The sequence below is a fragment of the Chiloscyllium punctatum genome, chromosome 41 (genome assembly GCF_047496795.1).
Source record: "Chiloscyllium punctatum isolate Juve2018m chromosome 41, sChiPun1.3, whole genome shotgun sequence".
Lineage (NCBI taxonomy): Eukaryota > Metazoa > Chordata > Chondrichthyes > Orectolobiformes > Hemiscylliidae > Chiloscyllium > Chiloscyllium punctatum.
The window spans coordinates 65571389-65643477 of NC_092779.1; positions in this window are offsets into that span (position 1 = coordinate 65571389).

A 72089-nucleotide genomic window follows, 5' to 3' on the forward strand; every position below is an offset into this window, starting at 1 on the left:
GGATATGAAAGAAAATTTGAGACGAAGAGCAGATCAGTCACGATCTTAAAGAAGGGCAAGGCAGGCTTGGGGAGTGAACAACATGCCCCTGTTTCTGATGTTCTCCCATTCTGTTATTGGAATGTTAGTGAGTGTTATTTTCATGAATGTTCTGTTATTGAATGTTGCAGGCAGGGACACCAGAGGATTTTGTGAGCCATCCCTGAGTGAGGTATTGGGGAGGCGGGGGGAGGCTGTATTCACACTGAATCTGAGTGTACAACATGACCAACAAATGAAGCACAAGTTACAGAGAAGGGAAGCTCTGTGAAGAGAGATGAGGGGTCTCTTTCGTACCCAGCCTGGGTTTTCCAATTACATTTCCCAACTCACTTCAAACCGCGTGGGACAGTACTGAGGGGCTGAATGGTCTCCTGTGTTTCTGTGCAACATCTTATAGGAGTAAGTAACCTCCAACTGCTCCTGTCTAGCAGGTTTGAGGGGCTGAATGGAACACAGGAACATTGGACTGAGGAGCAGGAGTGGGTCATTAGATACTTTGAGCATTCTCCACCAGGCACTAAGTTCGTGGCTGATCAGGTTGTGGTCTCAGCCCCACTTTCCTGTCTGCGTCCCATTGTGCATGACTCACTTCTCTGTCAAATATTTAACTAACGCAGCTTTCAATCAATGTGAACATAGAGAAACGATAACCTTCCACTGAAGAGAATTCTGACTGGAATGGTCCTTTCAGAATTTTTCATCATCCCTCTTATAGAATCAGAGAGTCATGCAGAATGGAAACAGACCCATTAATCCAATCTGTTCTCTCCGATCAGATATCAAATCTGATTTAGTCCCATTTGCCAGCATTTGGCCAATATTCCTCCTGTGATTGTACCGGCCTTGACCACTTCCTCTGACTGCACTTTCTGTACACACACCACTCTCTGTGTGAATTATTTACCTTCAGGTCCCTTCTAAATCATTCGCCCTCTCCCCTCCAACCTATGCCCTCTTGTTCTGGACTCCCCTATCCTTGGGAGCAGAACGTGGCTGTTCAGAATATCCTTGCCCCTGATGATTTTATAAACCTCTATAATGTTGCCTCTCAACCTCTCACACTCCAGGGGGAAACACCTCAACGTAATCAGCCTCTCCCTATAGCTCAAGCCTCCAGTCCTGGAACATGCGGGTAAGTCATTTCTGCAGAAAACCGAGTTGTACGCAGTATTCTGAAAGTGGCCTCACCAACATCCTGTACAGATGTAACATACCACCACAACTCCTATACTCAATACTCTGACTGATTTAGGCAAATGTGCCAAATGTGTTCAGCACCACTCTGTCTACCTGCGACTCACTGCTACAGGTAATCATGTACGTAAACATCAGAAAGTTAACATGATGGTAGTGCCAGCAGATCGGAGGAGTGATACATTGATCATTATTGAGATTAGATTGTGTTAGAAACATGAGCTTAACATGTCAGGAAGTGAAATCAAATCAATTCGTTCAGGGTGGGTTATATGCAAAATAACAGATAGCCCGGAGTGAGTTCCAGACTGGAATCTAATCGAGGGTTTCGGGTGGTTCATATACAGAATACCAGATACCCCGGAGTGAGTTACAATCTGGAATCTAATCAAGGGGTTCATGATGGTTTATATTCAGAATAACAGATAGCCTGGAGTGAGTTACAGCCTGGAATCCATGGACATGGGTTAGGATCTATCCTGTCTATACCTGACATATGCTTCCTTCTTTTTCTGAACCAAACCCTCAATTTCTTTAGTCAGCCAGCATTCCCTATAACTACCAGCCTTCCCTTTCAACCCTGACAGGACGTTACTGCCTGGAATCGAATCAAGGGGTTCAGAGTGGTTTATATACAGAATAACAGATAGCCCACAGTGAGTTACAGCCTGGAATCGAATCGAGGTATTCAGGGTGGTTTATATACAGAACAACAGGTAGCCCAGAGTGAGTTACAGCCTGGAATCGAATTGAGGGGTTCAGGGTGGTTTATATGCAGAATAACAGATACCCCGGACTGAGTTACAGCCTGGAATCTAATTGAGGGGTTCAGGGTGGTTTATATGCAGAATAACAGATACTCCGGACTGAGGTACAGCCTGGAATCTAATTGAGGGGTTCAGAGTGGTTTATAAACAGAATAACGGATACCCCGGAGTGATTTACAGCCTGGAATCAAATTGAGGTGTTCAGGGTGGGTTATATACAGAATAACATTAGCTCAGAGTGAGTTACGGCCTGGAATCTAATCGAGGGGTTCAAGGAGGTTAGTATACAGAATTATAGATAGCCCAGGGTGTGTTACTGCCTGGAATCTAATCAATGTCTGTTCAGATAGGACGGATTTTGCTGAATCGAAAGTACAGCCACAGATGCCAGCTAATGGTCAGACTGTTCCAAATGTAACAATTAACTGGGAAATGGAAGCCTGAGTTTTGGTTGCTGTTTTGACAGCAATTCAACTGCAATCAAAGACTTTAAATAATGCTCATAATATCAGAAGCCAATGGAATTTGAATATTATTGTTCGTACACCTGGAAATCAATCAAATTATGAGAATTATTGTATCATGGGAAGTAAATAAACCGAGCATTTTGAAAATAGAGGGAGAGCTGCTGCCATCCAACATAGAGCAACTGCTGTAGAGCAGGAATGCTAACTGACCATCTCAAACACTCTCTAACAAAGACACATGTTCATGTAAAACATACTTGCATTAAAAATAAAACATGACCTAGGGACACCAGCAGCTGAAAGAGTGAACACAGCGGGGAAGATAGAGACTGTGTGGTCTTGAGATTGTAACGTTTAATATGTAGGTTGTTAGAACAGTATATTTTTAACAGAGTTGGAGTCAGATAGTAAGTAGTTAAGAAAAGAGGGGCTTGTATTTGTGAATAGTTGTTGTTTAGTGTTCACTATTAAAATTAAGAAACTAACTTGCTAATTTTTGTTTAAATAGTGGAATGTAGGAGATCTGTGTCACTCATATTTTAACAGATTACGACGTGAGGCCAGCTTTTCTGGGTGTTTGGTTTTAATTAACAAAGGGATTTGACTCCACCTTGTAAATGTCCATTCACACTAACCCCATTTCCCTGCAGTTGGCCCATATCCTTCAAGTCCTTTCCTATCGACATATTTATCCAAAGGACACTGTTGCTGATGTGAATATTGAGTCACAAGTGATTAGAAGGGATGGCCTTGAGGTACGTAGGGAAGAGGTCTGGGGAATACTGGAAAGGATGAAAATAGATAAGTCCCCTGGGCCTGATGGCATTTATCCTAGGATCCTCTGGGAAGCTAGGGAGGAGATAGCGGAGCCATTGGCCTTGATTTTTATGTCGTCGTTGTCTCCGTGAATAGTGCCAGAAGACTGGAGGATAGTGAATGTGGTTCCCCTTGTTCAAGAAGGGGAGCAGGGACAGCCCGAGTAACTATAGGCCAGTGAGTCTCACTTCTGTTGTGGGCAAAGTCTTACAGAGAATTGTAAGGGATAGGATTTATGAACATCTGGATAGGAATAATGTGATCAAGGATAGTCAGCATGGTTTTGTGAAGGGCAGGTCGTGCCTCACAAACTTTATTGAATTCTTCGAGAAGGTGACTAAGGAGGTGGACGAGGGGAAAGCAGTAGATGTGGTGTATATGGATTTTAGCAAGGCGTTCGATAAGGTACCCCATGGTAGGCTACTGCAAAAAATACGGAGGTATGGCATTGAGGGTGTGTTGGAGGTTTGGATTAGGAATTGGCTGGCTGGAAGGAGACAGAGGGTAGTAGTTGATGGTAAAAGTTCATCTTGGAGTGCAGTTACTAGCGGTGTTCCACAAGGATCTGTTTTGGGACCATTGCTGTTTGTCATTTTTATAAATGACCTGGAAGAGGGGCTTGAAGGCTCAGTGAGCAAGTTTGCGGATGACACGAAAGTCGGTGGAGTGGTGGACAGTGAAGAAGGATGTGGCAGGTTACAGTGGGATATAGATAAGTTGCAGAGCTGGGCGGAAAGGTGGCAAATGGAATTCAATGTAGCTAAGTGTGAAGTCATTCACTTTGGTAGGAGTAATAAGAAGATGGATTACTGGGCTAATGGTTGGATACTTTGTAGTGTGGATGAGCAGAGGGATCTTGGTCTCCATGTACGCAGATCTCTGAAAGTTGCCACCCAGGTAAATAGTGCTGTGAAGAAGGCATATGGTGTACTGGGCTTTATTGGTAGAGGAATTGAGTTCCGGAGTCCTGAGGTCATGTTGCAGTTTTATAAGACTCTGGTGCGGCCTCATCTGGAGTATTGTGTGCAGTTTTGTTCGCCATACTATAGGAAGGATGTGGAGGCACTGGAACGGGTGCAGAGGAGGTTTACCAGGATGTTGCCTGGTATGGTAGGAAGATCGTATGAGGAAAGGCTGAGGCACTTGGGGCTGTTCTCATTGGAGAAAAGAAGGTTTAGGGGTGATTTGATAGAGGTGTACAAGATGATTAGGGGTTTAGATAGTGAGAACCTTTTTACACGAATGAAGTCAGCTGTTACTAGAGGACACAGTTTTAAATTAAGGGGTGGTAGGTATGGGACAGATGTTCGGGGTAGATTTTTTACTCAGCGGGTTGTGAGTTCATGGAATGCCCTGCCAGTAGCAGTGGTGGACTCTCCCTCTTTATGGGCATTTAAGCGGGCATTGGACAAGCATATGGAGGTTATTGGGCAAGTGTAGGTTAGGTAGGCTTCGGTCGGCACAACATCGAGGGCCGAAGGGCCTGTACTGCGCTGTACTTTTCTATGTTCTATGTTCTATGCTTTTGAAATGTTGTTAATACACCCCCCCCCCCCTCAGCCACATCTGCTGGCAGCTCATCCATGTACCAGCCCTCTGTGTAAAGAAGTGGCCCCTCAGGTTCCCTTTTATTCCTTCCCCTTTAACCTTAAACTGATCTCCCCTCGATTCTCTAAACTTTGGAGAAAGACTGAGAGCATTCACCCTATCCATGTCCCTCATGATCTTATACAGCTCTATAAGGTCCCCCCTCAGTCTCCTCCACTCTAAAGAAAAGTTCCGAGCTTGTCCAACCTCTCCCTATAACTCAGACCTTTGGGTCCCGGCAACGTCTTTGTAAATTTCTTCCACACTCTTTCTAATTTCATTATATCCTCCCTATAACAAGTTGACAAAACTGAACACAATACTCCAAGTGCGGCCTTACCAAAGTCCTGTGTAACTGTAACATAAATTCCCAACTTCTATACTCAATGTCCTGCCTGATGAAGACCAGTGTGTCAAAAGCCTTCTTCACTGGCCTGTCTACCTGTGACTCCACTCTCAGGGAACCTTGCACCTGAATTCCAAGGTCTCTCTGCCCACTACACCCCATAAGGCCCGCCCATTCACCATGAGACTCCTACCTTGAGTTGAGATTCCACGCTGCAAGACCTCACACATCTATATTAAATTCCATTTGCCATTTCTCAGCCCACTTGCCCACCTGATTAAGGTCCTGCTGCAATTTCTGAGAAACTTCCTCACTGATCATGCTCCCACTTATTTTAGTGTCATCTGCAAACTTACTAATCATACCTTGTACATTCTCAACCAAATCATAGATAACAAAAAGCTATGGACCCAACCTCCAGTCTAACAAGCATCCTTCCACTAAACCCTCTGCTTCCCATCAACAAGCCAACTGTGTATCCAATTGGCCAGTTCCCCCAATATTCTACGTGATGGAACCTTCCAGAGCAGCCTGCCATGTGAAACATTATCAAAGGCCTTACTGAAATCCATAGAGACTACATTTACCACACTGCCCTCCTCAACATTCTTGGTCACTTCACCAGAGGACTCTAAGAAATTTGGGAATTGATCTCCCAATCACAAGTCTATGCTGACTGCTCTGAATCAAACCCTGTGAAAGTAATGGGTGCAGTCAATGGTACGCTGTCCTTCATTGTAAGATGATTCGAGTACATAAGTGAAGCCATCTTCCTGCTGTTGTAGAGCTGTGCTGAGAGAGCATTAGGGGCACTCTGTACAGATTTGATCTCCTTTGTAAGGAATGATCTCCTTACCACAGACACTGGTGATGGTAACATGAGGATAGAGTGAATAAGCTGAGTGTTTAATCTGTAGTGCTGTGAGAGATGAAGAAATGGTGACGCTGAAACACGAGGAGTGGCAGCGATCTCTTATTTCCAAAAGAGACATTGACAGGGAGAGAAATTCCATACTTTACCCAGGATTGATTGGTGTGATTTATTGTCACGTGTACCTCAGTACAGGGAAACACTTTATTTATGAGCAGTGGAGGCAGATCATAGTAAGCATGGTCAGACAGATCATAGGGTGGAAATATACTTGGACAGAGTAAGGCATACAGGTTACACTGAACAGGACATGCACTAGACAAGATCAACATGAAGAAGATCACCATTATTTGAACTGAGAGCATCCATTCATCAGTCGAACGTGACCTTCCTAATAGTTTATATGCCTTTACTAACTCTCCCCACGTTATTGTGCAGTCGGCGTGTGAACCCTGTACTGAACGTCAGGTTGCTCACAATCCCCAACAGCAGCCACAATATCTTCCATCTGAAACAGGTAGCCATTCCCACCAGCTTCCGCCCTACATAGAGAACACCAGGCTGTCTTCTTGGAGATGGAAGATGCCTTCTTGAGACTTTGCACTAGACATATGTCTTCCCTCCTCACCACTAGAAAACCATGTTAAAGTCCCACATGTGTATCATGAGCAACGGAGCCAGGAGGAACAACGTGGAGCAGTCTGTCTGTGCAGCCTCTGCATCATGTTAGAGCATCAATTAAGAGACAGTGAGGACTGCTGATGCTGGAGATCAGAGTAGAGAGTCGATTGCTGGAAAAGCACAGCAGGTCAGGCAGCATCCTTGAAGCAGGTGAGTTGACGTATTGGGCATAAGACATTCATCAGGAATCAGCATCAATTCCCTCATTCTGCCCCTGTGTAAGTGCATTGAGGTGCGAATGGCCTCCTACTGTTCCTGTGTAAGTGACTCAAGGGAATGACTGGCTTCTTCCTCGTCCAATTGGACAGGGCCAAGGGCCTGACTGGGTTACCCCTGGTTCCTGTTTGACAGCTCATTGTACTGACTAGTATGACAATACTGCAGCTTTAAGAGGTTATTTGGTCGGGGTTTCTTTGATGAGAGAGATTGAACGATCTTTACCAAGCTGGGTAGTTAAGACCACTTGAGTAAACAGCGAGGGAGGCCTTAGGTTAATTTTAATGCAGCCTGAATGAGTGTGGCCAGCTCTCACAGATTAGGATCTTTGGGTTTTAATTTCTCAGTGACTTCAGAAACTATTGGGGTCGCCACAGAGTTGGAAACTTCAGTGAATGTTTCCTGGTTGCTACCCTCTCTGAAAGTTCTCTTGATGCTGTTTTTAATTCCTGGATTGGAGAAATATTTGTGACATTCTGTGTCTGAATATTCCTTTTTGCCAAGGGCTGTGTTTATGGGATTTCCCTATATTGGAACAGTTCATTAGTAATAGTTCCTAGATCTATTATTCTGTTAAACTATCCAATAGAATTACGTTATTCTAAATTCCTCTTTCTGTGGTTTTATTTCTTCTTTCGTATTTAAGTAGATGGTGTTTTGCTTCACACCGAGTAGTCTGACCAGTCACATTGCATCTGGAACAGACACTTTACATTTCCTTTAAAATAAGAAAACATTCGAGTCTAGGCTATTGCCGTCAAATATTTTCGAGGGGCTCTGGTGAGCTCCATCACACTAGACTCCTTCTCTTCCTGAGTAATAGGCTGGAAGCACTGAATGGGCTGTCCCTGTTCTTCTCCAATAGTGTCAATGGGCTGAATGGCTTCCTCATATTTCTGTGAAACCAGTGTTAGGTGATGAATGAATTCTTATTTTGCTGTGGCAATGTGCAGTGTCAGGCAGTGCTGTTACATGAATGTTACTGATACTTTAACAGCACAAGCCTGAATGGAGCCTGGGTCTTGCTGCACATGGATACAGACCAATTCAGGAGCTGACGGGGGACAAAACGTTCTGAACATTGTTGAATCTTCAGTGACCATCCCCACTTCGGATCTTATGGTGGGGAGGGTGGGGGTGGGGAGACATTGATGAAGCAGCTGAAGATATTTGTGAAGATGAAGCTACCCTGAGAATCTCCCACAGAGGTGACCCAGGACAGAGATGATGAACATCTTGCTTTGTGTCATGTTTGACACCAAACACTGGAGAGTTTGATCTGATTCCCAATAAGTCCAGTTCCTTGATGTCAACAGATGTCAACCACTGCCTTGATATCAGGGCCAGTCATTTTTACTTGAATCCTTGTCTCAATCTCTTTTGTTCACATCAATAGGCCATGATATAGGAGCAGCAAGAGTTTTCTTCAAACAGGTGGGATTGAATGTCAGGATTTCTCTCCTCAAGGGTGTTCGGGGAGCTAGATGACTGAACGTATTTGAAGATGAGGTAGATGGAAATTGACCTGTCAGAGAGTTGAGGTCTATGAAGAATTGGATATGAAAGAGGATTTGAGACCAATAGCAGATCAGTCATGATCTTAAAGAAGGGCAAGGCAGGCTTGGGGGTGAACAACATGCCCCTGTCTCTGATGTTCTCCCATTCTGTTATTGGAAAGTTGGTGGGTGTTATTTTCATGGATGTTCTGTTGTTGAATGTTGCAGACAGGGAGACCAGAGGATTTTGTGAGCAATCTCTGGTTGAGGTATGGGGGCTGTATTCACACTGAATCTGGGTCTACAACATGACCAACAAATGAAGCACAAGTTGCAGAGAGGGGAAGCTCTGTGAAGAGAGATGAGGGGCCTCTTTCATACCCAGCCTGGGTTTTCCAATTACATTTCCCAATTCACTTCAAACCGTGTGGGACAGTACTGAGGGGCTGAATGGTCTCCTGTGTTTCTGTGCAACAGGTTATAGGAGTAAGTAACCTCCAACTGCTCCTGTCTAGCAGGTTTGAGGGGCTGAATGGAACACAGGAACATGGGACTGAGGAGCAGGAGTGGGTCATTAGATACTTTGAGGCATCTCCACCAGGCACTAAGATTGTGGCTGATCAGGTTGTGGTCTCAGCCCCACTTTCCTGTCTGTGTCCCATTGTGCATGACTCACTTCTCTGTCAAATATTTAACTAACGCAGCTTTCAATCAATGTGAACATAGAGACACGATAACCTTCCACTGAAAAGAATTCCGACTTGAAAAGTCCTTTCAGAATTATTCGTCATCCATCTTATCGAATCAGAGAGTCATGCAGAATGGAAACAGACCCATTAATCCAATCTGTTCTCTCCGATCAGATATCAAATCTGATTTAGTCCCATTTGCCAGCATTTGGCCAATATTCCTCCTTTGATTGTATCGGCCTTGACAACTTCCTCTGACTGCACTTTCTGTACACACACCACTCTCTGTGTGAAATATTTACCTTCAGGTCCCTTCTAAATCATTCGCCCTCTCCCCTCCAACCTATGCTGTCTTGTTCTGGACTCCCCTATCCTTGGGAGCAGAACATGGCTGTTCAGAATATCCATGCCCCTGATGATTTTATAAACCTCTATAATGTTGCCTCTCAACCTCTCACACTCCAGGGGGAAACACCTCAACCTAATCAACCTCTCCCTATAGCTCAAGCCTCCAGTCCTGGAACATTCGTGTAAGTCATTTCTGCAGAAAACCGAGTTGTACGCAGTATTCTTAAAGTGACCTCACCAACATCCTGTACAGATGTAACATACCACCACAACTCCTATACTCAATACTCTGACTGATTAAGGCAAATGTGCCAAATGTGTTCAGCACCACTCTGTCTACGTGCGACTCACTGCTACAGGTAATCATGTACGTAAACATCAGAAAGTTAACATGATGGTAGTGCCAGCAGATAGGAGGACCAGTGATACATTAATCATTATTGAGATTAGATTGTGTTGGAAACATGAGCTTAACATGTCAGGAAGTGAAATCAAATCAATGGGTTCAGGGTAGTTAATACACAAAATAACAGATAGCCCGGAGTGATTTACAGACTGGAATCTAATGGAGGGGTTCGGGTGATTAATATACAGAATACCAGATACCCCGGAGTGAGTTACAATCTGGAATCTAATCTAGGGGTTGAGGGTGGTTTATGTACGAATAACAGATATTTCAGAGTGAGTTACAGCATAGAATCTAATCTCGGGTTTCAGAGTGGTTTATATGCGGAATAACAGGTAGCCCGCAGTGAGTTACAGCCTGGAATCTAATTGCAGGGTTCAGGGTGGTTTATATACAGAATAACAGATAGTCCAGAGTGAGTTACAGCCTGGAATCTAATCGAGGGATTCAGGGTGGTTTATTTGCAGAATAACAGATAGCCTGGAATGTGTTACAGGTTGGAACCTAGTCGAGGGGTTTAGCATGGTTTATGTACAGAATAACAGATGCCTTGGAGTTAGTTACAGCCTGGAATCTAATCGAGGGGTTCAGGGAGTTTTAGATACAGAATAACAGATAGTCCGGAGTGAGTTACAGGCTGGAATCTAATCGAGGAGTTCAGGGTCGTTTATATACAGAATAACAGAGAGCCCGGAGTGAGTTACAGCCTGGAATCTAATCGAGGGATATGTTCACCTTTTTATATGAAATAACTTGTAACTGGGAGTGAGTCACAAAGTGCACTATTGGCCAAGTGGTTTCAAATCTTGACTCACATAAACAGAATGCAGTCACAAACTACACAACTTTACTGACTCCCAACTTTCCTTGTTTGAGGACTATCCTCCTCTGTTTTCCCCTTTCACTGAAAGTATTAATATACCTTTTATACTGCACTGCCATTCTGGTTACAGTGCTACCTATCTCTCACTGTCTCATTTATCTTCAATCCTGTTGAAAGATACGTAAACCAAATAAAAACACAAAGTTCCAGAAAGAGCTTTGTTCAATTGCAGGTGCATTACTTTCTTTGATTTGTCGACAACACACAATTTGAACCCATAGAAGGTCAGTGTGGGATTTGAGAAACTCTTCACTTTGGGATGAGGCCTAGCCAGGCAGGCTTCTGATCCAAATCTGCAAATCTACAATTCAGTGACTAAGCTCTATCAGGTTTTGTATATTATGTTTCTTCATACATTAGGAGCTTGGAAAGTAAGGCAGACCTTACTGGAATGTCACATTGTCTCTCCGCATTCACTGTAAAAAGGTTCTGGGATTTACATTTTAACCACCTTCAAAGAGCTGTCTCCATTTCCTATCTCTGCTGGCATCAATGAATGGAAATGACTTTTGACACATTGCCCCCTCTCCCTTGCTGAAAGTATTCCGGACACAAATCAGTCAGGCAGTCATTTTAGATTTGTCCACAGCCACCATTTTATATCAGCAAAACGATGACATTGAGTTTATAAATAAGGAAAAGCAAGAGAGACTGGCAACATCAATACAGTTCGAAAATACATAAAACGATTCACTAGAGAGGAAGAAAAGGACAACCAACTCCGATTCCTAGACGTGAAGGTACAGAGAACACCGAACGGAGAATTCACCAAGTCCTAAACTATGAAAGCAACCACCCAAACACACACAAACGAAGTTGCATCAGGACACTATTCAAAAGGACCACAACACACTGCAGCACACCAGAACGACAAAAAGAGGAAGAGGAACACCTATACAAAGTATTCACCAAAAACGGACACCCTCGCAATTTCATCAACAGTTGCCTAAGGGAAAGTCAACGGAACGAGGACATGCCGCAACCCAAAGGACTAGCCATACTACCATACATCAGGAGCATTTCTGAACTGACAGCCAGACTACTGCGATCACTAGGACTCATAACAGCACACAAACCAACAGCCATTCTCAGACAACAACTCACCAGAATGAAGGGCCCGATACCCAACATGAGCAAAACCAATGTAGTGTACAAAATCCTATGCAAGGACTGCACAAAACACTACATCGGACAAACAGGAAGACAGTTAACGATCCGTATACATAAACACCAACTAGCCACAAAACGACACGACCAGCTATCCTTAGTAGCCACACACACAGACGACAAGCAACATGAATTCGACTGGGACAACACTACCATTATAGGGCAAGCCAAACAGAGAACAGCCAGGGAATTCCTGGAGGCATGGCACTCATCCACAGACTCTATCAACAAACACATCGACCTGGACCCAATATACCGGCCACTGCAGCGGACAGCTGGAACTGACAACCGGAAGCGGCAGAGACAGGCCCCTTTAAATGCCGGAGGAAACAGCACAGAAGCGCTTCACAAGAGGCTCCCAAGCACTGAGGATGTCACCTAGACAGGGGACAAAACGTTTGTAAGACAAATTCCCAGCTCAGCGACCAGAACCACAACAACATAAAACATTGAACACGCACACAAAATCACACATAAACGTGCATACACAGACACACAGAATCACACACAGAGAGATACAGACTCCTTCCAGAAGCTGTCTCCATTTCCTACCTTACAATGGAATTCATGTTATGATGATGCATTCATGCAGGACAAGAAACAGCTTTTGAGACTTTCCCCATTGTGACAGGAATTCAGCCCCAATCTGACACTTGGAGATATGTAACAGGACAGAAATGTACAGCAGCTTTCTGTGTTCCTGCTCCCAATGTAACATTTGACCATTTAGTTTATCTTGTCTTCGGTCAAACATCCAACAAGGATCACTACACAGATCCAATAACAGATCCCCAGGAGTGAGTTCCAGACTGGAATCTAATTGAGGGGTTTAGGGTTTACATACAGCATATGAGATACCCAGGAGTGAGGGACCGACTGGAATCTAATCGAGGGGTTCAGGGTGGTTTACATACAGAATAACAGATAACAAGTCGTGAGTCACAAAATCGCAGAGTTATACAGTCATAGAGATGTACAGCATGGAAACAGACCCTTTGGTCCAACCCGTCTATGCAGACCAGATATCGTAACCTACTCTAGTCTCTTTTTCAAGCACTTGGCCCATCTCCCTCCAAACCTTCCCATTCATATACCCATCGAGCTGAATTTTAAATGTTGCAATTGTACTACCCTCCACCACTTCCTCTGACAGTTCATTCCATTCATGGACCACCCTCTGAGTGAACAAGTTGCCCCTTAGGTCTCTTCCATATCTTTCCCCTCTCACACTAAACCTATGCCCTCTAGTTCTGGACTCCCCCACCCCAAGGAAAACACTTTGTCTATTTATCCTATCCATGCCCGTCATGATTTTATAAACCTTGATAAAGTCACCCCTCAGCCTCTGATGCTCCAGGGAAAACAGCCCCAGCCTATTCAGCCTCTCCCTGTGGCTCAAATCCTCCAACCCTGGCAACCTCCTTGTAAATCTTTTCTGAACCCTTCCAAATTTCACAACATCCTTCCGATAGGAAGGAGACCAGAATTGCATGCCATATTCCAACAGTGGCCTAACCCATGTCCAGTCCAGCCACAACATGACCTCTCGATGCCTATACTCAAAACACTGACCAATAAAGGAAAGTAAACCAAACGCTGCCTTCATTATCTTATCCACCTGCCACTCTACTCTCACGGAGCTACGAACCTGCACTTCAAAGTCCCTTTGTTCAGCAACTCTCCCTCGGACCTGACCATTAAGTGTATAAATCCTGCTCAAATTTGATTTCCCAAAATGCAGCGCCTCGTGTTTATCGAAGTGGAATAGAATTGAAGGTTTTGGGGTGTTTTTGAAACATGCCAGTCACACATAGATGGAAGTGAGTTACACGTTGGAATCTAATCGAGAGGGTTCTGGGTGATTCATATAATCCCGACAGTGGGGAAACAAGCCCTTCAGCCCAACAAGACCACACTGACCCACAGAAGAAAAACCCATCCAGACCCATTTCCCCACATTTACCCCTGACTAATGCACCTAACATACACATCCCTGAATACCATGGGCAATTTTAACAGATGAATGGTAAACCGTTTGTGTATTGCCATAATATAATCAATATTACACACACACACACACACACACACACACACACACACTCCAATTTTAACTTGAAAGAACGTCGTCCAGATATTCTTGGAACTCACGACAAAGGAAAAATTGCAAGATTGTTCAAAACAGTATTCTGCTTCTGAAGATATTGTAGTCACACAGCTGCTAGCAATGGGATTTCATCCTGGGAGAATTGAATTTGGCTGAATTCCCTTTGCTTTAGGCAGTGAGTAGATTCCAATGAATTCTGGTCAGGGAGCACCCAAAGGGTTGCACGATGGTTAGCACTGCTGCCTCACAACACCAGGGACTTTGGTTCGACTCTAGCCTGGGTGTGTGGAGTTTGTACGTTCTCCCCGTGTCTGTGTGAGCTTCTAGTAGGTGCTCCAGTTTCCTACCACAGCTCAAAGTGTGTAGGTTAGGTTGATTGGTCATGCTAAATTGTCTGTAGTGATCAAGGATTTCTAGGTTCGGTGCATTAGTCAGGGGTAAATGTAGGGGAATTTTTTGGGAAGGTTAGTATGGACTTGTTGGGCCGAAGGACCTGTTTCAACACTGCAGGGATTCCATAAAAATAAGAAAGGTAACGATGAGTTTAGAGTATTTTTTTAGCTCGCAGACATTGCTGTGATGAGGAACATTGAAGGAGAGAGAGTGCAATAGGCCATTCCTTCTCAGGCAGATTACATTTTCTCCCTCTCTGAGCTGAATCACACAGTAATGTCATCTTCTCCCCAAAACTGGACCATGAGAGATCTCCTTGTACATTGTCCAAACTTCCTTGTACATTGTCCAAACGATGTCTCCATCACATTCCCTGTTCCATGTAGGTGCATCATTGCTGCTGTCATGTACAGAGACAGACCCGTAGCAGAAAATGATCTTGGTCGATTTGAAGATATGTTTATATATCCCTGCGTCATTAAAAATTAAAATTGTTTAAGTTATTCAGAATACTTGTGTTAAACTGAATGCATTTTTAAAAGAAATACAGAAATTGCTGGAAAAGCTCGGCAGGTCTGTCAGCATCCAGATGTCTTTTACATGCTGTAGTTGTACCATCCTCCACCACTTCCTCTGGCAGCTCATTCCATAAGCACACCACCCTCTGTGTGAAATGGTGCCTTTTCGGCCGCATCAAAACCTTTTCCCTCTCAATTTCCACCAATGTCCTCTAGTTTTGGACGCCCCAAACCTGGGGAAAAACCCCTGACTACTCACCTTATCTATGGCCATTTTGATTTTATAAACCTTTACTGCTGCGAAATGTGACCCCAATCAACACGAATGGCTGTACTTTCAGTCATCCTGGGCCTAAATTCTGAAATGCAATATTGACACCTCTTCCTTCTCCATCAAGTCACAATTCTAAATCCATTTTAAACAGTTTGTTCAGATGTATCCTGAAACACTTCTGTGGGCTTTACACCGAGACCTTTGTGCCCAGAGAAAGGGACACTAGCATCACTCGACAATACCCATAAAGCTGGAACAGTATTCTCCTGTGTGTTTGTTCATCAGACTGTTCTGTCATGCTGGGACATACCTCTGCAACAGGTAGGATTTGAATCCGGGCCTTCTAGTCCAGAGCTAGGAACACTCCCACACAAGTTCAGGAATTGAAATCAAATCCAGAGCTCTGGCTCAGAGACAGGGAAACTACCCACCACACTATCATACCCAGATTTTGGGCCATATTTTAGTGCCCACTTTCAGTTCAGTGTGGATTTATTATAATCAGGTTATCATTGCTATAAACATCTTTAATCACTATTATCTGTAGTCTGCAATATTAAGGAAAGAAATCCTGCAGACACACTCTGCCCAATGAAGAGTCTCAAACAGATATTTATTACTGAACACCAGAGACGAAGGTAGAGCTTAATTTCTGGTCCCAAAACACCGATCACTCTTACCCACCTCTAACGTGCGACTGCCCTCTTCCTAAAACCATGAAGTGACACCAGGCCGCTGATTACTGTCCAGCCTCTCCTCCCCACTGACTGTGTCTGTAATCTGTCCCTCCTCCCCCTAACCACACAAGGCAACCCAAGCTCAGGGTCTTTGTGACAATCAAGGCTGGAGTGTGCAGGCCTCCTGGAGAGGGATGGGCGTTTTAAAATTGAAGGGGGAGGGGGATATGGCAGTAATATCACTCACTGGGCTGAGGGGTGGCAGATGGAGTTTAGTTTGGATTAATGCGAGGCATTGGATTTGGTAAATCAAACAAGAACAGGACCTATACAATTAAAAGTAGAGCCTTTGGCAGTGCTGTAGAACAGAGACCACAGGCCGTCAGGTTTAATTCTTTAAAATTTGCATCTCATATAGATAGTGCGGTTAAGAAGGTGTTTAACACACTTGTCTTCATTGGTCAGACCTTTGAGTATCGGAATTGGGACGTCAAATCTTGTGGTTGTTCAGGACATTAGTGAGACCTCTTCTGGAATACTGTGTCCAGTCTGGTCATCCTGCCCGCCCATTCCATAGGCACACCATCCTCTGGGTGAAAAAGCTGCCCCTTAGATCACTTTTAAATGTTTCCCCTCTCACCTTAAGTCTATGTCCTCTAGTTTTGGACTCCCTGTGCCCTAAGAAAATACCTTGACTCTTCACTTTAATATTACTGACCTTGATATTATTAAACTGGAGAGGGTTCAGAAGAGTTTAACCTGGATGTTGCTGGGAAAGGAGGGATTGAGCTATAAGGAGAGGCTGTATAGGCTGGGATTTTTTCACTGAAGAATATGAAATTAAGCGGTAACTTTACAGAGGTTTATAAATTATTGAGGGGTACAGATAAGCCGAAGGGCTGATGTCTTTTCCCTAGAGTTGGGGATTCAAAACTGAGGGATATTTTAAGGTGCGAGGAAAAAGATTTACAAAAGTCAGGAGAGGTAATTTTGTAAGACAGAATCTGGCTTGTGCGTGGAATGAACTTCCAGATGAAGTGGTGAAAGCAGGAACAGTTACAACGTTTAAAGGACATTTAGATCAGTCCATGGATAATACATCAGTTTGGATGGTGCTGTGAGCAGCTGCCCTCTCCCTCCACCTCTCTGAGTGTATCCCTGTTGGTTTTCACCCTCTGCAAATGCCTGTGCAGTGGCGTGGAGAGGCCAGCAGAGGGTGGCATTGCATCACTTTAGGCACCACAGAGACTGGCAGACCTGCCCCACACAGAGACACACAGATACACACAGCAATTGTTAGGACACAACAGTGAGCTCATCTGGTAATATAAACTAAACATAAAGAAATGCTCAATTTGTCTTGTAAACTGTTAAAATATGAGTGACAGAAAACTCCCAAATTCCACTGTTTAAACAAAAATATCAATTTATTTTTTAACTCTGAAAGTGAACATTTTTCATCAACTATTCACAACTCTGAGACCCCATTTCTCTAAACTGCTTATTTCCCCATTCCAACTCTACAGTAATTACATAAACGTAATTTCAAAACCACACAGCAGCTGTTGTTTCATCTGACCTCACACCAAGATCCTTTTTTCCCATCTTTCCTGGGAAGACTGGCTCATGTTACAGGATGCTATCGAAGTGTCTACATTTCAGCATTCTGCAACCTGGGAACACATCCTTCCATGACACTGTGTCTCAGTCTGCCCATCTTTGTCTATACACCAAACCCGTCCCATGTGGTGATATTTAATATGATTCCCCCGCCGTGTCTCTGTGGCAGTGATGTTCACACCCACAGCACCCCCTTGTCAGGGCACAATGGAGAGTTCGAGCTGTAAATGGGAGGGAGCTGCACATCCTGTCACTTCCAGCCCGGGCTGCAAGTTTCCCCACACTGGGCAGGAACCTCACACAGTGTTACTGAGGAATGCACTGGGGTGGTATACACAGTCCTACATGCTGGGAGGGTAACTGCTCCTGGGTTACAGATCAATGCACTGGGGTGGTATACACAGTCCTACATGCTGGGAGGGTAACTGCTCCTGGGTTACAGATTAATGCACTGGGGTGGGGTACACACCTCTACACGCTGGGAGGGTAACTGCTCCTGGGTTACAGATTTATGCAATGCGGAGGTGTGCATAATCCTACATTCTGGGAGGGGAGCTGCTCCTGGTTTACAGATGAATCCATGGGTGATCACTGCACAGGTCGCTGTGCTGGTCAGACTATCTAGTTGAGGTTTATAGATAATACAATGATGTGGTTTGTGCAGCTCCCAATGCTGGATGGATATTTGTTTCAGGTTTAGACATTAGTGTCCTGTTCTGTTCTGCACAGCTCTCAGTGCTGGACAGATATCTTGTCCGGGGTTATAGATCAATGCACTGCTGTGGTCTGCACAGCTCCCCATGCTGGTCAGATAGCCGGTTGCTGAAGAAGGGCTTATGCCTGAAACGTCGATTCTCCTGTTCCTTGGCTGCTGCCTGACCTGCTGCGCTTTTCCAGCAACACATTTTCAGCTCTGGACAGATATCTAGTCTGGGCTTATAGATCAATGCACTGCTGTGGTCTGCATTGCTTACCATGCTGAATACTTGCTGGAGGAACACCGCCATCCAGGCAACATCAGGAGGTATAGAATTTGATGTTTCAGGTGTAGCCCTCCTTCAGGACTCTTACAGAATGGTTCCACCTCCTGATGCTGTCAGCATTGCTGTGTTCTCCCACCTTCCTGCCTGTCTACTTTGAACTCCAGCGTCTGCAGCTTTTCTCTCTCTATCACAGCTTCCCAAACTGGACAGATGTCTAGCCTGCGTTTGAAGATAAGTGCCCTGACATGATCTGTGTGCAGTGTTCCACTCTGGACAGATTGCTGGATTGTATTGACCAGTGTAATGGATGAATCTGGACAGATTGTTGAGTTGGACTGAGCAGGACACTGGCCTGGTCTGTGCAGTGTTCCCCGGTGAACAGATATCTCCTCTGGGTTGATGGTGTCTGGGCTGGTTCTGTGAGGTGGATTGAGAATGTGGTATATCTAACCATTTCAGCTGGTCTGGGAAAGCCTTTAGTTCCCATTCCTGTGATTGGACGCTCCGTCTCTCATCCCATTTATGTTACAGTGTGTCCAGGCACAGGACATCATGTGGGTGGGGTGGGTAGGGGGAAAGGTCATGGACAGGTCAAGGGGTTACCCGGAACGTTCTGTCCCCAACATTCTATAACTGACATTCCCCGGAACGTTCTGTCCCCGACATTCTATAACTGACATTCCCCGGAACGTTCTGTCCCCGACATTCTATAACTGACATTCCCCGGAACGTTCTGTCCCCGACATTCTATAACTGACATTCCCCGGAACGTTCTGTCCCCGACATTCTATAACTGACATTCCCCGGAACGTTCTGTCCCCGACATTCTATAACTGACATTCCCCGGAACGTTCTGTCCCCGACATTCTATAACTGACATTCCCCGGAACGTTCTGTCCCCGACATTCTATAACTGACATTACCCGGAACGTTCTGTCCCCGACATTCTATAACTGACATTCCCCGGAACGTTCTGTCCCTGACATTGTTTGTGAACGGCCGGACGTCAGTGAATTGAACAAACGATAAGATCCCGAGGGAAGAGATCCCGTTCCAGGGAGAAGGAGACACTGTTCCGAAGGCCCCTCGGGCAGTTAAAGGGGTGAATACGTTTTCCCTGCGTTTACATTTCTCCACGACACACGATCGACCACAATTTAGACCAAAATACAGAAATTCCCAAACTCCGTTTGTCTTCAGGAAACTGGGAGAGAATCCTTCAGGACAGCAACGTTTCCACCCTCCGTATTAGGAACTGGGAAGGAGTGACCTGTGTCTGCTCTCGAGTGATCGAGTGTGTGGGAATGTTCTAGAAACCATCTGTCCTTATGGATGTGTCTCTGTGTGTTTGGGGAGGGAGGGTTTCTTGTGGTTTATGTCACATTTTTGTCAGTAATTCCGACCTTCCCATTTGTTATTCCAGCTCCAATTATTTTAATAAATCCCTGAATACAGGGACACATTTGAAAATCTCACTGGGTCCCCGATCAAACGGATCCCTTTGCCTCCAGCCTGATGGATAATGGGTTTGTTTTCCTTCCTCACAGTTAACGTAGTGACCATCTACGTCCTGCTTTATAAAGATTGTGGATTGTCTCCATGTGTCAGACGTTACCTGGGGGCCATGGCAGCGGCGGATCTCCTGGTCATTATCCTCGACCTGATCCTGAGACACATTCCCATTGTTTATCAGGAACAGTTTTATTTCCTGAGGGACTCCGTCCCCGTGTGTAATATCCACGGGGTCCTGCTTTATGCAGCCACTGACTGCTCCGTCTGGTTCACCGTCACTTTCACCTTTGATCGGTTTGTGGCCATTTGTTGCCAGAAGCTGAAAAGTAAATATTGCAGTGAGAAAACGGCGGCTGTGGTTCTGGGAGCAGTGACTGTGCTGAGCTGTTTAAAGAACATTTCCTGGTATTTTATGCTCGAGGCTCGGTATTGGCTGATGAACCTCCCCTGGTTTTGTGATGTAACAGACGCTGCTCGATCCTCCATTGTCTGGGTCACAATCGAGTTCCTCCACCACATTCTAACCCCGTGTGTCCCATTTCTCCTGATTCTGCTGCTCAATGTTCTCACCGTCAGACACATTTTAGTGACCAGCAGAGCCCGCAGGAGACTCCGCGCTCACACCAATGGGGACGCTCAGTCTGACACTGAAATGAGAAACCGAAAAAAATCCATCATTTTACTGTTTGTGATCTCGGCCAATTTCATCCTGTTATGGTCAACGTTAATGTTGTATTCTATATGGGCCCGGATGTCGTGGATTGTGGATACCCCTGTGAATCTCCATCGCTTTGTGCAGGAATTGGGCTTCATGCTGCAGCTCCTCAGTTGCTGCACAAACACCGCGATTTATGCCGTGACCCAGACTAAGTTCAGGCAGCAGCTGAAGAATGTGCTGAAATATCCCTTCACCCAAATCCATCCATCCATCAAATTCCCTCATTAATCAATCCATCCGGGATTTTCTCATTTCAGTTCAGTGTTTCAGTGATGGAGCAGCCTGTCGCTATGGTAACAGACTGAGGGTAGCGCTGGTTTGTCCATCCTTATCCCACAGGGGGGTTACAGGGAAACATTTCAATGTTTCTCACAACTCAGGGGCCAGTGAGAAAAGGCACCATCCCACTGACTGTATCCATAACTTCCATTTGTAACCAATAACAATGTTGATTAAATCGTGCCGAGCAGCAGAGTGACCGATGTTGTTGTGTGTCTTTGTGTTGGAGAAGCTGAACTGGAGAGAGACAGACTCAGCCCCAAGTCCTGGTCCTCAGGGAAGGGAAGGGCACCGCGCCCTGAGCTCAGGAGCTGGGTTTAACTCCCTCTGACCCCCCCACTCCAACCTGGCCTCCCCAATTGCTCACCCCCACTTTTCCTCCTCAATTCTCTCCATCTCTCCCTTCCTGCACAATCTCTCTTTCTCACCACCTCTCCCTTTCACTCTCTCTGGTCCCCTCTCAGAGCCCCCAACCCCAGTTTCTCCACCTGCCTCCACTATTCTTTCTGCCTCACTCTCCCCCTCTCTCTCTCTCACACCCCCAACATGAGTTTATCCACCTGCCTCCATTCTTCTCTCCCCCCCTCACCCTCTCTCTCTCTCTCTCTCTCTCTCTCTCTCTCTCTCTCCTGCCGTCTCTATCTCCTTCTCACAATTCTGGCTCTACCCCATTTTCCCCACCTCCCACTTCCCACATCTCTCGATCATCTCACACCCACAAGCCCCCCCCCCCACCCCCCCAACCCCCACAAGCAGACTCACCACCAACCTGCAGTCTCTGGGTCAGAGGGAGAGGGAAGGACCAGGGAGACAGAGTGTGTCAGAGAGAGAGAATAAGGGCGGGACAGAAGGGAGAGAGATTCAGTTAGAGAGAAACGGAGGGTGGTGGGAAAAGAGAGACCAAGATAGGGAGATCGAGAGTGAGAGAAGATGGAGAGAGAGCGAAGGAGCAGGGAAAGACAGAGAGAGAGGGAAGGGAGAAATAAGGTGAGGGAGGGAGGGAGAGAGAGAGAAATAGGGGAGGACATAATGAGAGAGGGGTCAGAGAGAGGGGGGGCAGAGAGAGAGGGTGACAGAGAGAGAGGGAGACAGAGAGAGAGGGGGGCAGAGAGAGAGGGAGACCGAGAGAGGGGGGGCAGAGAGAGTGGGGAACAGAGAGAGAGGGGGACAGAGAGAGTGGGGGACAGAGAGAGAGGGGGGCAGAGAGAGAGTGGAACAGAGAGAGAGGGGACAGAGAGAGAGGGGGACAGAGAGGGGGACAGAGAGAGAGGACAGAGAGAGGGGGACAGAGAGAGGGGGCAGAGAGAGGGGGGGCAGAGAGAGAGGGGGACAGAGAGAGAGGACAGAGAGAGGGGGACAGAGAGAGAGGGGGACAGAGAGAGAAGGGGACAGAGAGAGGGGGGGCAGAGAGAGAGGGGGCAGAGAGAGGGGCACACAGAGAGAGGGGGGCAGAGAGAGAAGGGGACAGAGAGAGAGGGGAACAGAGAGAGAGGGGGACAGAGAGAGGGGGACAGAGAGAGAGGGGGACAGAGAGAGAGTGGACAGAGAGAGAGGGGGTCAGAGAGAGAGGGGGCAGAGAGAGAGAGAGAGAAGGGGACAGAGAGAGGGGACAGAGAGAGAGGGGGGCAGAGAGAGAGGGGGCAGAGAGAGGGGGCAGAGAGAGTGGGAGACAGAGAGAGGAGGGACAGAGAGAGAGGGGGACAGAGAGAGAGGGGGGCAGAGAGAGAAGGGGACAAAGAGAGAGGGGAACAGAGAGAGGGAGACCGAGAGAGGGGGGGCAGAGAGAGTGGGGAACAGAGAGAGAGGGGGACAGAGAGAGTGGGGGACAGAGAGAGAGGGTGGCAGAGAGAGAGTGGAACAGAGAGAGAGGGGACAGAGAGAGAGGGGGACAGAGAGGGGGACAGAGAGAGAGGACAGAGAGAGGGGGACAGAGAGAGGGGGCAGAGAGAGGGGGGGCAGAGAGAGAGGGGGACAGAGAGAGAGGACAGAGAGAGGGGGACAGAGAGAGAGGGGGACAGAGAGAGAAGGGGACAGAGAGAGGGGACAGAGAGAGGGGGACAGAGAGAGGGGGCAGAGAGAGGGGGGGCAGAGAGAGAGGGGGCAGAGAGAGGGGCACAGAGAGAGAGGGGGGCAGAGAGAGAAGGGGACAGAGAGAGAGGGGAACAGAGAGAGAGGGGGACAGAGAGAGGGGGACAGAGAGAGAGGGGGACAGAGAGAGAGTGGACAGAGAGAGAGGGGGGCAGAGAGAGAGGGGGCAGAGAGAGAGAGAGAGAAGGGGACAGAGAGAGGGGACAGAGAGAGAGGGGGGCAGAGAGAGAGGGGGCAGAGAGAGGGGGCAGAGAGAGTGGGAGACAGAGAGAGGAGGGACAGAGAGAGAGGGGGACAGAGAGAGAGGGGGGCAGAGAGAGAAGGGGACAAAGAGAGAGGGGAACAGAGAGAGGGGACAGAGAGAGAGGGGACAGAGAGAGAGGGGGACAGAGAGAGGGGACAGAGAGAGGGGGACAGAGAGATGGGGCAGAGAGAGAGCGGGGGCAGAGAGAGAGAGAGAGAGAGAGAGAAGGGGACAGAGAGAGGGGACAGAGAGAGAGGGGGACAGAGAGAGGGGGGGAGAGAGAGAGGGGGGCAGAGAGAGAGGGGGGCAGAGAGAGAGAGAGAGAGAGAAGGGAACAGAGAGAGGGGACAGAGAGAGAGGGGGACAGAGAGAGAGGGGACAGAGAGAGAGGGGGGGCAGAGAGAGAGGGGGACAGAGAGGGGGAGGGGCAGAGAGAGAGGGGGACAGAGAGAGAGGGGGGCAGAGAGAGAAGGGGACAGAGAGAGAGGGGGGCAGAGAGAGAAGGGGCAGAGAGAGAGGGACAGAGAGAGAGGGGGGCAGAGAGAGAGGGGACAGAGAGAGAGGGACAGAGAGAGAGGGACAGAGAGAGAGGGGGACAGAGAGAGAGGGGGACAGAGAGAGGCGGACAGAGAGAGAGGGGGCAGAGAGAGAGGGACAGAGAGAGAAGGGGACAGAGAGAGGCGGACAGAGAGAGAGGGGGGCAGAGAGAGAGGGGGCAGAGAGAGGGGGTGGCAGAGAGAGTGGGGGGCAGGGAGAGAGGGGTCAGAGAGCAAGGGGGGCAGAGAGAGTGCGAGAGAGAGGGGGGAGAGAGAGAGGGAGATAGAGAGAGGGAGATAGAGAGAGAGGGGAACACAGAGAGAGGGGAACACAGACAGCGGGGGGCAGAGAGAGGGGGAACAGAGAGAGGGGGCAGAGAGTGGGGAGACAGAGAGAGGGGGACAGAGAGAGGGGGAGACAGAGAGCGGGGGAAAGGAGAGAGGGGGGACAGAGAATGGGGGACAGAGAGAGAGAGGGACACATAGAGGGGGGTCAGAGAGAGGGGGCGACAGAGAGAGGGAAGGATAGAGAGAGAGGGGGACAGATAGAGGGGGCAGAGAGAGAGGGGGACGGGGGGGACAGAGAGAGGCGGGGGGCAGAAAGAGGGAGGACAGAGAGAGAGGGGGACAGAGAGAGAGGGGGACAGAGAGAGAGGGGGACGGGGGGACAGAGAGAGAGGGGGACAGAGGGAGTGGGGGACAGAGAGAGATTAGGGCAGAGAGAGAGGGGGCAGAGAGAGAGGGGGCAGAGAGAGCGAGAGAAAAAGAGGGGGGCAGAGAGAGAGGGGGGGACAGAGAGAGAGAGGGAGACAGAGAGAGAGGTGAACAGAGAGAGAGGGGGGCAGAGAGAGGGGCCAGAGAGAGGGGGGGAGAGAGAGAGAGGGAGACAGAGAGAGAGAGTGGAACAGAGAGAGAGGGGGACAGAGAGAGGGGGGACAGAGAGAGGGGTGGACAGAGAGGGGGAGGCAGAGAGAGGGGGGACAGAGAGAGAGGGGGACGGGGGGACAGAGAGAGAGTGTGTCAGAGAGAGGGGGACAGAGAGAGAGGGGCAGAGAGAGTGTGGAGCAGAGAGAGGGGGGCAGAGAGAGAGGAACAGAGGGAGTGGGGGACAGAGAGAGAGAGAGGGGCAGAGAGAGGGGGCAGAGAGAGAGGGGGAAAGAGAGCGGGGGACAGAGAGGGGGGCAGAGTGGGCGGACAGAGGGGTACAGAGAGGGGGGACAGAGAGGGGGGGACAGAGAGAGGGGGACAGAGAGAGAAGTGGACCGAGAGAGAGGGGACAGAGAGAGTGGGGTCAGAGAGAAGGCGACGGGGGGGGGGGGGGGGGGGGGACAGTGAGAGAGAGGGACAGAGAGAGAAAGGGGACAGAGAGAGTGAGGGACGGGGGGGACAAAGAGAGGCGGGAGACAGAGAGACGGGGACAGAGAGAGAGGGGGGCAGAGAGAGAGAGAAACAGAGAGAGAGGGAGACAGAGAGAGAGGGGGACAGAGAGGGGGAGGCAGAGAGACGGGGGACAGAGAGGGGGGACAGAGAGGGAAGGACAGAGAGAGAAGTGGACAGAGAGAGGGGTCAGAGAGAAGGCGACAGAGGGGAGGGACAGTGACAGAGAGGGTGGACAGAGAGAGGGGGGACAGAGAGAGAGGGGGACAGAGAGAGAGGGGGACAGAGAGAGGGGAACACAGAGACAGGGGACAGAGAGAGGGGACAGAGAGAGGGGACAGAGAGAGGGGGGACAGAGAGAGAGGGGGATAGAGAGAGGGGAACACAGAGACAGGGGACAGAGAGAGAGGTGACAGAGAGAGAGGGGGGCAGAGAGAGAGGGGGCAGAGAGAGAGGGGGGCGAGAGAGAGGGAGACAGAGAGACGGGAACTGAGAGAGAGGGTCAGAGAGAGAGTGGAGCAGAGAGAGGGGGCAGACAATAGGGGACAGAGAGAGGGGTTGTCAGAGAGAGGGGGGACAGAGAGAAGGGGTGGAGAGAGAGAGAAGGGGATAGAGAGAGAAGGAGGCAGAGAGAGGAGGGCAGAGAGATGGCGACAAGAGAGGATGACAGAGAGAGGGGGACAGAGAGAGAAGGGGGCAGAGAGAGGGGGGCAGAGACAGAGTGGGGCAGAGAGATGGGGCAGACAGAGGGGGGCAGAGAGAGGGGGACAGAGAGTGGGGGAAATAGAGGGTGTCAGAGAGGGGGGACAGAAAGACGGGCACAGAGAGTGGGGGAGATAGAGGGGGACAGAGAGAGAGGGGACAGAGAGAGTGGGGCAGAGAGAGAAGGGGGCAGAGAGAGTGGGACAGAGTGAGGGGGTCAGAGAAAGAGGAGGACAGAGAGGGGGCAGAGAGAGAGGGGAACAGAGAGAGGGGAAAAGATAGAGGCGGGTGGGAGGGAGGGGGGGACAGGGAGAGGTGAAAGAGACAGGGGCACAGAGAGTGGGGGAGATAGAAGGGGACAGAGAGGGGACAGAGAGAGAGGGAACAGAGAGAGTGGGACAGATAGAGGGGGTCAGAGAGAAAGGGGGTCAGAGAGAGAAGGGGACAGAAAGAGGGGAGCAGAGAGAGAGGGGGGCAGAGAGAGGGGGCAGAGAGATGGAGGAACAGAGAGAGGGAGAAAGAGAGAGGCGGGTGTGAGGGAGAGGGGGACAGAAAGAGGGGCAGGTAGCGGGGGTCAGTGAGTGGGGGACAGGAAGAGAGGGGTACAGAGTGGGGTGAGAGAGGGGGTCAGAGAGTGGGGGAGAGAGAGGGGTACAGAGTGGGGTGGCAGAGGGGTTCAGAGAGAGAGGGGGGATGGAGATAGTAGGGGACAGAGAGAGTGGGGAACAGAGAGAGTGGGGGACAGAGAGAGAGGGGGACAGAAAGTGAGGGCGACAGAGGGGGGGCAGAGAGGGGGGAGAGAGAGAGGGGGAGAGAGTGAGGGGGCAGAGAGAGAGGGGGACAGAAAGAGGGGGACAGAGAGAGAGGCAGGTGGGAGAGAGAGAGGGGTCAGAGAGAGGCTGGTGGGAGAGAGCGTGGGACAGAGAGAGGGGGGCAGAGAGAGAGGGGGCCAAAGAGGGGGGATAGAGGGAAGCGGATGGGAGATGGGGGGGGCAGAGAGAGGGCGACAGACAGAGGGGGGCAGAGAGCGGGGGTGAGAGAGGCAGGTGGGAGAGAGAGGGGGCCAGAGAGAAGGGGACAGACAGATGGAGACAGACAGAGGGGGACAGAGAGCGGGGAACAGAGAGAGGCGGGTGGGAAAGAGAGGGGGACAGAGAGAGGGGGATCAGAGACAGGGGGACAGAGAGAGGGGGACAGAGAGAGAGGGGGAAAGAGAGAGAGGGGGACAGAGGGAGGGGGGGCAGAGAGACGGTGACAGAGAGGGCGTACAGAGAGGGCGACAGAGTTAGAGGGACAGAGAAAGGGGGGTCAGAGAGAGGGGGAGAGAGAGAGGGGGAGATAGAGAGGGGGAGAGAGGGGGGGGAGAGAGAGGGGGACAGAGAGAGGGGGACAGAGGGAGGGGGGACAGAGAAGGGGCGGAGAGAGGGTGACAGAAAGAGGGAGACAGAGAGAGGAAGGCAGAGAGAGGGGGTGAGGAGAGAGGCAGACAGAGAGAGGGGACAGCGTGTGGGGGAGATGGAGGGGGTCAGAGAGAGTGGGACAGAGAGAGAGGGGACATATAGAGGCGGGACAGAGAGGGGGGACAGAGAGAGGAGGGCAGAGAGAGAGGGGACAGAGAGAAAGGGGGGCAGGGAGAGTGGGACAGGGTGAGAGGGGGACAGAGAGAGGGGGACAGATAGAGGGGGACAGAGAGAGAGGGGGGACAGAGAGAGGGGGGGACAGAGAGAGAGGGGGACAGAGAGAGAGGTGGGACAGAGAGAGAGTGGGACAGAGAGAGGGGGGACAGAGAGAGGGGGACAGAGAGGGGGAGGCAGAGAGAGGGGGGACAGAGAGAGGGGAACAGAGAGAGAGGGGGACAGAGAGAGGGGAACAGAGAGAGGGGAAAGAGAGAGAGGGGGGACAGAGAGAGCGGGACAGAGGGGGGGACAGAGAGAGGGGGGACAGAGAGAGGGGGGACAGAGAGAGGAGGGATAGAGAGAGGGGGGACAGAGAGGGGGGGACAGAGAGAGGGGGACAGAGAGAGGGGGGACAGAGAGGGGGGACAGAGAGAGAGGGGGAAGAGAGAGAGGGGGACAGAGAGAGAGGGGGACAGAGAGAGGGTGGACAGAGAGGGGGGGACAGAGAGAGAGGGGGAAGAGAGAGGGGGGACAGAGAGAGAGGGGTCAGAGAGAGGGGGGACAGAGAGAGAGGTGGGACAGAGAGAGGGAGACAGAGAGAGAGGGGGGACAGAGAGAGAGGGGGACAGAGAGAGGGGAGCAGAGAGAGAGGGGGGCCGAGAGAGAGGGGGACAGAGAGAGAGGGGGGACAGAGAGAGGGGGGACAGAGAGAGAGGGGGGGACAGAGAGAGGGGGGACAGAGAGAGGGGGGACAGAGAGAGGGGGGACAGAGAGAGAGGGGGGAAGAGAGAGAGGGGGACAGAGAGAGAGGTGGGACAGAGAGAGGGAGACAGAGAGAGAGGGGGGACAGAGAGAGAGGGGGACAGAGAGAGGGGAGCAGAGAGAGAGGGGGGCCGAGAGAGAGGGGGACAGAGAGAGAGGGGGGACAGAGAGAGAGGGGGGGCAGAGAAAGGGGGGACAGAGAGAGAGGGGGGACAGAGAGAGGGGGGACAGAGAGAGAGGGGGGGACAGAGAGAGGGGGGACAGAGAGAGAGGGGGGACAGAGAGGGTGGGGACAGAGAGAGAGGGGGGGACAGAGAGAGGGGGGACAGAGAGAGAGGGGGGACAGAGAGAGGGGGGACAGAGAGAGGGGGGACAGAGAGAGCGGGTCAGAGAGAGGGGGACAGAGAGAGGGGAACAGAGAGAGAGGGGGACAGAGAGAGAGGGGGGACAGAGAGAGGGGGGACAGAGAGAGGGGGGACAGAGAGAGAGAGAGGGACAGAGAGAGAGGGGGACAGAGAGAGGGGGGACAGAGAGGGGGGGACAGAGAGAGAGGGGGAAGAGAGAGAGGGGGACAGAGAGAGAGGGGGACAGAGAGAGGGGGGATTGAGAGAGGGGGACAGAGAGAGAGGGGGGACAGAGAGAGGGGGACAGAGAGAGGGGGGAAGAGAGAGAGGGGGACAGAGAGAGAGGGGGGACAGAGAGAGGGAGACAGAGAGAGAGGGGGGACAGAGAGAGAGGGGGACAGAGAGAGGGGAGCAGAGAGAGAGGGGGGCAGAGAGAGAGGGGGACAGAGAGAGAGGGGGGACAGAGAGAGGGGGGACAGAGAGAGAGGGGGGGACAGAGAGAGGGGGGACAGAGAGAGAGGGGGGACAGAGAGAGGGGGGACAGAGAGAGAGGGGGGGACAGAGAGAGGGGGGACAGAGAGAGAGGGGGGACAGAGAGGGTGGGGACAGAGAGAGAGGGGGGGACAGAGAGAGGGGGACAGAGAGAGAGGGACAGAGAGGGGGGGGACAGAGAGAGGGGAACAGAGAGAGAGGGGGGACAGAGAGAGGGGGGACAGAGAGAGGGGAACAGAGAGAGAGGGGGGACAGAGAGAGGGGGGGACAGAGAGAGGGGGGACAGAGAGAGGGGAACAGAGAGAGAGGGGGGACAGAGAGAGAGGGGGGACAGAGAGAGGGGGGACAGAGAGAGGGGGGACAGAGAGAGCGGGACAGAGAGAGAGGGGGACAGAGAGAGGGGAACAGAGAGAGAGGGGGGACAGAGAGAGAGGGGGGACAGAGAGAGGGGGGGACAGAGAGAGAGGGGGACAGAGAGAGAGGGGGACAGAGAGAGGGGAACAGAGAGAGAGGGGGGACAGAGAGAGGGGGGACAGAGAGAGGGGAACAGAGAGAGAGGTGGGACAGAGAGAGCGGGGGGACAGAGAGAGGGGGGACAGAGAGCGAGGGGGAAGAGAGAGAGGGGGGACAGAGAGAGAGGGGGACAGAGAGAGAGGGGGACAGAGAGAGAGGGGGACAGAGAGAGAGGGGGACAGAGAGAGAGGGGGACAGAGAGAGAGGGGGACAGAGAGAGGGGGGACTGAGAGAGAGAGGGGGACAGAGAGAGAGGGGGGACAGAGAGCGAGGGGGAAGAGAGAGAGGGGGGACAGAGAGAGAGGGGGGGACAGAGAGAGAGGGGGACAGAGAGAGGGGGGGACAGAGAGAGAGAGGGGCACAGAGAGAGAGGGGGACAGAGAGAGGGGGACAGAGAGAGAGGGGGACAGAGAGAGAGGGGGACAGAGAGAGGGGGGATGGAGAGAGAGGGGGACAGAGAGAGAGGGGGACAGAGAGAGAGGGGACAGTGAGAGAGGGGGACAGAGAGGGGGGGACAGAGAGAGGGGGGACAGAGAGGGGGGGACAGAGAGAGAGGGGGAAGAGAGAGAGGGGGACAGAGAGAGAGGGGGACAGAGAGAGGGGGGACAGAGAGAGGGGGGACAGAGAGGGGGGGACAGAGAGAGGGGGGACAGAGAGAGGGGGGACAGAGTGGGGGGGGACATAGTGAGAGGGGGAAGAGAGAGAGGGGGACAGAGAGAGAGGGGGACAGAGAGAGGGGGGACAGAGAGAGGGGGGATAGAGAGAGGGGGAAGTAGAGGGGGTGAGAGAGAGGGGGAAGAGAGAGTGGGGACAGAGAGAGGGGGGACAGAGAGAGGGGGGACAGAGTGGGGGGGACATAGAGAGAGGGGGAAGAGAGAGAGGGGGACAGAGAGAGAGGGGGACAGAGAGAGGGGGGACAGAGAGAGGGGGGACAGAGTGGGGGGGGCATAGAGAGAGGGGGAAGAGAGAGGGGGGACAGAGAGAGGGGGTCAGAGAGATGGGCACAGAGAGAGGGGCACAGAGAGTGGGGGAGATAGAGGGGGACAGAGAGACATAGGCAGAGAGAGATCGGGGCAGAGAGAGTGGGACAGAGTGAGGGGGTCAGAGAGAGAGAGGGGGACAGAGAGAGGGGGGGACAGAGAGGGGGGGGGACAGAGAGGGGGGGGGACAGAGAGAGGGGGGACAGAGAGAGGGGGACAGAGAGAGGGGCACAGAGAAAGGGGGGCAGAGAGAAGGGGAGATAGAGGGGGTCAGAGAGAGGGGGACAGAAAAGGCGGAGGTAGAGGGGGTCAGAGAGAGGGGGGATAGAGGGGGACAGAGAGTGGGGGGACAGAGAATGGGCGTCAGAGAAAGGGATACAGAGTGGAGGTGAGAGAGGGGGTCATATAGTGGGGGGATGGGGGGGACAGAGAGAGAGGGGACAGAGAAAGTGGGGGACAGAGAGAGGGGGACAGAGAGGGTGGGGGACAGAGAGAGAGGGGGACAGAAAGAGAGGGACAGAGAGAGGGGGCAGAGAGAGGTGGGCAGAGAGAGGCGGACAGAGAGAGAGGGACAGAGAGAGGGGAGGAAAGAGAGGGGGGACAGAGAGAGGGGGACAGAGAGTTGGAGGACAGAGAGAGAGGGGGCAGAGAGAGGGGGACAGAGAGAGGGGGACAGAGAGTGGGAGGACAGAGGGGGGGCAGTGAGAGGGGGGAGACATAGAAAGGGGGTGACAGAGAGAGAGGGGGGACAGAGAGAGGGGGATAAAGAGAGGGGGAGAGAGAGAGAGGGGACAGGGAAAGGGGGCAGAGAGAGGGGGACAGAGAGTGGGGGAGAGAGAGAGGGGTGATAGAGAGAGGAGGACAGAGAGAGGAAGGGGTGTCAGAGAGAGGGGGCAGAGAGGGTGGATAGATAGAGGCAGGACAGAGGGGGGGACAGAGAGAGGAGGGCAGAGAGAGGGTGACAGAGAGAGAGGACAGCGAGTGGGGGAGATAGAGGTGGCGAGAGAGAGGGGGACAGTGAGAGAGGGACAGAGAGAGGGGGACAGAGAGAGGGGGGCAGAGAGAGAGGGGGCAGAGAGGAGGGGACAGAGAGAGAGGGGGTAGGGAGAGGGGGACAGAGAGAGCGGGTCAGAGAGAGGGCAACAGAGAGAGGGGGACAGGGAGTGGGGAGATACGGGGGACAGAGAGAGAGGGGTAGAGAGAGGGGGACAGAGAGTGAGAGGGGAATAGAGAGAGAGAGGGGACAGAGACAGGGTGACAGAGAGGGGGGACAGAGAGAGGGGGAGGTAGAGGGGATCACAGAGAGGGGTACAGAAAACGTCGCAGGTAGAGGGGGTGAGAGAGAGGGGTGATAGAGTGGGGGACAGAGAGGGGGGGCAGAGAGTGGGGGACAGAGAGAGGGGTACAGAGTGGGGGTGAGAGAGGAGGTCAGAGAGTGGGGGGATGGAGAGAGTGGGGGACAGAGAGAGAGGTGACAGAGAGAGAGGGGGACAGAGAGAGAGAGGGGGACAGAGTGAGGGGGGACAGAGAGAGAGGGGGACAGAGAGAGAGGGGGACAGAGAGAGAGGGGGACAGAGAGAGGGGGGACAGAGAGAGAGGGGGACAGAGAGAGAGGGGGACAGACAGGGGGGATAGAGGGAGGGGGACAGAGAGAGAGGGGACAGAGAGAGGGGGTAGAGGGAGGGCGACAGAGAGAGAAGGACAGAGAGAGGGGGACAGAGAGAGGGGGACAGAGAGAGGGTCAGACAGAGGGGGTCAGAGAGAGGGGGTCAGAGAGAGGGTGCAGAGGGAGGGCGACAGAGAGAGCGGGACAGAGAGAGGGGGACAGAGAGAGGCGGGTGGGGGACAGAGAGTGGGTCAGACAGAGGGGGTCAGAGAGAGGGGGTCAGAGAGAGGGTAGAGAGGGAGGGCGACACAGAGAGGGGGACAGAGAGAGGGGGACAGAGAGAGGCGGGTGGGATAGAGCGCGGGACAGAGGGGGGGGGACAGAGAGAGGGGGACAGAGAGAGAGGCGTGTGCGAGAGAGAGGGGGTCAGAGAGAGGCGGGTGGGAGGGAGTGCAGGACAGAGATAGAGGGGGAGAGAGAGAGGGGGACAAAGAGGGGTGATAGAGGGAGGCGGGTGAGAGAGAGAGGAGCAGAGAGAGGGGGTCAGAGAGAGGGGGACAGAGAGAGGTGGACAGAGAGAGTGGGGACAGAGAGAGGGTGACAGAGAGAGAGGGGGACAGAGAGGGGGACAGAGAGAGAGAGGGGGACAGAGAGAGCGGGGCAGAGAGAGAGGGGGACAGAGAGAGGGGGGGACAGAGAGAGAGGGGGACAGAGGGGGGGACAGAGAGAGAGGGGGGACAGACAGAGGGGGGACAGAGAGAGGGGGACAGGGAGAGTGGGGGACAGAGAGAGGGGGACAGAGAGAGGGGGGGACAGAGTGAGGGGGACAGAGAGAGAGGGGGACAGAGAGAGAGGGGGACAGAGAGAGGGGGGACAGAGAGAGGGGGGGACAGAGAGAGAGAGGGGCACAGAGAGAGAGGGGGACAGAGAGAGAGGGACAGAGAGAGAGGGGGACAGAGAGAGAGGGGGACAGAGAGAGAGGGGGACAGAGAGAGGGGGGACGGAGAGAGGGGGGACAGAGAGAGAGGGGGACAGAGAGAGGGGGGACAGAGAGAGAGGGGGACAGAGAGAGAGGGGGACAGAGAGAGGGGGGACAGAGAGAGGGGGACAGTGAGAGAGGGGAACAGAGAGAGGAGAACAAGGGGGGGATAGATGGAGGTGGGAGAGAGAGGGGGACAGAGAGAGGGCGACAGACAGGGAGTCAGAGACCGGGGAGAGAGAGAGGCGGGTGGTAGAGAGAGGGGGTCATAGAGAGGGTGACAGAGAGAGTGGGTCAGATAGAAGGGAACAGAGAGAGGGGGACAGAGAGAGGGGGACAGAGAGAATGTGGACAGAGAGAGAGGGGGACAGAGAGAGGGGGACAGAGAGAGAGGGGGTCAGAGGGCATGGGACAGCGAGAGAGGCGGGTGGGAGAGAGAGGGGATCAGAGAGAGGTGGGTGGGTGGGAGAGTGGGACAGAGAGAGGGGGACAGATAGAGGGCGACAGAGAGAGTGGGTCAGAGAGAGGGGGACAGAGAGAGAGGGGGACAGAGAGGGGGGAAGATAGAGGGCGACAGAGAGGGGGACAGAGAGCGGGGGTAAAGAGGGAGGGGGACAGAGAGAGAGGGGGACAAAGAGGGGGGATAGAGGGAGATGGGTGGGAGAGAGGGGGGGACAGAGAGTGGGTGAGATAGATGGGTTCAGAGAGAGGGGGATAGAGAGAGGGGGTCAGAGAGAGGTGGGTGGGAGGGAGAGCGGGACAGAGAGAGGGCGACAGAGAGAGTGGGTCAGAGAGAGAGGGACAGAGAGAGAGGGGGGACAGAGAGAGAGGGGGACAGAGAGGGGGGACAGAGAGAGAGGGAAAAGAGAAATGGGGGACAGAGTGGGGAGGACAGAGAGAGAGGGGGGAACAGAGAAAGGGGGGACAGAGAGAGAGGGGGACAGATAAAGGGCGACAGAGAGAGGGGGGACAGAGAGAGGGGGGGACAGAGAGAGGGGGGACAGAGAGTGGGGGGACAGAGAGTGGGGGAGGTACAGGGGTTCAGAGACAGGGGAACAGAAAGCGAGGGGGACAGTGAGAGGAGGAGGGGGTTCAGAGAGCGTTGGGACAAAGAGGATGGACAGATAGAGGCGGGATAGAGAGGGGGACAGAGAGAGGGGGGACAGCTAGAGGGAGGGACAGAGAGAGAGAGGGGGGACAGAGAAAGGGGGGAGAGAGGGAGTGGAGAGAGGAAGGGGGGGACAGAAAGACGATGACAGAGATGGGGGAGAGAGAGGGGGACAGAGAGAGGAGGGACACAGAGAGGGGGGACGGGGGGGCAGAGAGACAGTGACAGAGAGGGGGTGGAGAGAGGGCGACATAGAGAGGGGTCAGAGAGAGGGGGGCAGAGAGAGAGGGGACAGGGAGTGGGGGACAGAGAGAGGGGGGGACAGAGAGAGGGGTCAGAGAGCGGGGGACAGAGAGAGGGCATCAGAGAGAGGCGGGTGGGAGAGAGCGCGGGACAGAGAGAGAGGGGACAGAGAGAGAGGGGGTCAAAGAGGGGGGATAGAGGGAGATGGGTGGGAGAGAGGGGGGTGAAAGAGTGGGTCAGACAGTGGGGGTCAGAGAGAGGGCGACAGAGAGGGGGACCGAGAGTGGGGGAGAGAGAGGGGGAGAGAGGGAGGCGGGTGGGAGAGAGAGCGGGGCAGAGAGAGGGGACCGAGGGGGGCAGAGAGCGGGGGTGAGAGAGAAGCGGGTGGGAAAGAGGGGGTCAGAGAGAGAGGGGGACAGAGTGAGAGGCGTACATAGAGAGGGGTACAGAGAGAGAGGGGGACCAGAGAGAGGGGGGACAGAGAGAGGGGGGACAGAGGGAGGGGGGACAGAGGGAGACGGACAGAGGGAGGGGGTCAGAGAGAGAGCGGGAGGTCAGAGAGAGAGGGGGTCAGAGAGTGGGGGAGAGAGAGGGGGAGAGAGGGAGGCGGGTGGGAGAGAGAGCGGGGCAGAGAGAGGGGACAGAGGGGGGGGGACAGAGGGAGACGGACAGAGGGAGAGGGTCAGAGAGAGCGTGAGGTCAGAGAGAGAGGGGTACAGAGAGAGGGGTACAGAGAGAGAGGGGGACCAGAGAGAGGGGGGACAGAGAGAGGGGGGACAGAGGGAGGGAGGACAGAGGGAGACGGACAGAGGGAGGGGGTCAGAGAGAGAGCGGGAGGTGAGAGAGAGAGGGGGTCAGAGAGAGGGGGACAGAGAGAGATGGCACAGGGACGGGGGGACAGAGTGAGAGGACAGAGAGTGGGGGAGGTAGAGGTGGTCAGAGAGAGGGGGACAAAGAGAGGGGGACAGAGAGTAAGGGACAGAGTGAGGGGGATAGAGAGAGAGGGGGACAGAGAGAGAGGGGGAAAAGAGAGGGGGACAGAGAGAGGGCGACACAGAGAGGGCGACAGAGAGAGAGGGGGAACAGAGAGAGGGGGACAGAAAGAGGGGGAGGTAGAGGGGTTCAGAGAGAGGGGGACAGAGAGAGGGGGAGATAGAGGGGGTCAGAGAGAGGGGACAGAGGGAGGGGCACAGAGAGTGCGGGAGGTAGAGGGGGTCAGAGAGAGGGGTACAGAGAGAGGGGCACAGAGAGTGGGGGAGATAGTGGGGGACAGAGAAAGAGGGGACAGAGAGAGGGGGGCAGAGAGAGTGGGACAGAGTGAGGGGGCAGAGAGAGAGGGGAAAGAGAGAGAGGGGAAAAAGAGAGAGGGGGAGATAGAGGGGGTCAGAGAGAGGGGGGGCCGGAGAGAGGGGGGACAGTGAGGGGGGACAGAGAGGGGGTGGGACAGAGGGGGGGAAAGAGAGGGGGGGAACAGAGAGAGAGCGGGGCAGAGATAGAGGGGAAAAGAGAGATGGGGCAGACAGAGGGAGACAGAGTGAGGGGGGCAGAGAGAGAGGGGGCAGAGAGAGAGTGAAAAGAGAGTGGGGGACAGAGAGAGTGGGGCAGAGAGAGGGTGACAGAGAGAGGGGGACAGAGAGAAAAGGGGGCAGAAAGAGAGGGGGACAGAGAGAGAGGGGGACAGAGAGAGAGGCGGTCATAGAGGGGGGTACAGAGAGAGAGGCGGGTGGAAGGGAGATGGGGCAGAGAGGGGGGACAGAGAGAGGAGCACAGTGTGTGGGGGAGATAGCGGGGCTCAGAGAGAGGAGGACATAGAGGGGGGCAGAGAGAGGGGGACAGAGAGTGGGGGACAGAGAGTGGGGGACAGAGAGAGGGGACAGAGAGAGGGGTAAAGAGTGGGAGAGAGAGGGGGTCAGAGAGAGGGGGACAGAGAGTGGGGGGATGGAGAGAGTGGGGGACAGAGAGAGAGAGGGTGTCAAAGAGAGAGGGGCAGAGAGAGACGGAGCAGAGAGAGGGGGCAGAGAGCGGGGGAGAGATAGAGGGAAAGAGAGAGAGGGCGACAGAGAGAGGGGGACAGAGAGAGGGGGGTTCAGAGAGAGGGGGACAGAGAGAGGGGGCAGAGAGAGGGGGACAGAGAGAGGGGGCAGAGAGAGAGCTGGACTGAGAGCGAGGCGGGGACAGAGAGAGGGGAAGACAGAGATGGTCAAAGGGAGGGGGACAGAGAGAGGGGCACAGAGAGTCGGGGAGATAGAGGGGACAGAGAGATGTGGTGGACAGAGAGTTGGGGGGACTGAGAGTGGGGGGGCATGGGGGTAGAGAGAGGGGCAGAGAGGGGGTGACAGAGAGAGGGGGGACAGAGAGAGGGCGACAGAGAGAGTGTCACAGAGAGTGGGGGAGATAGAGGGGGTCAGAGAGAGGGGGACAGAGGGAGGGTGATATAGAGGGGGACTACGAGAGAAGGAGTCAGAGACAGAGGGGGACTGTGAGAGGGGGGGCAGAGAAATGGGGACAGAGAGACGGTGACAGAGAGAGTGGGGGACAGAGAGAGAGGGGCAGAGAGAGAGGGGCAGAGAGAGGGCAACAGAGAGAGGGGGACAGAGAGAAAAGGGGGCAGAGAGAGAGGGGGACAGAGAGAGAGGGGCAGAGAGAGATGGGGCAGACAGAAGGGGACAGAGTGAGGGGGCAGAGAGAGAGGGTCAGAGAGGGGGACAGAGAGACCGAGATATAGAGGGGGACAGAGAGAGGGGACAGAGAGTGAGGGACAGAGAGAGGAGTACAGAGTGGGGGAGAGAGAGGGAATCAGAGAGATAGGGGCAGAGAGAGGGCGACAGAGAGAGGGGGACAGAGAGTGGGGGGGACGGAGAGTTGGGGGGACGGAGAGAGGTGGGGACAGAGAGAGAGGGGAACAGAGAGAGAGAGGGACAGAGAGAGATGTGGACAGAGAGAGAAGGACAGAGAGAGGAGGTCTGAGAGAGAGGAGGACAGAGAGAGAGGAGGACAGAGAGAGGCAGGTAGAAGGGAGAGAGGGGCAGAGAGAGGGCGACAGAGAGAGGCACCGAGAGTGGGGGAGATAGATGGGGTCAGAGAGAGGGGGAGACAGACAGTGGGGAGATGGAGAGAGTGTGGGACAGAGAGAGAGAGAGAGAGAGAGAGGGGGTCAGAGAGGGGGACAGGGAGAGACGGAGCAGAGAGAGGGCGAAAGAGAGGGGCGCAGAGAGCGGGGTAGAGATAGAGGGGACAGAGAGAGGAGGACAGATAGAGGGGGACAGAGAGAGGGGGACAGAGAGAGGAGGTAGAGAGCGAGGGGGACAGAGAGAGGTGGACAGAGTGAGGGGGACAGAGAGAGGGGGAACAGAAAGGGGGACACAGAGAGGGGGGCACAGAGAGGGGGGCACAGAGAGGGGGACAGAGAGGGGGACAGAGAGAGAGAGGGGGACAGAGAGAGAGCGGGGCAGAGAGAGAGGGGGACAGAGAGAGGGGGGGACAGAGAGAGAGGGGGACAGAGGGGGGGACAGAGAGAGAGGGGGGACAGACAGAGGGGGGACAGAGAGAGGGGGACAGAGAGAGTGGGGGACAGAGAGAGGAGGACAGAGAGAGGGGGGGGACAGAGTGAGGGGGACAGAGAGAGAGGGGGACAGAGAGAGAGGGGGACAGAAAGAGTGGGGACAGAGAGAGGGGGGGACAGAGAGAGAGAGGGGCACAGAGAGAGAGGGGGACAGAGAGAGGGGGACAGAGAGAGAGGGGGACAGAGAGAGAGGGGGACAGAGAGAGGGGGGACAGAGAGAGGGGGGACAGAGAGAGAGGGGAACAGAGAGAGGAGAACAAGGGGGGGATAGATGGAGGTGGGAGAGAGAGGGGGACAGAGAGAGGGCGACAGACAGGGGGTCAGAGACCGGGGAGAGAGAGAGGCGGGTGGTAGAGAGAGGGGGTCATAGAGAGGGTGACAGAGAGAGTGGGTCAGATAGAAGGGGACAGAGAGAGGGGGACAGAGAGAATGTGGACAGAGAGAGAGGGACAGAGAGAGAGGGGGTCAGAGGGCATGGGACAGAGAGAGTGGAAGGGAGAGGAGGGCAGAGAGAGGGCGACAGAGAGACGAGCACAGAGAGTGGGGGAGCTAGAGAGGGTCAGAGAGAGCGGGTCAGAGAGAGGGGGACAGAGAGAGGGAGGAACAGAAACAGGGGTGGACCGAAAGAGGGGGGAACAGAGAGAGGGGGGACAGAGAGGGGGGGACGGGGGGGGGGGGACAGAGAGAGGGACAGAGACGGAGAGGCGGGTGGGAGAGAGAGGGGGTCAGAGAGGGGGACAGGGAGAGACGGAGCAGAGAGAGGGCGAAAGAGTGGGGCGCAGAGAGCGGGGTAGAGATAGAGGGGACAGAGAGAGGAGGACAGATAGAGGGGGACAGAGAGAGGGGGACAGAGAGAGGAGGCAGAGAGCGAGGGGGACAGAGAGAGGGGGACAGAGTGAGGGGGACAGAGAGAGGGGGAACAGAAAGGGGGACACAGAGAGGGGGGCACAGAGAGGGGGGCACAGAGAGGGGGACAGGGAGGGGGACAGAGAGAGAGAGGGGGACAGAGAGAGAGCGGGGCAGAGAGAGAGGGGGGCAGAGAGAGGGGGGGACAGAGAGAGAGGGGGACAGAGTGGAGGACAGAGAGAGAGGGGGGACAGACAGAGGGGGGACAGAGAGAGGTGGGACAGAGAGGGGGGGACAGAGAGAAGGGGACAGAGAGAGAGGGGGACAGAGTGAGGGGGACAGAGAGAGGGGGAACAGAGAGGGGGGCACAGAGAGGGGGGCACAGAGAGAGGGACAGAGAGGGGGACAGAGAGAGAGGGGGACAGAGAGAGAGCGGGGCAGAGAGAGAGGGGGTCAGAGCGAGGGGGGGAAGAGAGAGGCAGGTGGAAGGGAGAGGAGGGCAGAGAGAGGGCGACAGAGAGACGAGCACAGAGAGTGGGGGAGCTAGAGTGGGTCAGAGAGAGCGGGTCAGAGAGAGGGGGACAGAGAGAGGGAGGGACAGAAAGAGGGGTGGACCGAAAGAGTGGAGGACAGAGAGAGAGGGGGGACAGACAGAGGGGGGACAGAGAGAGGTGGGACAGAGAGGGGGGGACAGAGAGAAGGGGACAGAGAGAGAGGGGGACAGAGTGAGGGGGACAGAGAGAGGGGGAACAGAGAGGGGGGCACAGAGAGGGGGGCACAGAGAGAGGGACAGAGAGGGGGACAGAGAGAGAGGGGGACAGAGAGAGAGCGGGGCAGAGAGAGAGGGGGTCAGAGCGAGGGGGGGAAGAGAGAGGCAGGTGGAAGGGAGAGGAGGGCAGAGAGAGGGCGACAGAGAGACGAGCACAGAGAGTGGGGGAGCTAGAGTGGGTCAGAGAGAGCGGGTCAGAGAGAGGCGGACAGAGAGAGGGAGGGACAGAAAGAGGGGTGGACCGAAAGAGGGGGGACAGAGAGAGGGGGGACAGAGAGGGGGGGACAGAGGGGGGGGGACAGAGAGAGGGACAGAGAGGGAGAGGCGGGTGGGAGAGAGAGGGTGTCAGAGAGAGGCTGGTGGGAGAGAGAGGGGGACAGAGAGAGGGGGACAGAGAAAGGGGAGATAGAGGTTGACAAAGGGAGGGGGACAGAGAGAGAGGCACAGAGAGAGGGGTAGATAGAGGGGTTCAGAGCGAAGAGTACAGAGATAGTGGTACAGCGAGTGGGGGAGATAGAGGTGGACAGAGAGTAGGACAAAAAGAGGGGGTGATAGAGGGGGTCAGAGAGAGGGGGAGATAGAGGGGGACAGAGAGAGTGGGGGAGACAGAGGGGGGACAGAGAGAGAGGGGGTACAGAGAGAGGGTGACAGAGAGAGGGCGACAGAGAGAGGGGCACAGAATGTGGAGGAGATCGAGGGGGTCAGAGAGAGGGGGACAGAGAGAGGGTGATATAGAGGGGGACAGCAAGAGAGGGGGTCAGAGACAGAGGGCGACAGTGAGAGAGGGGGGCTGAGAAATGTCGACAGAGAGAGGGTGACAGAGAGAGAGGGGACAGAGAGAGAGGGGACAGAGAGACAGAGGGGGCAGAGAGAGAGGGGGACAGAGAGAGAGGGGATAGAGAGAGGGGGGACAGAGAGAGGTGGGAGATAGCGGGGCTCAGAGACAGGGTGACAGAGAGAGAGGGCAATATAGAGTGGGGGACAGAGAGATGGGTACAGAGTGGAGGAGAGAGGGGGGGTCAGAGAGAGGGGGTCAGAGAGGGGGACAGAGAGTGGGGAGGATGGAGAGAGTGAGGGAGAGAGAGAGGGGGGGGTTAGAGAGAGGGGCAGAGAGTGACGGAGCAGAGACAGGGCGACAGAGGGGGTGGCAGAGAGCAGGGTAGAGAAAGAGGGGACAGAGAGAGGGGGACAGAGAGGGGGGACAGAGAGAGGGGGGACAGGGAGAGGGGGGACAGAGAGAGGGGGACAGAGAGAGGGGGACAGAGAGAGGAGACAGAGAGAGGGTGGACAGAGAGAGGGGGACAGAGAGAGGGGGACAGAGAGAGGGGGACAGAGAGAGGGGGACAGAGAGAGTTGCGGTGGGTGAGAGAAGGGGTATGAGAGAGCCGAACTGAGAGAGAGGGGGACGGGGGGGGTCAAAGAGGGGGGATAGCGAGGCGGGTGGAAGAGAGAGGGGGACAGAGAGAGGGGGACAGAGAGGGGGGCACGGAGAGGGGTGCACAGAGAGGGGGGCACAGAGAGGGGGGCACGGAGAGGGGGACAGAGAGTGGGACAGAGAGAGGGGGGTACTGAGAGTCGGGGAGATAGAGGGGGACAAAAAGAGGGGGAAAAAGAGGGGGAGGTAGAGATGGTCAGAGGGAGGGGGACAGATAGTGGGGTACTGAGAGTGGGGGAGATAGAGGGGGACAAAAAGAGGGGGAAAAGAGGGGGAGGTAGAGATGGTCAGAGGGAGGGGGACAGATAGTGGGGTACTGAGAGTGGGGGAGATAGAGGGGGACAAAAAGAGGGCGAGGTAGAGGGGATCAGAGGGAGGGGTAGAGAGAGGGGGGTACTGAGAGTGGGGAAGATAGAGGAGGACAAAAAGAGGGGGAGGTAGAGGGGGTTAGAGGGAGGGGGAGATTGAGGGGGCAGAGAGGGGGGACAGAGGGGGGGACAGAGGGGGGACACAGAGGGGGGAGAGAGAAAGGGGGGGACAGAGAGAGGCGGGTGGAAGGGGAGGGGGCAGAGAGAGGGCGATAGAGAGAGGGGCACAGAGAGTGGGGGAGATAGAGGGGGTCAGAGAGAGGGGGACAGAGAGTGGGGGACAAAGAGTGGGGAGATGGAGAGAGTGAGGGACAGAGAGAGAGAGGGGGTCAGACTGGGGGCAGAGAGAGACGGTGCAGAGAGAGGGCGACTGAGAGGGGGGCAGAGAGCGGGGTAGAGGTGGAGGGGACAGAGAGAGCGGGACAGAGAGAGTGGACAGAGAGAGGTGGGACAGAGACAGGGTGGACAGAGAGAGGGGGAGACAGAGAGAGGGGGACAGAGAGAGATGTGGTGGGAGGGAGAGGGGGTCTGAGAGAGGCGGTGGGAGAGAGAGGGCGACAGAGATAGGGGGAACAGAGAGAGCCGGACTGAGAGAGAGGGGAACAGAGAGAGAGGAGGACAAAGAGGGGGGATAGTGAGGCGGGTGGGAGACAGAGGGGCACAGAGAGAGGGGGACAGAGAGAGGGGGACAGAGAGAGAGGGACAGAGAGAGGGGAACAGAGAGAGGGGGACAGAGCGAGAGGGGGACAGAGAGAGAGGGGGGACAGAGAGAGGACTACAGAGCAGGGGCACAGAGAGTGGGGGAGATAGAGGGGGACAGAGAGTCGGGGGCAGAGAGAGGGGTACAGAGTGGGGAAGAGAGAAGTGGTCAGAGAGAGGGGGACAGAGAATGGGGGATGCAGAGAGTGGGGGACAGAGGGGGACGGGGGGACGGTAGGGAGAGGACAGAGAGATGAGGCACAGAGAGTGGGCAGAGAGAGAGAGTGGGGGGAGAGAAAGTTCGGGGAGAGAAAGAGGGGAAGGAGAGAGAGGGGAGAGAGTGCAGAGAGAGAGGGGAGAGAGAGTGAGAGAGAGAGAGAGCAAGAGAGAGAGAGAGTGGGAGAGAGAGGAGGCGAGAGGAGGGAAGAGAGAGGTGCGAAGAGAGAGGAGGGGAGAGAGGATAAGGGAGAGATAGAGAAGGAGAGCAATGAGGAGAAAGAGTGGGGGAGAGAGGAGGGGGAGAGAGGAGGAAAGAGAGGAGGGGAGAGAGGAGGGTCAGAGAGGAAGGAAGAGAGAGGAGGGAGGAGAGAGAGGAGGGGGAGTGGAGGGCGTGAGATAGGTGAGAGGGGGAGGGGGTAGAGAGAAGAGGGGAGAGAGCATGGGAGAGAGCGGGTGGGAGAGAGAGTGGAGGCTGGGTGGGTGGAGGGGGAGGGAGAGTAAGAGGGGAGGGAGATTGAGAGGGGAGGGAGAGTGAGAGGGAGGGGAGGGCAAGAGAGGGGAAGGAGAGTGAGGGGGACGGAGAGAGATGGGAGGGCCAGTGAGGGGAGGGAGAGAGAGAGGGGGCAGGGAGAGAGAGGGGAGAGCCAGTGAGGGGTGGGCGAGTGAGAGGGGAGGGCGAAAGAGGGGAGGGCGAGAGAGGGGAGGGAGAGAGAGTGGGGAGGGCGAGAGAGGGGGGAGCGAGAGAGTGGAGAGAGCGGGAGGGGGGAGAGAGATGGGTGAGACAGAGGGGGTGAGGGAGTGGGGGTGAGAGAGAGGGGGTGGTGAGAGAGAGGGGGAGTGAGAGAGAGGGGGGTGAGAGTGGGGGGGTTTAGAGAGCAAGGGGTTGAGAGAGAGGGGGTGAGAGACTGGGGGAATGAGAGAGTGTGGGGGGTTGAGAGAGGGGGTGTGAGAGAGAGAGGGGTGAGAGAGAAGGGTGAGAGAGGGAGTCTTTAGAGAGGGTCACAGCATTTGGGTTTTAATTCCACCCTGAGAGAGTCCTACCTCTCAGATCCTGGGGATTGACAAACTTTAACCCCAGGCTTCAAACCTGTTTTAAAAATGACAGGGCCACAATCTGACAGGAGCCAGTTACCCAGAGGCCCCTAAAACCCAGGGTCCCCCAGAGCAGATTAAACCTCGGGGTAAATAAACACACAACTCACTGTGGGCCCCCACGGGGTGCAGCCTGTCGACCAGGCCTCAGGCCTCAGGCCAGTGCTCCCCCTCTGGAGGTTGTTCTTTCCTGGACTCGAACATTTTGGATCTTCACGTTGCAGCTTTCCAAACAAAGGTTCCTCGGGATAAAAGAGGGAAAAGATTAGTTGAAAGGGGGAGCAAGAGCATTTTGGAGGCAAGTTACACAGCAAGATCCCAGGCTTAAAAGCACCTCTGCCCAGCTCCAATGTATTAATGTATGTAACACAGTCAGCAGTTGGGATGGAACATGGTGTGGGAGCAGATCTTCCCAGGGATTGGAGGGGGATAGTGAGGGAAAGGCATCAGATTCTTACACTCTGCAGTGACCTGGGATCAATTGCCTTTTACTGAAAACAGTTCCCAACTTGTATGTGCCTGTTGCTCCCTCCAGTCTGAAACCCTCATGACCCTCTCTCCTGTCTACTCTCTCTGAGCCAATGGTGTCTTCATTCTGCTACTGACCCTTCAGTCCCACTGGTATCATTTTTTCCCACCTTCTCTCATCCACGTGAAGGAATTGGATCCTGACAATTCCATTTACACTGTCTCCCATCAATCTTCATAGGATCCATATCACAGAGGATAGACAGTGATCCCAGCAAACACTCCCAGGGCAGAGGGAGCACAGGGTTCCAGACAAAATAAAGCTCCCATTAAACTGTCCCCATTTAAATCCCCAGGGCAGGTAGAGAATGGGGTCAGATACAGAGTAAATCTCCCTCTACACTGCAGCATTTCAAATTCCCAGGCCATTTTGAGCTCGGCGTTAGGTACTGATTAAATCCCCCACTTCCCCCATCCTGTTCACATCAAACTCAATCAGGATAGCTCCATCACTGGGTTAGATACAGAGGATGTGTCTGTTTGGATTTCAGCCCCAATCCAGTTGGTGATGATCACGGCCTTGTTAAGTGTGTTTGGGAATGGGGAGGGAGCTGTTAGGAGGGTGATGGTGGGATAGTGGGGAGCAGAGCTGTCTTCCAAGCAGTTGACCTGGGTCCGATTCCCAGCCATTGCAGTGTTGTGGTTTGTAAACAGCCTTTTAAAGGTAAGGCACTGGGATAAATCGAGGAAATAAATCTATCATTCTGTGGTAAACCGGATCTGTCAGATTGCTCCTTGCTTTTCCTGGTGATGGTTCCTGTGAATTGCAGTATGGAACCGGGCAGCATTGCTCGGCATCTCAGAAGCTTTCCCCTCTGCTGCTTCCCATTTCTTATTGAAATATTGGGTACAGCACAAGGATGGGTTTGTTTTGTTCGCAAAGTGAGAGACTGCTCCAGTCAGGAACCTGAAATAATTACAGAAGCCACTGGAAACACTGAACAGTTCCAACAGCTTCTGTAGTGGTGGGGAGGGAGGGTTGATGTGTCAAATCTACACAAGGATAAAATAAACTCCAGCCTCAAAACAGTCAGAAATCCTGACTCTGCAAACATCCTTGTAAATCTTTTCTGAATCTTTACAAGTTTCACCCCATTCTCCCGATAGCAGAAAGACCAGAATTGTGTGGTTTATGGAATGTTATGATATCCGAACAGTTGCTGTTTATAGTTAAATAATGTTCATTTGGTTCAGGTTTCCAATCGAGTTCGGTTTGTCCAATCTTTCTTCCTTATGTTTGTGTTCCAACGATAGTGTGGAGTAAAGTGTGTTTTGATCCAAGCCTGGCAGTTTGACCAATCACATTGTAACGCCTTACACTTCCCTTCAGGAAATCAGGAAAAGGGATCGAGACCATTTCCTTAAGGCAGAGGAGTTTGGTCTGGTTCATAACATCCTCAATGTCATCAATCCATGTCCCTCCAGCCCTGAGCAATGATGTTTACAGATTACTGGAGGATACACAGACACATTAATCGGTATTATCTTGGACAGGAGTCATTTGGGAATGATATTCCTCAGACCATCAACTCTCAGCTCGGCCAAGGATGAAGGCCAGGAATCCGGCACAATTGGGAAAAAGCCCATTTCCCGGGAGACTGAGAGGTCACTAACAGAGTGGGAGCTGGAGAGTCAGGAACAGAATAACAGGGACAGTCTACTCTGTTCACGTAGCCTTCACCCCTCAGTGAATCCAGTGGCAGGAATGACTGCTATTAGTCAGACTGACAGAATGTGATCAGATACACACACTGTCCTTCCACATCATCAATATCGCCCAGCTCCCACCCTGTCTCAGCTCATCTGCCCCTCTGCCATCTTCAATATTTTAATCGGGGCAGCATTAACTACCGTGCTTTCAGCGGAGCTGTCTTACCTTCTGTACTCTCTCTCTAAACGGCTCCAATTCCCCCCGATCCCTCTCCAGTTTAAGATGCTCCTTCACAACCGCCCCAATGAAAGAGGTAAACCGTCACCTGACCCATGCACTGAAGAGCAGACTGACCCAACTCTGTCAATGTAACCCACCTAGGGAAGTGCACACTGACCCCAATCTGTCAATGTAACACACCCAGGGAAGAGAAGACTGACCCCACTCTGTCAAAGTAACAAACCCAGGGAAGAGCAGACTGACCCCCACTCTGTCAATGTAACACACCCAGGGAAGGGCAGACTGACCCCACTCTGTCAATGTAACACACCCAGGGAAGTGCAGACTGACCCGACTCTGTCAATATAACACACCCAGGGAAGAGCAGACTGACCCCACTCTGTCAATGTAACACACACAGGGAAGAGCAGACTGACCCCACTCTGTCAATGTAACACACCCAGGGAAGTGCAGACTGACCCGACTCTGTCAATGTAACACACACAGGGAAGAGCAGACTGACCCCACTCTGTCAACGTAACACACCCAGGGAAGAGCAGACTGACCACACTCTGTCAATGTAACACACCCAGGGAAGTGCACACTGACCCGACTCTGTCAATGTAACACACACAGGGAAGAGCAGACTGACCCCACTCTGTCAATGTAACACACCCAGGGAAGTGCAGACTGACCCCAATCTGTCAATGTAACACACACAGGGAAGAGCAGACTGACCCCACTCGGTCAATGTAACACACCCAGGGAAGAGCAGACTGACCCCACTCTGTCAATGTAACACACCCAGGGAAGTGCACACTGACCCCACCGTATCAAAGTAACAAACCCAGGGAAGAGCAGACTGACCCCCACTCTGTCAATGTAACACACCCAGGGAAGGGCAGACTGACCCCACTCTGTCAATGTAACAAACCCGGGGAAGAGCAGACTGACCCCACACTGTCAATGTAACACACCCAGGGAAGAGCAGACTGACCCCACTCTGTCAATGTAACACAGCCAGGGAAGAGCACACTGACCCCACTGTGTCAATGTAACAAACTTGGGGAAGAGCAGACGGACCCCAATCTGCCAATGTAACACACCCAGGGAAGAGAAGACTGACCCCACTCTGTCAATGTAACCCTCCCAGGGAAGAGCAGACTGACCCCACTCTGTCAATGTAACACACCCAGGGAAGAGCAGACTGAACTCACTCTGTCAATGTAACACAACCAGGGAAGATCAGACTGACCCCACTCTGTCAATGTAACACACCCATAAAAGAGCAGACTGACCCCACTCTGTCAATGTAACCCACCCATAAAAGAGCAGACTGTCCCCACTCTGTCAATGTGACACGCCCTGGGAAGAGCACACTGACCCAGCTCTGTCAATGTAACAAACCCAGGGAAGAGCAGACTGACCTCACTCTGTCAATGTAACCCACCCAGAGAAGAGCAGAATGACCTCTTCTGCAAAGTTACTCACACAGTGAACTGCAGACTTCCCCACTCTGTCAATGTAACCCACCCAGTGAAGTGCACATTGACCCCACTCTGTCATTGTAACACACCCAGGGAAGAGCAGACTGACCCCACTCTGTCAATGTAACACACAATGGGAGAACAGACTGACCCCACTCTGTCAATTTAACACACCCAGGGAAGAGCAGACAGATACCACTCTGTCAATGTAACACACCAAGGGAAGAACAGACTGACCCCACTATGTCAATGTAACACACCCAGGGAAGGGCAGACTGACCCCACTCTGTCAATGTAACACACCCAGGGGAGAGCAGACTGACCCCACTCTGTCAATTTAACACACCCAGCGAAGAGCAGACAGATACCACTCTGTCAATGTAACACACCAAGGGAAGAACAGACTGACCCCACTCTGTCAATTTAAGACACCCAGGGAAGAGCAGACTGACCCCACTCTGTCAATGTAACACACCCAGGGAAGGGCAGACTGACCCCACTCTGTCAATGTAACACACCCAGGGGAGAGCAGACTGACCCAACACTGTCAATTAAACACACCCAAGGAAGAACAGACTGACCCCACTCTGTCAATGTAACACACTCAGGAAAGAGAAGACTCACCCCAATCTGTCAATGTAACAAACCCAGGGAAGAGCAGACTGACCTCACTCTGTCAATGTAACACACCCAGGGAAGAGCAGACTGACCCCACTCTGTCAATGTAACACACCCAGGGAAGAGCAGACTGACCTCACTCTGTGAATGTAACACACCCAGGGAAGAGCAGACTGACCCCAATCTGTCAATGTAACACACCCAGGGAAGAGCAGACTGAACTCACTCTGTCAATGTAACCCACCCAGAGAAGAGCAGAATGACCGCTTCTGCAAAATTACTCACACAGTCAACTGCAGTCTTACCCCACTCTGTCAATGTACCACACCCAGGGAAGAGTTGACAGACCACACTCTGTAAATGTAACAAACCCAGCGAAGAGCAGACTGACCTCACTCTGTCAATGTAACACACCCAGGGAAGTGCAGACTGACCCCACTCTGTCAATGTAACAAACTTGGGGAAGAGCAGACTAACCCCAATCTCTCAATGTAACACACCCAGGGAAGAGCAGACTGACCCCTCTGTGTCAATGAAACAAACCCAGGGAAGAGCAGACTGACCTCACTCTGCCAATGTTACACACCCAGGGAAGAGCAGACTGACCCCCCTCTGTCAATGTAACCCACCCATAAAAGAGCAGACTGACCCCACTCTGTCAATGTGACACGCCCTGGGAAGAGCAGACTGACCAAACTCTGTCAATGTAACAAACCCAGGGGAGAGCAGACTGACACCACCCTGTCACTGTAAAACTCCCAGGGAAGAACAGACTGACGCCACTCTGTCAATGTAACACACCCAGGGAAGAGCAGACTGACCCAACACTGTCAATTTAACACACCCAAGGAAGAACAGACTGACATCACTCTGTCAATGTAACACACTCAGGGAAGAGCAGACTGACCCCACTCTGTCAATGTAACACACCCAGGGAAGAACAGACTGACTCCACTCTGTCAACGTAACCCCCCCAGGGAAGAGCAGACTGACCCCACTCTGTCAATATAACACACCCAGGGAATAGCAGACTTACCCCACTCTGTCAATGTAACCCACCCATGAAAGAGCAGACTGGCCCCACTCTGTCAATGTGACACGCCCTGGGAAGAGCAGACTGACCATACTCTGTCAATGTTACCCACCCAGGGAAGAGCAGATTGACCCCACTCAGTCAATGTGACACGGCCTGGGAAGAGCAGACTGACCTCACTCTGTCAATGTAACCCACCCAGGGAAGAACAGACTGCCCCCACTCTGTCAATGTAACAAACCCTGGGAGAACAGACTGACCCCACTCTGTCAATGGAACACACCCAGGGAAGAGCAGACTGACCCCACTCTGTCAATGTAACACACCCAGGGAAGAGCAGACTGACACCACTCTGTCAATGTAACACACCCAGGGAAGAGCAAACTGACGCCACTCTGTCAATGAAACACACCCAGGGAAGAGCAGACTGACCCCACTCTGTCAATGTGACCCACCCAGGGAAGAGCAGATTGACCCCACTGTGTCAATGTAACACACCCAGGGAAGAGCAGACTGACCCCACTCTGTCAATGTAACACACCCAGGGAAGAGCAGACTGACCCCACTGTGTCAATGTAACACACCCAGGGAAGAGCAGACTGACCCCACTCTGTCAATGTAACACACCCAGGGAAGAGCAGACTGACCCCACCCTGTCAATGTAACACAGCCAGGGAAGAGCAGACTGACCCCACTCTGTCAATGTGACACACCCAGGGAAGTGAAGACTGACCCCACTCTGTCAATGTAACCCTCCCAGGGAACAGCAGACTGACCCCACTCTGTCAATGTAACACACCCAGGGAAGAGCAGACTGAAATCAGTCTGTCAATGTAACACAACCAGGGAAGATCAGACTGACCCCACTCTGTCAATGTAACACAACCAGGGAAGAGCAGACTGAACCCACTCTGTCAATGTAACCCACCCATAAAATAGCAGACTGTCCCCACTCTGTCAATGTGACACGCCCTCGGAAGAGCACACTGACCCAACTGTGTCAATGTAACACACCCAGGGAAGAGCAGACTGACCCCACTCTGTCAATGTAACACACCCAGAGAAGAGCAGAATGACCTCTTCTGCAAAGTTACTCACACAGTGAACTGCAGACTTACCCCACTCTGTCAATGTAACCCACCCAGTGAAGTACACATTGACCCCACTCTGTCTTTGTAACACACCCAGGGAAGAGCAGACTGACCCCACTCTGTCAATGTAACACACAATGGGAGAACAGACTGACCCTTCTGTCAATGTAACACACCCAGGGAAGAGCAGACAGGTACCACGCTGTCAATGAAACACACCAAGGGAAGAACAGACTGACCCCACTCTGTCAATTTAACACACCCAGGGAAGAGCAGACTGACCCCACTCTGTCAATGTAACACACCCAGGGGAGAGCAGACTGACACCACCCTGTCACTGTAACACTCCCAGAGAAGAACAGACTGACGCTACTCTGTCAATGTAACACACCCAGGGAAGAGCAGACTGACCCAACACTGTCAATTTAACACACGCAAGGAAGTACAGAATTTCCCCACCCTGTCAATGTAACACATCCAGGGAAGAGAAGACTGCCCCACTCTGTCAATGTAACAAACCCAGGGAAGAGCAGACTGACCTCACTCTGTCAATGTAACACACCCAGGGAAGAGCAGACTGACCCCTCTCTGTCAATGTAACACACCCAGGGAAGAGCAGACTGAACTCACTCTGTCAATGTAACACAACCAGGGAAGATCAGACTGACCCCACTCTGTCAATGCAACACACGCAGGGAAGGGCAGACTGAATTCATTCTGTCAATGTAACCCACCCATAAAAGAGCAGACTGACCCCACTCTGTCAATGTGACACGTCCTGGGAAGAGCAGACTGACCACACTCTGTCAATGTAACACACACTGGGAAAAGCAGACTGACCCCCACTCTGTCAATGTAACACACCCAGGGGAGAGCAGACTGACACCACCCTGTCACTGTAACACTCGCAGGGCAGAACAGACTGACGCCACTCTGTCAATGTAACACACCCAGGGAAGAGCAGACTGACCCAAAACTGTAAATTTAACACACCCAATGAAGAACTGACTGACCCCACTCTGTCAATGTAACACACTCAGGGAAGAGAAGACTGACCCCAATCTGTCAATGTAACACACCCAGGAAAGAGAAGACTGACCCCAATCTGTCAATGTAACAAACCCAGGGAAGAGCAGACTGACCAAACTCTGTCAATGTAACAAACCCAGGGAAGAGCAGACTGACCTCACTCTGTCAATGTAACCCACCCAGAGAAGAGCAGAATGACCTCTTCTGCAAAGTTACTCACACAGTGAACTACAGACTTCCCCACTCTGTCAATGTAACCCACCCAGTGAAGTGCACATTGACCCCACTCTGTCATTGTAACACACCCAGGGAAGAGCAGACTGACCCCACTCTGTCAATGTAACACACAATGGGAGAACAGACTGACCCCACTCTGTCAAAGTAACACACCCAGGGAAGAGCAGACAGATACCACTCTGTCAATGTAACACACCAAGGGAAGAACAGACTGACCCCACTCTGTCAATTTAAGACACCCAGGGAAGAGCAGACTGACACCACTCTGTCAATGTAACACACCCAGGGGAGAGCAGACTGACCCAACACTGTTAATTTAACACACCCAAGGAAGAACAGACTGACCCCACTCTGTCAATGTAACACACTCAGGGAAGAGCAGACTGACCCCAATCTGTCAATGTAACACACCCAGGGAAGAGCAGACTGACCTCACTCTGTCAATGTAACACACCCAGGGAAGAGCAGACTGACCCCACTCTGTCAATGTAACACACCCAGGGAAGAGCAGACTGACTCACTCTGTCAATGTAACACACCCAGGGAAGAGCAGACTGAACCCACCCTGTCACTGTAACACACCCAGGGAAGAGCAGACTGACCTCACTCTGTCAATGTAACCCACCCAGAGAAGAGCAGAATGACCGCTTCTGCAAAATTACTCACACAGTCAACTGCAGTCTTACCCCACTCTGTCAATGTAACACACCCAGGGAATAGCAGACTGACCCAACACTGTAAATGTAACAAACCCAGGGAAGAGCAGACGGACCTCACTCTGTCAATGTAACACACCCAGGGGAGAGCAGACTGACCCCACTCAGTCAATGTAACAAACTTGGGGAAGAGCAGACTGACCCAAATCTCTCAATGTAACAAACCCAGGGAAGAGCAGACGGACCTCACTCTGCCAATGTTACACACCCATAAAAGAGCAGACTGACCCCACTCTGTCAATGTAACCCACCCATAAAAGAGCAGACTGACCCCACTCTGTCAATGTGACACGCCCTGGGAAGAGCAGACTAACCTCACTCTGTCAATGTAACACACCCATAAAAGAGCAGACTGACCCCACTCTGTCAATGTGACACGCCCTGGGAAGAGCACACTTACCAAACTCTGTCAATGTAACACACCCAGGGAAGAGCAGACTGACCAAACTCTGTCAATGTAACAAACCCAGGGAAGAGCAGACTGACCTCACTCTGTCAATGTAACCCACCCAGAGAAGAGCAGAATGTCCTCTTCTGCAAAATTACTCACACAGTGAACTGCAGACTTACCCCACTCTGTCAATGTAACCCAGCCAGTGATGTGCACACTGACCCCACTCTGTCATTGTAACACACCCAGGGAAGAGCAGACTGACCCCACTCTATCAATTTAACACACAATGGGAGAACAGACTGAACCCACTCTGTCAATGTAACCCACCCATAAAAGAACTACTGACCCCACTCTGTCAATGTGACACGCCCTGGGAAGAGCAGACTGACCACACTCTGTCAATGCAACACACCCTGGGAAGAGCAGACTGACCCCCACTCTGTCAATGTAACACACCCAGGGAAGTGCGCACTGACCCCACTCTGTCATTTTAACACACCAAGGGAAGAGCAGAATGACCCCACAGTGTCAATGTAACACAATTGGGGAAGAGCAGACTGACCCCACTCTGTCAATGTAACCCTCCCAGGGAAGAGCAGACTGACCCCACTCTGACAATGTAACACACCCAGGGAAGAGCAGATTGACCCCACTCTGTCAATGTAACCCACCCATAAAAGAGCAGACTGACCCCACTCTGTCAATGTCACACAGCCAGGGAAGAGCAGACTGACCCCAATCTGTCAATGTAACACACCCAGGGAAAAACAGACTGACCCCACTGTGTCAATGTAACCAACTTGGGGAAGAGCAGACTGACCCCAATCTGTCAATGTAACACAACCAGGGAAGAACAGACTGACCCCACTCTGTCAATGTAACAAACCCTGGGAGAACAGACTGACGCCACTCTGTCAATGGAACACAGCTAGGGAAGGGCAGACGAACCTCACTCTGTCAATGTAACACACCCAGGGAAGAGCAGACTGACACCACTCTGTCAATGTAACACACCCAGGGAAGAGCAAACTGACCCCACACTGTCAATGAAACACACCCAGGGAAGAGCAGATTGACCCCACTCTGTCAATGTAACACACCCAGGGAAGAGCAGACTGACCCCACTGTATCAATGTAAGAAACTTGGGGAAGAGCAGACTGACCCCAATCTGTCAATGTAACACACCCAGGGAAGAGAAGACTGACCCCACTCTGTCAATGTAACAAACCCAGGGAAGAGCAGACTGACCCCACTCTGTCAATGTGACACGCCCTGGGAAGAGAAGACTGACCCCACTCTGTCAATGTAACAAACCCAGGGAAGAGCAGACTGACCCCACTCTGTCAATGTGACACGCCCTGGGAAGAGCACACTGACCCAACTCTGTCAATGTAACACACCCAGAGAAGAGCAGACTGACCAAACTCTGTCAATGTAACAAACCCAGGGTAGAGCAGACTGACCTCACTCTTTCAATGTAACCCACCCAGAGAAGAGCAGAATGTCCTCTTCTGCAAAATTACTCACACAGTGAACTGCAGACTTACCCCACTCTGTCAATGTAACCCACCCAGTGATGTGCACACTGACACCACTCTGTCATTGTAACACACTCAGGGAAGAGCAGACTGACCGCACTCTGTCAATGTAACACACAATGGGAGAACAGACTGACCCCACTCTGTCAATGTAACACACCCAGGGAAGAGCAGACAGATACCACTCTGTCAATGTAACACACCAAGGGAAGAACAGACTGACCCCACTCTGTCAATTTAAAACACCCAGGGAAGAGCAGACTGACCCCACTCTGTCAATGTAACACACCCAGGGGAGAGCAGACTGACCCCACTCTGTCAATGTAACCCACCCATAAAAGAGTAGACTGACCCCACTCTGTCAAAGTGACACACCAAGGGATGAACAGACTGACCCCACTCTGTCAATTTAAAACACCCAGGGAAGAGCAGACTGACCCCACTCTGTCACTGTAACACAACCAGGGAAGACCAGACTGACCCCCACTCTGTCAATGTAACACACACAGGGAAGTGCACACTGACCCCACTCTGTCATTGTAACATAGCAAGGGTAGAGCAGACTGACCCCACTCTGTCAATGTAACAAACCCTGGGAGAACAGACTGACTCCACTCTGTCAATGTAACACACCCAGGGAAGAGCAGACTGAACCCACTCTGTCAATGTAACACACCCAGGGAAGAGCAGACTGACCCCACTCTGTCAATGTAACACACCCAGGGAAGAACAGACTGACTCCACTCTGTCAATGTAACCCCCCCAGGGAAGAGCAGACTGACCCCACTCTGTCAATGTAACACACCCAGGGAAGAACAGACTGACCCCACTCTGTCAATGTAACACACCCATAAAAGAGCAGACTGCCCCCACTCTGTCAATGTGACACGCCCTGGGAAGAGCAGACTGACCACACTCTGTCAATGTTACCCACCCAGGGAAGAGCAGATTGACCCCACTCTGTCAATGTGACACGCCCTGGGAAGAGCAGACTGACCTCACTCTGTCAATGTAACACAGCTAGGGAAGAACAGACTGACCCCACTGTGTCAATGTAACAAACTTGGGGAAGAGCAGACTGACCCCAATCTGTCAATGTAACACACCCAGGGAAGAGAAGACTGACCCCACTCTGTCAATGTCACCCTCCCAGGGAAGAGCAGACTGACCACACTCTGTCAATGTTACCCACCCAGGGAAGAGCAGATTGACCCCACTCTGTCAATGTGACACGCCCTGGGAAGAGCAGACTGACCTCACTCTGTCAATGTAACACAGCCAGGGAAGAACAGACTGACCCCACTGTGTCAATGTAACAAACTTGGGGAAGAGCAGACTGACCCCAATCTGTCAATGTAACACACCCAGGGAAGAGAAGACTGACCCCACTCTGTCAATGTCACCCTCCCAGGGAAGAGCAGACTGACCCCACTCTGTCAATGTAACACACACAGGGAAGATCAGACTGACCCCACTCTGTCAATGCAACACACCCAGGGAAGAGCAGACTGACCCCACTCTGTCAATGTAACCCACCCATAAAAGAGCAGACTGTCCCCACTCTGTCAATGTAAAACACCCAGGGAAGAACAGACTGACCCCACTCTGTCAATGTAACAAACCCTGGGAGAACAGACTGACGCCACTCTGTCAATGGAACACACCTAGGGAAGGGCAGACTAACCTCACTCTGTCAATGTAACACACCCAGGGAAGAGCAGACTGACACCATTCTGTCAATGTATCACATCCAGGGTAGAGCAGACTGACCCCAAACTGTCAATGTAACACATCCAGGGAAGAACAGACTCACCCCACTGTGTCAATGTAACAAACTTGGGGAAGGGCAGACTGACCACAATCTGTCAATGTAACATACCCCGGGAAGAGAAGACTGACCCCACTCTGTCAATGTAACCCTCCAGGGAAGAGCAGTCTGACCCCACTCTGTCAATGTTACACACACAGAGAAGAGCAGACTGATCCCACTCTGTCAATGTAAAACACCCAGGGAAGAACAGACTGACCCCTCTCTGTCAATGTAACACACCCAGGGAGGAGCAATCTGACCCCACTCTGTCAATGTAACCCTCCCAGGGAAGAGCAGACTGAACTCACTCTGTCAATCTAACACAACCAGGGAAGATCAGACTGACCACACTCTGTCAATGTAACACAGGCAGGGAAGAGCAGACTGAATTCATTCTGTCAATGTAACCCACCCATAAAGGAGCAGACTGACCCCACTCTGTCAATGTGACACGCCCTGAGAAGAGCAGACTGACCACACTCTGTCAATGTAACACACCCTGGGAAGAGCAGACTGACCCCCACTCTGTCAATGTAACACACACAGGGAAGTGCACACTGACCCCACTCTGTCATTGTAACATAGCAAGGGAAGAGCAGACTGACCCCACTCTTGCAATGTAACAAACCCTGGGAGAACAGACTGACCCCACTCTGTCAATGTAACACACCCAGGGAAGAGCAGACTGAACCCACTCTGTCAATGTAACACACCCAGGGAAGAACAGACTGACCCCACTCTGTCAATGTAATACACCCAGGGAAGAACAGACTGACCCCACTCAGACAATGTAACACACCCAGGGAAGAGCAGACTGACCCCACTCTGTCAATGTAACACACCCAGGGAAGAACAGACTGACTCCACTCTGTCAATGTAACCCCCCCAGGGAAGAGCAGACTGACCCCACTCTGTCAATGTAACGCACCCATAAAAGAGCAGACTGGCCCCACTCTGTCAATGTTACCCACCCAGGGAAGAGCAGATTGACCTCACTCTGTCAATGTGACACGCCCTGGGAAGAGCAGACTGACCTCACTCTGTCAATGTAAACCACCCAGGGAAGAGCAGACTGACCCCACTCTGTCAATGTAACAAACCCAGGGAAGAGCAGACTGACCCCACTCTGTCAATGTGACACGCCCTGGGAAGAGCACACTGACCCAACTCTGTCAATGTAACACACCCAGAGAAGAGCAGACTGACCAAACTCTGTCAATGTAACAAACCCAGGGTAGAGCAGACTGACCTCACTCTTTTAATGTAACCCACCCAGAGAAGAGCAGAATGTCCTCTTCTGCAAAATTACTCACACAGTGAACTGCAGACTTACCCCACTCTGTCAATGTAACCCACCCAGTGATGTGCACACTGACACCACTCTGTCATTGTAACACACTCAGGGAAGAGCAGACTGACCACACTCTGTCAATGTAACACACAATGGGAGAACAGACTGACCCCACTCTGTCAATGTAACACACCCAGGGAAGAGCAGACAGATACCACTCTGTCAATGTAACACACCAAGGGAAGAACAGACTGACCCCACTCTGTCAATTTAAAACACCCAGGGAAGAGCAGACTGACCCCACTCTGTCAATGTAACACACCCAGGGGAGAGCAGACTGACCCCACTCTGTCAATGTAACCCACCCATAAAAGAGTAGACTGACCCCACTCTGTCAAAGTGACACACCAAGGGATGAACAGACTGACCCCACTCTGTCAATTTAAAACACCCAGGGAAGAGCAGACTGACCCCACTCTGTCACTGTAACACAACCAGGGAAGACCAGACTGACCCCCACTCTGTCAATGTAACACACACAGGGAAGTGCACACTGACCCCACTCTGTCATTGTAACATAGCAAGGGTAGAGCAGACTGACCCCACTCTGTCAATGTAACAAACCCTGGGAGAACAGACTGACTCCACTCTGTCAATGTAACACACCCAGGGAAGAGCAGACTGAACCCACTCTGTCAATGTAACACACCCAGGGTAGAACAGACTGACTCCACTCTGTCAATGTAATACACCCAGGGAAGAACAGACTGACCCCACTCAGTCAATGTAACACACCCAGGGAAGAGCAGACTGACCCCACTCTGTCAATGTAACACACCCAGGGAAGAACAGACTGACTCCACTCTGTCAATGTAACCCCCCCAGGGAAGAGCAGACTGACCCCACTCTGTCAATGTAACACACCCAGGGAATAGCAGACTGACCCCACTCTGTCAATGTAACACACCCATAAAAGAGCAGACTGGCCCCACTCTGTCAATGTGACACGCCCTGGGAAGAGCAGACTGACCACACTCTGTCAATGTTACCCACCCAGGGAAGAGCAGATTGACCCCACTCTGTCAATGTGACACGCCCTGGGAAGAGCAGACTGACCTCACTCTGTCAATGTAACACAGCCAGGGAAGAACAGACTGACCCCACTGTGTCAATGTAACAAACTTGGGAAAGAGCAGACTGACCCCAATCTGTCAATGTAACACACCCAGGGAAGAGAAGACTGACCCCACTCTGTCAATGTCACCCTCCCAGGGAAGAGCAGACTGACCCCACTCTGTCAATGTAACACACACAGGGAAGATCAGACTGACCCCACTCTGTCAATGCAACACACCCAGGGAAGAGCAGACTGACCCCACTCTGTCAATGTAACCCACCCATAAAAGAGCAGACTGTCCCCACTCTGTCAATGTAAAACACCCAGGGAAGAACAGACTGACCCCACTCTGTCAATGTAACAAACCCTGGGAGAACAGACTGACGCCACTCTGTCAATGGAACACACCTAGGGAAGGGCAGACTAACCTCACTCTGTCAATGTAACACACCCAGGGAAGAGCAGACTGACACCATTCTGTCAATGTATCACATCCAGGGTAGAGCAGACTGACCCCAAACTGTCAATGTAACACATCCAGGGAAGAACAGACTGACCCCACTGTGTCAATGTAACAAACTTGGGGAAGGGCAGACTGACCCCAATCTGTCAATGTAACATACCCCGGGAAGAGAAGACTGACCCCACTCTGTCAATGTAACCCTCCAGGGAAGAGCAGTCTGACCCCACTCTGTCAATGTTACACACACAGAGAAGAGCAGACTGATCCCACTCTGTCAATGTAAAACACCCAGGGAAGAACAGACTGACCCCTCTCTGTCAATGTAACACACCCAGGGAGGAGCAATCTGACCCCACTCTGTCAATGTAACCCTCCCAGGGAAGAGCAGACTGAACTCACTCTGTCAATGTAACACAACCAGGGAAGATCAGACTGACCACACTCTGTCAATGTAACACAGGCAGGGAAGAGCAGACTGAATTCATTCTGTCAATGTAACCCACCCATAAAGGAGCAGACTGACCCCACTCTGTCAATGTGACACGCCCTGAGAAGAGCAGACTGACCACACTCTGTCAATGTAACACACCCTGGGAAGAGCAGACTGACCCCCACTCTGTCAATGTAACACACACAGGGAAGTGCACACTGACCCCACTCTGTCATTGTAACATAGCAAGGGAAGAGCAGACTGACCCCACTCTTGCAATGTAACAAACCCTGGGAGAACAGACTGACCCCACTCTGTCAATGTAACACACCCAGGGAAGAGCAGACTGAACCCACTCTGTCAATGTAACACACCCAGGGAAGAACAGACTGACCCCACTCTGTCAATGTAATACACCCAGGGAAGAACAGACTGACCCCACTCAGACAATGTAACACACCCAGGGAAGAGCAGACTGACCCCACTCTGTCAATGTAACACACCCAGGGAAGAACAGACTGACTCCACTCTGTCAATGTAACCCCCCCAGGGAAGAGCAGACTGACCCCACTCTGTCAATGTAACGCACCCATAAAAGAGCAGACTGGCCCCACTCTGTCAATGTTACCCACCCAGGGAAGAGCAGATTGACCTCACTCTGTCAATGTGACACGCCCTGGGAAGAGCAGACTGACCTCACTCTGTCAATGTAAACCACCCAGGGAAGAGCAGACTGACCCCACTCTGTCAATGTAACAAACCCTGGGAGAACAGACTGACCCCACTCTGTCAATGGAACACACCTAGGGAAGGGCAGACTGACACCACTCTGTCAATGTAACACACCCAGGGAGGAGCAGACTGACCCCACTCTGTCAATGGAACACACCCAGGGAAGAGCAGACTGACACCACTCTGTCAATGTAACACACCCAGGGAAGAGCAAACTGACCCCACTCTGTCAATGGAACACACCCAGGGAAGAGCAGACTGACCCCACTCTGTCAATGTTACACACCCAGGGAAGAGCAGATTGACCACACTCTGTCAATGTAACACACCCAGGGAAGAGCAGACTGGCCCCACTCTGTCAATGTAACACACCCAGGGAAGAGCAGACTGACCCCACTCTGTCAATGTAAAACACCCAGGGAAGAGCAGACTGACCCCACTCTGTCAATGGAACACACCCAGGGAAGAGCAGACTGACCCCACTCTGTCAATGTTACACACCCAGGGAAGAGCAGATTGACCACACTCTGTCAATGTAACACACCCAGGGAAGAGCAGACTGGCCCCACTCTGTCAATGTAACACACCCAGGGAAGAGCAGACTGGCCCCACTCTGTCAATGTAACACACCCAGGGAAGAGCAGACTGACCCCACTCTGTCAATGTAAAACACCCAGGGAATTGATGACTGACCCCACTCTGTCAATGTAACACACCCAGGGAAGAGAAGACTGACCCCACTCTGTCAATGTCACCCTCCCAGGGAAGAGCAGACTGACCCCACTCTGTCAATGTAACACACCCAGGGAAGAGCAGACTGAACTCACTCTGTCAATGTAACACAACCAGGGAAGATCAGACTGACCCCACTCTGTCAATGTAACACACCCAGGGAAGATCAGACTGACCCCACTCTGTCAATGTAACCCACCCATAAAAGAGCAGACTGTCCCCACTCTGTCAATGTAAAACACCCAGGGAAGAACAGACTGACCCCACTCTGTCAATGTAACACACCCAGGGAAGAGTAGACTGACCCCAATCGGTCAATGTAACACGCCCAGGGAAGAGAAGACTGACCCCACTGTGTCAATGTAACAAACCCAGGGAAGAGCAGACTGACCTCACTCTGTCAATGTAACACACGCAGGGAAGAGCAGATTGACCCCACTCTGTCAATGTAACACACCCAGGGAAGAGCAAACTGACCCCACTCTGTCAATGTAACACACCCAGGGAAGAGCAGACTGACCCAACACTGTCAATTTAACACAACCAAGGAAGAACAGACTGACCCCACTCTGTCAATGTAACACACTCAGGGAAGAGTAGACTGACCCCAATCGGTCAATGTAACACGCCCAGGGAAGAGAAGACTGACCCCACTGTGTCAATGTAACAAAGCCAGGGAAGAGCAGACTGACCTCAGTCTGTCAATGTAACACACGCAGGGAAGAGCAGACTGACCCCACTCTGTCAATGTAACACACCCAGGGAAGAGCAGACTGAACTCACTCTGTCAATGTAACACAACCAGGAAAATCAGACTGACCACACTCTGTCAATGTAACACACCCAGGGAAGAGCAGACTGGCCCCACTCTGTCAATGTAACACACCCAGGGAAGAGCAGACTGACCCCACTCTGTCAATGTAAAACACCCAGGGAAGAGCAGACTGACCCCACTCTGTCAATGGAACACACCCAGGGAAGAGCAGACTGACCCCACTCTGTCAATGTTACACACCCAGGGAAGAGCAGATTGACCACACTCTGTCAATGTAACACACCCAGGGAAGAGCAGACTGGCCCCACTCTGTCAATGTAACACACCCAGGGAAGAGCAGACTGGCCCCACTCTGTCAATGTAACACACCCAGGGAAGAGCAGACTGACCCCACTCTGTCAATGTAAAACACCCAGGGAATTGATGACTGACCCCACTCTGTCAATGTAACACACCCAGGGAAGAGAAGACTGACCCCACTCTGTCAATGTCACCCTCCCAGGGAAGAGCAGACTGACCCCACTCTGTCAATGTAACACACCCAGGGAAGAGCAGACTGAACTCACTCTGTCAATGTAACACAACCAGGGAAGATCAGACTGACCCAACACTGTCAATGTAACACAACCAGGAAAATCAGACTGACCACACTCTGTCAATGTAACACACCCAGGGAAGAGCAGACTGGCCCCACTCTGTCAATGTAACACGCCCAGGGAAGAGAAGACTGACCCCACTGTGTCAATGTAACAAAGCCAGGGAAGAGCAGACTGACCTCAGTCTGTCAATGTAACACACGCAGGGAAGAGCAGACTGACCCCACTCTGTCAATGTAACACACCCAGGGAAGAGCAGACTGAACTCACTCTGTCAATGTAACACAACCAGGAAAATCAGACTGACCACACTCTGTCAATGTAACACACCCAGGGAAGAGCAGACTGGCCCCACTCTGTCAATGTAACACACCCAGGGAAGAGCAGACTGACCCCACTCTGTCAATGTAAAACACCCAGGGAAGAGCAGACTGACCCCACTCTGTCAATGGAACACACCCAGGGAAGAGCAGACTGACCCCACTCTGTCAATGTTACACACCCAGGGAAGAGCAGATTGACCACACTCTGTCAATGTAACACACCCAGGGAAGAGCAGACTGGCCCCACTCTGTCAATGTAACACACCCAGGGAAGAGCAGACTGGCCCCACTCTGTCAATGTAACACACCCAGGGAAGAGCAGACTGACCCCACTCTGTCAATGTAAAACACCCAGGGAATTGATGACTGACCCCACTCTGTCAATGTAACACACCCAGGGAAGAGAAGACTGACCCCACTCTGTCAATGTCACCCTCCCAGGGAAGAGCAGACTGACCCCACTCTGTCAATGTAACACACCCAGGGAAGAGCAGACTGAACTCACTCTGTCAATGTAACACAACCAGGGAAGATCAGACTGACCCCACTCTGTCAATGTAACACACCCAGGGAAGATCAGACTGACCCCACTCTGTCAATGTAACCCACCCATAAAAGAGCAGACTGTCCCCACTCTGTCAATGTAAAACACCCAGGGAAGAACAGACTGACCCCACTCTGTCAATGTAACAAACCCTGGGAGAACAGACTGACGCCACTCTGTCATTGGAACACACCTCGGGAAGGGCAGACTAACCTCACACTGTCAATGTAACACACCCAGGGAAGAGCAGACTGACCCCACTCTGTCAGTGTAACACACCCAGGGAAGAGAAGACTGACCCCACTCTGTCAATGTAACCCTCCAGGGAAGAGCAGACTGACCCCACTCTGTCAATGTTACACACACAGAGAAGAGCAGACTGATCCCACTCTGTCAATGTAAAACACCCAGGGAAGAACAGACTGACCCCACTCTCTCAATGTAACACACTCAGGGAGGAGCAAGCTGACCCCACTCTGTCAATGTAACCCTCACTGGGAAGAGCTGACTGACCTCACTCTGTCAATGTAAAACACCCAGGGAAGAACAGACTGACCCCACTCTGTCAATGTAACAAACCCTGGGAGAACAGACTGACGCCACTCTGTCAATGGAACACACCTAGGGAAGGGCAGACTAACCTCACTCTGTCAATGTAACACACCCAGGGAAGAGCAGACTGGCCCCACTCTGTCAAAGTAACACACCCAGGGAAGAGTAGACTGACCCCAATCGGTCAATGTAACACGCCCAGGGAAGAGAAGACTGACCCCACTGTGTCAATGTAACAAACCCAGGGAAGAGCAGACTGACCTCACTCTGTCAATGTAACACACGCAGGGAAGAGCAGATTGACCCCACTCTGTCAATGTAACACACCCAGGGAAGAGCAAACTGACCCCACTCTGTCAATGTAACACACCCAGGGAAGAGCAGACTGACCCAACACTGTCAATTTAACACAACCAAGGAAGAACAGACTGACCCCACTCTGTCAATGTAACACACTCAGGGAAGAGTAGACTGACCCCAATCGGTCAATGTAACACGCCCAGGGAAGAGAAGACTGACCCCACTGTGTCAATGTAACAAAGCCAGGGAAGAGCAGACTGACCTCAGTCTGTCAATGTAACACACGCAGGGAAGAGCAGACTGACCCCACTCTGTCAATGTAACACACCCAGGGAAGAGCAGACTGAACTCACTCTGTCAATGTAACACAACCAGGAAAATCAGACTGACCACACTCTGTCAATGTAACACACCCAGGGAAGAGCAGACTGGCCCCACTCTGTCAATGTAACACACCCAGGGAAGAGCAGACTGACCCCACTCTGTCAATGTAAAACACCCAGGGAAGAGCAGACTGACCCCACTCTGTCAATGGAACACACCCAGGGAAGAGCAGACTGACCCCACTCTGTCAATGTTACACACCCAGGGAAGAGCAGATTGACCACACTCTGTCAATGTAACACACCCAGGGAAGAGCAGACTGGCCCCACTCTGTCAATGTAACACACCCAGGGAAGAGCAGACTGGCCCCACTCTGTCAATGTAACACACCCAGGGAAGAGCAGACTGACCCCACTCTGTCAATGTAAAACACCCAGGGAATTGATGACTGACCCCACTCTGTCAATGTAACACACCCAGGGAAGAGAAGACTGACCCCACTCTGTCAATGTCACCCTCCCAGGGAAGAGCAGACTGACCCCACTCTGTCAATGTAACACACCCAGGGAAGAGCAGACTGAACTCACTCTGTCAATGTAACACAACCAGGGAAGATCAGACTGACCCCACTCTGTCAATGTAACACACCCAGGGAAGATCAGACTGACCCCACTCTGTCAATGTAACCCACCCATAAAAGAGCAGACTGTCCCCACTCTGTCAATGTAAAACACCCAGGGAAGAACAGACTGACCCCACTCTGTCAATGTAACAAACCCTGGGAGAACAGACTGACGCCACTCTGTCATTGGAACACACCTCGGGAAGGGCAGACTAACCTCACACTGTCAATGTAACACACCCAGGGAAGAGCAGACTGACCCCACTCTGTCAGTGTAACACACCCAGGGAAGAGAAGACTGACCCCACTCTGTCAATGTAACCCTCCAGGGAAGAGCAGACTGACCCCACTCTGTCAATGTTACACACACAGAGAAGAGCAGACTGATCCCACTCTGTCAATGTAAAACACCCAGGGAAGAACAGACTGACCCCACTCTCTCAATGTAACACACTCAGGGAGGAGCAAGCTGACCCCACTCTGTCAATGTAACCCTCACTGGGAAGAGCTGACTGACCTCACTCTGTCAATGTAAAACACCCAGGGAAGAACAGACTGACCCCACTCTGTCAATGTAACAAACCCTGGGAGAACAGACTGACGCCACTCTGTCAATGGAACACACCTAGGGAAGGGCAGACTAACCTCACTCTGTCAATGTAACACACCCAGGGAAGAGCAGACTGGCCCCACTCTGTCAAAGTAACACACCCAGGGAAGAGTAGACTGACCCCAATCGGTCAATGTAACACGCCCAGGGAAGAGAAGACTGACCCCACTGTGTCAATGTAACAAACCCAGGGAAGAGCAGACTGACCTCACTCTGTCAATGTAACACACGCAGGGAAGAGCAGATTGACCCCACTCTGTCAATGTAACACACCCAGGGAAGAGCAAACTGACCCCACTCTGTCAATGTAACACACCCAGGGAAGAGCAGACTGACCCAACACTGTCAATTTAACACAACCAAGGAAGAACAGACTGACCCCACTCTGTCAATGTAACACACTCAGGGAAGAGTAGACTGACCCCAATCGGTCAATGTAACACGCCCAGGGAAGAGAAGACTGACCCCACTGTGTCAATGTAACAAAGCCAGGGAAGAGCAGACTGACCTCAGTCTGTCAATGTAACACACGCAGGGAAGAGCAGACTGACCCCACTCTGTCAATGTAACACACCCAGGGAAGAGCAGACTGAACTCACTCTGTCAATGTAACACAACCAGGAAAATCAGACTGACCACACTCTGTCAATGTAACACACGCAGGGAAGAGCAGACTGAATTCATTCTGTCAATGTAACCCACCCATAAAAGAGCAGACTGACCCCACTCTGTCAATGTAACACGCCCTGGGAAGAGCGGACTGACCACACTCTGTCAATGTAACACACCCTCGGAAGAGCAGACTGACCCCCACTCTGTCAATGTAACACACACAAGGAAGGGCACACTGACGCCACTCTGTCATTGTAACACAGCAAGGGAAGAGCAGACTGACCCCACTCTGTCAATGTAACAAACCCTGGAAGAACAGACCGACCCCACTCTGTCAATGTAACACACCCAGGGAAGAGCAGACTGAACCCACTCTGTCAATGTAACACACACAGGGAAGAACAGACTGACCCCACTCTGTCAATGTAATACACCCAGGGAAGAGCAGACTGACCCCACTCTGTCAATGAAACAAACCCAGGGAAGAACAGACTGACCCCACTCTGTCAATGTAATACACCCAGGGAAGAGCAGACTGACCCCACTCTGTCAATGTAACACACCCAGGGAAGAACAGACTGACTCCACTCTCTCAATGTAACCCCCCCAGGGAAGAGCAGACTGACCCCACTCTGTCAATGTAACACACCCAGGGAATAGCAGACTTACCCCACTCAGTCAATGTAACCCACCCATAAAAGAGCAGACTGGCCCCACTCTGTCAATGAGACACGCCCTGGGAAGAGCAGACTGACCACACTCTGTCAATGTTACCCACCCAGGGAAGAGCAGATTGACCCCACTCTGTCAATGTGACACGCACTGAGAAGAGCAGACTGACCTCACTCTGTCAATGTGACCCACCCATAAAAGAGCAGACTGTCCCCACTCTGTCAATGTAAAACACCCAGGGAAGAACAGACTGACCCCACTCTGTCAATGTAACAAACCCTGGGAGAACAGACTGACGCCACTCTGTCATTGGAACACACCTCGGGAAGGGCCGACTAACCTCACTCTGTCAATGTAACACACCCAGGGAAGAGCAGACTGACACCACTCTGTCAATGTAACACACCCAGGGAAGAGCAGACTGACCCCACTCTGTCAATGTTACACACAATGAGAAGAGCAGACTGATCCCACTCTGTCAATGTAAAACACCCAGGGAAGAACAGACTGACACCACTCTCTCAATGTAACACACTCAGGGAGGAGCAAGCTGACCCCACTCTGTCAATGTAACCCTCACTGGGAAGAGCAGACTGACCTCACTCTGTCAATGTAAAACACCCAGGGAAGAACAGACTGACCCCACTCTGTCAATGTAACAAACCCTGGGAGAACAGACTGACGCCACTCTGTCAATGGAACACACCTAGGGAAGGGCAGACTAACCTCACTCTGTCAATGTAACACACCCAGGGAAGAGCGGACTGGCCCCACTCTGTCAATGTAACACACCCAGGGAAGAGCAAACTGACCCCACTCTGTCAATGAAACACACCCAGGGAAGAGCAGATTGACCCCACTCTGTCAATGTAACACACCCAGGGAAGAGCAAACTGACCCCACTCTGTCAATGTAACACACCCAGGGAAGAGCAGACTGACCCAACACTGTCAATTTAACACAACCAAGGAAGAACAGACTGACCCCACTCTGTCAATGTAACACACTCAGGGAAGAGTAGACTGACCCCAATCGGTCAATGTAACACACCCAGGGAAGAGAAGACTGACCCCACTGTGTCAATGTAACAAAGCCAGGGAAGAGCAGACTGACCTCACTCTGTCAATGTAACACACCCAGGGAAGAGCAGACTGACCCCACTCTGTCAATGTAACACACCCAGGGAAAAGCAGACTGAACTCACTCTGTCAATGTAACACAACCAGGGAAATCAGACTGACCACACTCTGTCAATGTAACACACGCAGGGAAGAGCAGACTGAATTCATTCTGTCAATGTAACCCACCCATAAAAGAGCAGACTGACCCCACTCTGTCAATGTGACACGCCCTGGGAAGAGCAGACTGACCACACTCTGTCAATGTAACACACCCTCGGAAGAGCAGACTGACCCCCACTCTGTCAATGTAACACACACAAGGAAGTGCGCACTGACGCCACTCTGTCATTGTAGCACAGCAAGGGAAGAGCAGACTGACCCCACTCTGTCAATGTAACAAACCCTGGAAGAACAGACCGACCCCACTCTGTCAATATAACACACCCAGGGAAGAGCAGACTGAACCCACTCTGTCAATGTAACACACACAGGGAAGAACAGACTGACCCCACTCTGTCAATGTAATACACCCAGGGAAGAGCAGACTGACCCCACTCTGTCAATGTAACACACCCAGGGAAGAACAGACTGACTCCACTCTCTCAATGTAACCCCCCCAGGGAAGAGCAGACTGACCCCACTCTGTCAATGTAACACACCCAGGGAATAGCAGACTTACCCCACTCTGTCAATGTAACCCACCCATAAAAGAGCAGACTGGCCCCACTCTGTCAATGAGACACGCCCTGGGAAGAGCAGACTGACCACACTCTGTCAATGTTACCCACCCAGGGAAGAACAGATTGACCCCACTCTGTCAATGTGACACGCACTGGGAAGAGCAGACTGACCTCACTCTGTCAATGTAACACACCCAGGGAAGAACAGACTGAACCCATTCTGTCAATGTAACAAACCCTGGGAGAAAAGACTGACCCCACTCTGTCAATGGAACACACCTAGGGAAGAGCAGACTGACACCACTCTGTCAATGTAACACACACAGGGGAGAGCAAACTGACCCCACTCTGTCAATGAAACAAACCCCGGGAAGAGCAGACTGACCCCACTCTGACAATGTTACCCACCCAGGGAAGAGCAGATTGACCCCACTCTGTCAATGTAACACACCCAGGGAAGAGCAGACTGACCCCACTCTGTCAATGTAACACATCCAGGGAAGAGCAGACTGACCCCACTCTGTCAAAGTAACACACCCAGGGAAGAACAGACTGACCCCACTGTGTCAATGTAACAAACTTGGGGAAGAGCAGACTGACCCCAATCTGTCAATGTAACACACCCAGGGAAGAGAAGACAGACCCCACTCTGTCAATGTAACCCTCCCAGGGAAGAGCAGACTGACCACACTCTGTCAATGTAACAAACCCAGGGAAGAGCAGACTGAACTCACTCTGTCAATGTAACACAACCAGGGATGATCAGACTGACCCCACTCTGTCAATGTAACACAACCAGGGAAGGTCAGACTGACCCCACTCTGTCAATGTAACACAACCAGGGAAGATCAGACTGACCCCACTCTGTCAATGTAACACACTCTGGGAGAACAGACTGACCCCACTCTGTCAATGTAACACACCCAGGGAAGAGCAGACTGAACCCACTCTGTCAATGTAACACACCCAGGGAAGAACAGACTGACCCCACTCTGTCAATGTAATACACTCAGGGAAGAACAGACTGACCCCACTCAGTCAATGTAACACACTCAGGGAAGAGCAGACTGACCCCACTCTGTCAATGTAACACACCCAGGGAAGAACAGACTGACTCCACTCTGTCAATGTAACCCCCCGAAGGGAAGAGCAGACTGACCCCACTCTGTCAATGTAACACACCCAGGGAATAGCAGATTTACCCCACTCTGTCAATGTAACCCACCCATAAAAGAGCAGACTGACCCCACTCTGTCAATGTAACACACCCAGGGAAGAGCAGACTGACACCACTCTGTCAATGTAACACACACAGGGGAGAGCAAACTGACCCCACTCTGTCAATGTAACAAACTTGGGGAAGAGCAGACTGACCCCAATCTGTCAATGTAACACACCCAGGGAAGAGAAGACAGACCCCACTCTGTCAATGTCACCCTCCAAGGGAAGAGCAGACTGACCACACTCTGTCAATGTAACACACCCAGGGAAGAGCAGACTGAACTCACTCTGTCAATGTAACACAACCAGGGAAGATCAGACTGACCCCACTCTGTCAATGTAACACAACCAGGGAAGGTCAGACTGACCCCACTCTGTCAATGTAACACAACCAGGGAAGATCAGACTGACCCCACTCTGTCAATGTAACACACTCTGGGAGAACAGACTGACCCCACTCTGTCAATGTAACACACCCAGGGAAGAGCAGACTGAACCCACTCTGTCAATGTAACACACCCAGGGAAGAACAGACTGACCCCACTCTGTCAATGTAACCCCCCCAAGGGAAGAGCAGACTGACCCCACTCTGTCAATGTAACACACCCAGGGTATAGCAGATTTACCCCACTCTGTCAATGTAACCCACCCATAAAAGAGCAGACTGACACCACTCTGTCAATGTAACACACACAGGGGAGATCAAACTGACCCCACTCTGTCAATGAAACAAACCCCGGGAAGAGCAGACTGACCCCACTCTGACAATGTTACCCACCCAGGGAAGAGCAGATTGACCCCACTCTGTCAATGTAACACACCCAGGGAAGAGCAGACTGACCCCACTCTGTCAATGTAACACATCCAGGGAAGAGCAGACTGACCCCACTCTGTCAATGTAACATACCCAGGGAAGAACAGACTGACCCCACTGTGTCAATGTAACAAACTTGGGGAAGAGCAGACTGACCCCAATCTGTCAATGTAACACACCCAGGGAAGAGAAGACAGACGCCACTCTGTCAATGTAACCCTCCCAGGGAAGAGCAGACTGACCACACTCTGTCAATGTAACACACACAGGGAAGAGCAGACTGAACTCACTCTGTCAATGTAACACAACCAGGGAAGATCAGACTGACCCCACTCTGTCAATGTAACACAACCAGGGAAGATCAGACTGACCCCACTCTGTCAATGTAACACACTCTGGGAGAACAGACTGACCCCACTCTGTCAATGTAACACACCCAGGGAAGAGCAGACTGAACCCACTCTGTCAATGTAACACACCCAGGGAAGAACAGACTGACCCCACTCTGTCAATGTAATACACTCAGGGAAGAAAAGACTGACCCCACTCAGTCAATGTAACACACTCAGGGAAGAGCAGACTGACCCCACTCTGTCAATGTAACACACCCAGGGAAGAACAGACTGACCCCACTCTGTCAATGTAATACACTCAGGGAAGAAAAGACTGACCCCACTCAGTCAATGTAACACACTCAGGGAAGAGCAGACTGAACCCACTCTGTCAATGTAACACACCCAGGGAAGAACAGACTGACCCCACTCTGAAATGTAATACACTCAGGGAAGAAAAGACTGACCCCACTCAGTCAATGTAACACACCCAGGGAAGAACAGACTGACTCCACTCTGTCAATGTAACCCCCCCAAGGGAAGAGCAGACTGACCCCACTCTGTCAATGTAACACACCCAGGGAATAGCAGATTTACCCCACTCTGTCAATGTAACCCACCCATAAAAGAGCAGACTGACACAACTCTGTCAATGTAACACACCCAGGGAAGAGCAGACTGACACCACTCTGTCAATGTAACACACACAGGGGAGAGCAAACTGACCCCACTCTGTCAATGAAACAAACCCCGGGAAGAGCAGACTGACCCCACTCTGACAATGTTACCCACCCAGGGAAGAGCAGATTGACCCCACTCTGTCAATGTAACACACCCAGGGAAGAGCAGACTGACCCCACTCTGTCAATGAAACACACCCAGGGAAGAGCAGACTGACCCCACTCTGTCAATGTAACAAACTTGGGGAAGAGCAGACTGACCCCAATCTGTCAATGTAACACACCCAGGGAAGAGAAGACAGACCCCACTCTGTCAATGTAACCCTCCCAGGGAAGAGCAGACTGACCACACTCTGTCAATGTAACACACACAGGGAAGAGCAGACTGAACTCACTCTGTCAATGTAACACAACCAGGGAAGATCAGACTGACCCCACTCTGTCAATGTAACACAACGAGGGAAGGTCAGACTGACCCCACTCTGTCAATGTAACACAACCAGGGAAGATCAGACTGACCCCACTCTGTCAATGTAACACACTCTGGGAGAACAGACTGA